Source organism: Danio rerio, chromosome 20 (genome assembly GCF_052040795.2).
Source record: "Danio rerio strain M-AB ecotype USA chromosome 20, GRCz13ab, whole genome shotgun sequence".
In the NCBI taxonomy this organism is placed as follows: domain Eukaryota; kingdom Metazoa; phylum Chordata; class Actinopteri; order Cypriniformes; family Danionidae; genus Danio; species Danio rerio.
The window spans coordinates 13,125,510-13,197,598 of record NC_141040.1 but is presented as its reverse complement, the minus strand read 5'-3'; the positions used below and the strand labels follow the sequence as shown (position 1 = coordinate 13,197,598).

The 72,089-nt window shown below is 35.1% G+C and overlaps 1 long non-coding RNA gene across 1 annotated transcript; it reads right to left on the bottom strand.

Moving 5' to 3' along the window:
• Positions 1–28,078: 28,078 nt before the first annotated feature.
• LOC147832146 (uncharacterized) lies at positions 28,079–37,819 on the bottom strand. The gene is made up of 3 exons (XR_015945600.1): positions 36,646–37,819; positions 32,804–33,484; positions 28,079–29,640 (listed from the first exon to the last, which is right to left on the bottom strand). It is a non-coding gene; the product is annotated as an uncharacterized LOC147832146 (long non-coding RNA).
• Positions 37,820–72,089: the final 34,270 nt, after the last annotated feature.

The following is a 72,089-nucleotide window of genomic DNA, read 5'->3' as shown; positions in this document are numbered from 1 at the left end:
GATAAGCTCATTTTCAACGTCCAATTCAGAATGTAATAAAACCAGATCCAGCCATAAAATGCATCATTCTTTTTTGTTTTAGACAACATTTCATGCACTGTTAAACATGTTAAAGCAAGTTGCAAGTGAAAATCTATGTCTCTGACTGAGTTTGCATTACTGTGATTTGACCTCTCTGCTGGCTGAGATAAGCTCATTTTCAACGTCCAATTCAGAATGTAATAAAACCAGATCCAGCCATAAAATGCATCATTCTTTTTTGTTTTAGACAACATTTCATGTACTGTTAAACATGTTAAAGCAAGTTGCAAGTGAAAATCTATGTCTCTGACTGAGTTTGCATTACTGTGATTTGACCTCTCTGCTGGCTGAGATAAGCTCATTTTCAACGTCCAATTCAGAAAGTGATAAAAACAGATCCAGCCATAAAATGCATCATTCTTTTTTGTTTTAGACAACATTTCATGCACTGTTAAACATGTTAAAGCAAGTTGCAAGTGAAAATCTATGTCTCTGACTGAGTTTGCATTACTGTGATTTGACCTCTCTGCTGGCTGAGATAAGCTCATTTTCAACGTCCAATTCAGAAAGTGATAAAAACAGATCCAGCCATAAAATGCATCATTCTTTTTGTTTTAGACAACATTTCATGCACTGTTAAACATGTTGAAGCAAGTTGCAAGTGAAAATCTATGTCTCTGACTGAGTTTGCATTACTGTGATTTGACCTCTCTGCTGGCTGAGATAAGCTCATTTTCAACGTCCAATTCAGAATGTAATAAAACCTGATCCAGCTATAAAATGCATCATTCTTTTTTGTTTTAGACAACATTTCATGCACTGTTAAACATGTTAAAGCAAGTAGCAAGTGAAAATCTATGTCTCTGACTGAGTTTGCATTACTGTGATTTGACCTCTCTGCTGGCTGAGATAAGCTCATTTTCAACGTCCAATTCAGAATGTAATAAACCCAGATCCAGCCATAAAATGCATCATTCTTTTTTGTTTTAGACAACATTTCATGCACTGTTAAACATGTTAAATCAAGTTGCAAGTGAAAATCTATGTCTCTGACTGAGTTTGCATTACTGTGATTTGACCTCTCTGCTGGCTGAGATAAGCTCATTTTCAACGTCCAATCAAGTTGCAAGTGAAAATCTATGTCTCTGACTGAGTTTGCATTACTGTGATTTGACCTCTCTGCTGGCTGAGATAAGCTCATTTTCAACGTCCAATTCAGAATGTAATAAAACCAGATCCAGCCATAAAATGCATCATTCTTTTTTGTTTTAGACAACATTTCATGCACTGTTAAACATGTTAAAGCAAGTTGCAAGTGAAAATCTATGTCTCTGACTGAGTTTGCATTACTGTGATTTGACCTCTCTGCTGGCTGAGATAAGCTCATTTTCAACGTCCAATTCAGAATGTAATAAAACCAGATCCAGCCATAAAATGCATCATTCTTTTTTGTTTTAGACAACATTTCATGCACTGTTAAACATGTTAAAGCAAGTTGCAAGTGAAAATCTATGTCTCTGACTGAGTTTGCATTACTGTGATTTGACCTCTCTGCTGGCTGAGATAAGCTCATTTTCAACGTCCAATTCAGAATGTAATAAAACCAGATCCAGCCATAAAATGCATCATTCTTTTTTGTTTTAGACAACATTTCATGCACTGTTAAACATGTTAAAGCAAGTTGCAAGTGAAAATCTATGTCTCTGACTGAGTTTGCATTACTGTGATTTGACCTCTCTGCTGGGCTGAGATAAGCTCATTTTCAACATCCAATTCAGAATGTAATAAAACCAGATCCAGCCATAAAATGCATCATTCTTTTTTGTTTTAGACAACATTTCATGCACTGTTAAACATGTTAAAGCAAGTTGCAAGTGAAAATCTATGTCTCTGACTGAGTTTGCATTACTGTGATTTGACCTCTCTGCTGGCTGAGATAAGCTCATTTTCAACGTCCAATTCAGAAAGTGAAAAAAATTGATCCAGACATAAAATGCATCATTCTTTTTTGTTTTAGACAACATTTCATGCACTGTTAAACATGTTAAAGCAAGTTGCAAGTGAAAATCTATGTCTCTGACTGAGTTTGCATTACTGTGATTTGACCTCTCTGCTGGCTGAGATAAGCTCATTTTCAACGTCCAATTCAGAATGTATTAAAACCTGATCCAGCCATAAAATGCATCATTCTTTTTGTTTTAGACAACATTTCATGCACTGTTAAACATGTTAAAGCAAGTTGCAAGTGAAAATCTATGTCTCTGACTGAGTTTGCATTACTGTGATTTGACCTCTCTGCTGGCTGAGATAAGCTCATTTTCAACGTCCAATTCAGAAAGTGATAAAAACAGATCCAGCCATAAAATGCATCATTCTTTTTTGTTTTAGACAACATTTCATGCACTGTTAAACATGTTAAAGCAAGTTGCAAGTGAAAATCTATGTCTCTGACTGAGTTTGCATTACTGTGATTTGACCACTCTGCTGGCTGAGATAAGCTCATTTTCAACGTCCAATTCAGAATGTAATAAAACCTGATCCAGCTATAAAATGCATCATTCTTTTTTGTTTTAGACAACATTTCATGCACTGTTAAACATGTTAAAGCAAGTTGCAAGTGAAAATCTATGTCTCTGACTGAGTTTGCATTACTGTGATTTGACCTCTCTGCTGGCTGAGATAAGCTCATTTTCAACGTCCAATTCAGAATGTAATAAAACCAGATCCAGCCATAAAATGCATCATTCTTTTTTGTTTTAGACAACATTTCATGCACTGTTAAACATGTTAAAGCAAGTTGCAAGTGAAAATCTATGTCTCTGACTGAGTTTGCATTACTGTGATTTGACCTCTCTGCTGGCTGAGATAAGCTCATTTTCAACGTCCAATTCAGAATGTAATAAAAACAGATCCAGCCATAAAATGCATCATTCATTTTTGTTTTAGACAACATTTCATGCACTGTTAAACATGTTAAAGCAAGTTGCAAGTGAAAATCTATGTCTCTGACTGAGTTTGCATTACTGTGATTTGACCTCTCTGCTGGCTGAGATAAGCTCATTTTCAACGTCCAATTCAGAATGTAATAAAACCTGATCTAGCTATAAAATGCATCATTCTTTTTTGTTTTAGACAACATTTCATGCACTGTTAAACATGTTAAAGCAAGTTGCAAGTGAAAATCTATGTCTCTGACTGAGTTTGCATTACTGTGATTTGACCTCTCTGCTGGCTGAGATAAGCTTATTTTCAACGTCCAATTCAGAAAGTGATAAAAACAGATCCAGCCATAAAATGCATCATTCTTTTTTGTTTTAGACAACATTTTATGCACTGTTAAACATGTTAAAGCAAGTTGCAAGTGAAAATCTATGTCTCTGACTGAGTTTGCATTACTGTTATTTGACCTCTCTGCTGGCTGAGATAAGCTCATTTTCAACGTCCAATTCAGAATGTAATAAAACCAGATCCAGCCATAAAATGCATCATTCTTTTTTGTTTTAGACAACATTTCATGCACTGTTAAACATGTTAAAGCAAGTTGCAAGTGAAAATCTATGTCTCTGACTGAGTTTGCATTACTGTGATTTGACCTCTCTGCTGGCTGAGATGAGCTCATTTTCAACGTCCAATTCAGAATGTAATAAAACCTGATCCAGCCATAAAATGCATCATTCTTTTTTGTTTTAGACAACATTTCATGCACTGTTAAACATGTTAAAGCAAGTTGCAAGTGAAAATCTATGTCTCTGACTGAGTTTGCATTACTGTGATTTGACCTCTCTGCTGGCTGAGATAAGCTCATTTTCAACGTCCAATTCAGAATGTAATAAAACCTGATCCAGCTATAAAATGCATCATTCTTTTTTGTTTTAGACAACATTTCATGCACTGTTAAACATGTTAAAGCAAGTTGTAAGTGAAAATCTATGTCTCTGACTGAGTTTGCATTACTGTGATTTGACCTCTCTGCTGGCTGAGATAAGCTCATTTTCAACGTCCAATTCAGAATGTAATAAAACCAGATCCAGCCATAAAATGCATCATTCTTTTTTGTTTTAGACAACATTTCATGCACTGTTAAACATGTTTAAGCAAGTTGCAAGTGAAAATCTATGTCTCTGACTGAGTTTGCATTACTGTGATTTGACCTCTCTGCTGGCTGAGATAAGCTCATTTTCAACGTCCAATTCAGAATGTAATAAAACCAGATCCAGCCATAAAATGCATCATTCTTTTTTGTTTTAGACAACATTTCATGTACTGTTAAACATGTTAAAGCAAGTTGCAAGTGAAAATCTATGTCTCTGACTGAGTTTGCATTACTGTGATTTGACCTCTCTGCTGACTGAGATAAGCTCATTTTCAACGTCCAATTCAGAATGTAATAAAACCAGATCCAGCCATAAAATGCATCATTCTTTTTTGTTTTAGACAACATTTCATGCACTGTTAAACATGTTAAAGCAAGTTGCAAGTGAAAATCTATGTCTCTGACTGAGTTTGCATTACTGTGATTTGACCTCTCTGCTGGCTGAGATAAGCTCATTTTCAACGTCCAATTCAGAAAGTGATAAAAACAGATCCAGCCATAAAATGCATCATTCTTTTTTGTTTTAGACAACAATTCATGCACTGTTAAACATGTTAAAGCAAGTTGCAAGTGAAAATCTATGTCTCTGACTGAGTTTGCATTACTGTGATTTGACCTCTCTGCTGGCTGAGATAAGCTCATTTTCAACGTCCAATTCAGAAAGTGATAAAAACAGATCCAGCTATAAAATGCATCATTCTTTTTTGTTTTAGACAACATTTCATGCACTGTTAAACATGTTAAAGCAAGTTGCAAGTGAAAATCTATGTCTCTGACTGAGTTTGCATTACTGTGATTTGACCTCTCTGCTGGCTGAGATAAGCTCATTTTCAACGTCCAATTCAGAATGTAATAAAAACAGATCCAGCCATAAAATGCATCATTCATTTTTGTTTTAGACAACATTTCATGCACTGTTAAACATGTTAAAGCAAGTTGCAAGTGAAAATCTATGTCTCTGACTGAGTTTGCATTACTGTGATTTGACCTCTCTGCTGGCTGAGATAAGCTCATTTTCAACGTCCAATTCAGAATGTAATAAAACCTGATCTAGCTATAAAATGCATCATTCTTTTTTGTTTTAGACAACATTTCATGCACTGTTAAACATGTTAAAGCAAGTTGCAAGTGAAAATCTATGTCTCTGACTGAGTTTGCATTACTGTGATTTGACCTCTCTGCTGGCTGAGATAAGCTTATTTTCAACGTCCAATTCAGAAAGTGATAAAAACAGATCCAGCCATAAAATGCATCATTCTTTTTTGTTTTAGACAACATTTTATGCACTGTTAAACATGTTAAAGCAAGTTGCAAGTGAAAATCTATGTCTCTGACTGAGTTTGCATTACTGTTATTTGACCTCTCTGCTGGCTGAGATAAGCTCATTTTCAACGTCCAATTCAGAATGTAATAAAACCAGATCCAGCCATAAAATGCATCATTCTTTTTTGTTTTAGACAACATTTCATGCACTGTTAAACATGTTAAAGCAAGTTGCAAGTGAAAATCTATGTCTCTGACTGAGTTTGCATTACTGTGATTTGACCTCTCTGCTGGCTGAGATGAGCTCATTTTCAACGTCCAATTCAGAATGTAATAAAACCTGATCCAGCCATAAAATGCATCATTCTTTTTTGTTTTAGACAACATTTCATGCACTGTTAAACATGTTAAAGCAAGTTGCAAGTGAAAATCTATGTCTCTGACTGAGTTTGCATTACTGTGATTTGACCTCTCTGCTGGCTGAGATAAGCTCATTTTCAACGTCCAATTCAGAATGTAATAAAACCTGATCCAGCTATAAAATGCATCATTCTTTTTTGTTTTAGACAACATTTCATGCACTGTTAAACATGTTAAAGCAAGTTGTAAGTGAAAATCTATGTCTCTGACTGAGTTTGCATTACTGTGATTTGACCTCTCTGCTGGCTGAGATAAGCTCATTTTCAACGTCCAATTCAGAATGTAATAAAACCAGATCCAGCCATAAAATGCATCATTCTTTTTTGTTTTAGACAACATTTCATGCACTGTTAAACATGTTTAAGCAAGTTGCAAGTGAAAATCTATGTCTCTGACTGAGTTTGCATTACTGTGATTTGACCTCTCTGCTGGCTGAGATAAGCTCATTTTCAACGTCCAATTCAGAATGTAATAAAACCAGATCCAGCCATAAAATGCATCATTCTTTTTTGTTTTAGACAACATTTCATGTACTGTTAAACATGTTAAAGCAAGTTGCAAGTGAAAATCTATGTCTCTGACTGAGTTTGCATTACTGTGATTTGACCTCTCTGCTGGCTGAGATAAGCTCATTTTCAACGTCCAATTCAGAATGTAATAAAACCAGATCCAGCCATAAAATGCATCATTCTTTTTTGTTTTAGACAACATTTCATGCACTGTTAAACATGTTAAAGCAAGTTGCAAGTGAAAATCTATGTCTCTGACTGAGTTTGCATTACTGTGATTTGACCTCTCTGCTGGCTGAGATAAGCTCATTTTCAACGTCCAATTCAGAAAGTGATAAAAACAGATCCAGCCATAAAATGCATCATTCTTTTTTGTTTTAGACAACAATTCATGCACTGTTAAACATGTTAAAGCAAGTTGCAAGTGAAAATCTATGTCTCTGACTGAGTTTGCATTACTGTGATTTGACCTCTCTGCTGGCTGAGATAAGCTCATTTTCAACGTCCAATTCAGAAAGTGATAAAAACAGATCCAGCCATAAAATGCATCATTCTTTTTTGTTTTAGACAACAATTCATGCACTGTTAAACATGTTAAAGCAAGTTGCAAGTGAAAATCTATGTCTCTGACTGAGTTTGCATTACTGTGATTTGACCTCTCTGCTGGCTGAGATAAGCTCATTTTCAACGTCCAATTCAGAAAGTGATAAAAACAGATCCAGCTATAAAATGCATCATTCTTTTTTGTTTTAGACAACATTTCATGCACTGTTAAACATGTTAAAGCAAGTTGCAAGTGAAAATCTATGTCTCTGACTGAGTTTGCATTACTGTGATTTGACCTCTCTGCTGGCTGAGATAAGCTCATTTTCAACGTCCAATTCAGAATGTAATAAAAACAGATCCAGCCATAAAATGCATCATTCATTTTTGTTTTAGACAACATTTCATGCACTGTTAAACATGTTAAAGCAAGTTGCAAGTGAAAATCTATGTCTCTGACTGAGTTTGCATTACTGTGATTTGACCTCTCTGCTGGCTGAGATAAGCTCATTTTCAACGTCCAATTCAGAATGTAATAAAACCTGATCTAGCTATAAAATGCATCATTCTTTTTTGTTTTAGACAACATTTCATGCACTGTTAAACATGTTAAAGCAAGTTGCAAGTGAAAATCTATGTCTCTGACTGAGTTTGCATTACTGTGATTTGACCTCTCTGCTGGCTGAGATAAGCTTATTTTCAACGTCCAATTCAGAAAGTGATAAAAACAGATCCAGCCATAAAATGCATCATTCTTTTTTGTTTTAGACAACATTTTATGCACTGTTAAACATGTTAAAGCAAGTTGCAAGTGAAAATCTATGTCTCTGACTGAGTTTGCATTACTGTTATTTGACCTCTCTGCTGGCTGAGATAAGCTCATTTTCAACGTCCAATTCAGAATGTAATAAAACCAGATCCAGCCATAAAATGCATCATTCTTTTTTGTTTTAGACAACATTTCATGCACTGTTAAACATGTTAAAGCAAGTTGCAAGTGAAAATCTATGTCTCTGACTGAGTTTGCATTACTGTGATTTGACCTCTCTGCTGGCTGAGATGAGCTCATTTTCAACGTCCAATTCAGAATGTAATAAAACCTGATCCAGCCATAAAATGCATCATTCTTTTTTGTTTTAGACAACATTTCATGCACTGTTAAACATGTTAAAGCAAGTTGCAAGTGAAAATCTATGTCTCTGACTGAGTTTGCATTACTGTGATTTGACCTCTCTGCTGGCTGAGATAAGCTCATTTTCAACGTCCAATTCAGAATGTAATAAAACCTGATCCAGCTATAAAATGCATCATTCTTTTTTGTTTTAGACAACATTTCATGCACTGTTAAACATGTTAAAGCAAGTTGTAAGTGAAAATCTATGTCTCTGACTGAGTTTGCATTACTGTGATTTGACCTCTCTGCTGGCTGAGATAAGCTCATTTTCAACGTCCAATTCAGAATGTAATAAAACCAGATCCAGCCATAAAATGCATCATTCTTTTTTGTTTTAGACAACATTTCATGCACTGTTAAACATGTTTAAGCAAGTTGCAAGTGAAAATCTATGTCTCTGACTGAGTTTGCATTACTGTGATTTGACCTCTCTGCTGGCTGAGATAAGCTCATTTTAAACGTCCAATTCAGAATGTAATAAAACCAGATCCAGCCATAAAATGCATCATTCTTTTTTGTTTTAGACAACATTTCATGTACTGTTAAACATGTTAAAGCAAGTTGCAAGTGAAAATCTATGTCTCTGACTGAGTTTGCATTACTGTGATTTGACCTCTCTGCTGGCTGAGATAAGCTCATTTTCAACGTCCAATTCAGAATGTAATAAAACCAGATCCAGCCATAAAATGCATCATTCTTTTTTGTTTTAGACAACATTTCATGCACTGTTAAACATGTTAAAGCAAGTTGCAAGTGAAAATCTATGTCTCTGACTGAGTTTGCATTACTGTGATTTGACCTCTCTGCTGGCTGAGATAAGCTCATTTTCAACGTCCAATTCAGAAAGTGATAAAAACAGATCCAGCCATAAAATGCATCATTCTTTTTTGTTTTAGACAACAATTCATGCACTGTTAAACATGTTAAAGCAAGTTGCAAGTGAAAATCTATATCTCTGACTGAGTTTGCATTACTGTGATTTGACCTCTCTGCTGGCTGAGATAAGCTCATTTTCAACGTCCAATTCAGAATGTAATAAAACCAGATCCAGCCATAAAATGCATCATTCTTTTTTGTTTTAGACAACATTTCATGCACTGTTAAACATGTTAAAGCAAGTTGTAAGTGAAAATCTATGTCTCTGACTGAGTTTGCATTACTGTGATTTGACCTCTCTGCTGGCTGAGATAAGCTCATTTTCAACGTCCAATTCAGAATGTAATAAAACCAGATCCAGCCATAAAATGCATCATTCTTTTTTGTTTTAGACAACATTTCATGCACTGTTAAACATGTTTAAGCAAGTTGCAAGTGAAAATCTATGTCTCTGACTGAGTTTGCATTACTGTGATTTGACCTCTCTGCTGGCTGAGATAAGCTCATTTTCAACGTCCAATTCAGAATGTAATAAAACCAGATCCAGCCATAAAATGCATCATTCTTTTTTGTTTTAGACAACATTTTATGTACTGTTAAACATGTTAAAGCAAGTTGCAAGTGAAAATCTATGTCTCTGACTGAGTTTGCATTACTGTGATTTGACCTCTCTGCTGGCTGAGATAAGCTCATTTTCAACGTCCAATTCAGAATGTAATAAAACCAGATCCAGCCATAAAATGCATCATTCTTTTTTGTTTTAGACAACATTTCATGCACTGTTAAACATGTTAAAGCAAGTTGCAAGTGAAAATCTATGTCTCTGACTGAGTTTGCATTACTGTGATTTGACCTCTCTGCTGGCTGAGATAAGCTCATTTTCAACGTCCAATTCAGAAAGTGATAAAAACAGATCCAGCCATAAAATGCATCATTCTTTTTTGTTTTAGACAACAATTCATGCACTGTTAAACATGTTAAAGCAAGTTGCAAGTGAAAATCTATATCTCTGACTGAGTTTGCATTACTGTGATTTGACCTCTCTGCTGGCTGAGATAAGCTCATTTTCAACGTCCAATTCAGAATGTAATAAAACCAGATCCAGCCATAAAATGCATCATTCTTTTTTGTTTTAGACAACATTTCATGCACTGTTAAACATGTTAAAGCAAGTTGCAAGTGAAAATCTATGTCTCTGACTGAGTTTGCATTACTGTGATTTGACCTCTCTGCTGGCTGAGATAAGCTCATTTTCAACGTCCAATTCAGAAAGTGATAAAAACAGATCCAGCCATAAAATGCATCATTCTTTTTGTTTTAGACAACATTTCATGCACTGTTAAACATGTTAAAGCAAGTTGTAAGTGAAAATCTATGTCTCTGACTGAGTTTGCATTACTGTGATTTGACCTCTCTGCTGGCTGAGATAAGCTCATTTTCAACGTCCAATTCAGAATGTAATAAAACCTGATCCAGCTATAAAATGCATCATTCTTTTTTGTTTTAGACAACATTTCATGCACTGTTAAACATGTTAAAGCAAGTTGCAAGTGAAAATCTATGTCTCTGACTGAGTTTGCATTACTGTGATTTGACCTCTCTGCTGGCTGAGATAAGCTCATTTTCAACGTCCAATTCAGAATGTAATAAACCCAGATCCAGCCATAAAATGCATCATTCTTTTTTGTTTTAGACAACATTTCATGCACTGTTAAACATGTTAAAGCAAGTTGCAAGTGAAAATCTATGTCTCTGACTAAGTTTGCATTACTGTGATTTGACCTCTCTGCTGGCTGAGATAAGCTCATTTTCAACGTCCAATTCAGAATGTAATAAAACCAGATCCAGCCATAAAATGCATCATTCTTTTTTGTTTTAGACAACATTTCATGCACTGTTAAACATGTTAAAGCAAGTTGCAAGTGAAAATCTATGTCTCTGACTGAGTTTGCATTACTGTGATTTGACCTCTCTGCTGGGCTGAGATAAGCTCATTTTCAACATCCAATTCAGAATGTAATAAAACCAGATCCAGCCATAAAATGCATCATTCTTTTTTGTTTTAGACAACATTTCATGCACTGTTAAACATGTTAAAGCAAGTTGCAAGTGAAAATCTATGTCTCTGACTGAGTTTGCATTACTGTGATTTGACCTCTCTGCTGGCTGAGATAAGCTCATTTTCAACGTCCAATTCAGAAAGTGAAAAAAATTGATCCAGACATAAAATGCATCATTCTTTTTTGTTTTAGACAACATTTCATGCACTGTTAAACATGTTAAAGCAAGTTGCAAGTGAAAATCTATGTCTCTGACTGAGTTTGCATTACTGTGATTTGACCTCTCTGCTGGCTGAGATAAGCTCATTTTCAACGTCCAATTCAGAATGTATTAAAACCTGATCCAGCCATAAAATGCATCATTCTTTTTGTTTTAGACAACATTTCATGCACTGTTAAACATGTTAAAGCAAGTTGCAAGTGAAAATCTATGTCTCTGACTGAGTTTGCATTACTGTGATTTGACCTCTCTGCTGGCTGAGATAAGCTCATTTTCAACGTCCAATTCAGAAAGTGATAAAAACAGATCCAGCCATAAAATGCATCATTCTTTTTTGTTTTAGACAACATTTCATGCACTGTTAAACATGTTAAAGCAAGTTGCAAGTGAAAATCTATGTCTCTGACTGAGTTTGCATTACTGTGATTTGACCACTCTGCTGGCTGAGATAAGCTCATTTTCAACGTCCAATTCAGAATGTAATAAAACCTGATCCAGCTATAAAATGCATCATTCTTTTTTGTTTTAGACAACATTTCATGCACTGTTAAACATGTTAAAGCAAGTTGCAAGTGAAAATCTATGTCTCTGACTGAGTTTGCATTACTGTGATTTGACCTCTCTGCTGGCTGAGATAAGCTCATTTTCAACGTCCAATTCAGAATGTAATAAAACCAGATCCAGCCATAAAATGCATCATTCTTTTTTGTTTTAGACAACATTTCATGCACTGTTAAACATGTTAAAGCAAGTTGCAAGTGAAAATCTATGTCTCTGACTGAGTTTGCATTACTGTGATTTGACCTCTCTGCTGGCTGAGATAAGCTCATTTTCAACGTCCAATTCAGAATGTAATAAAAACAGATCCAGCCATAAAATGCATCATTCATTTTTGTTTTAGACAACATTTCATGCACTGTTAAACATGTTAAAGCAAGTTGCAAGTGAAAATCTATGTCTCTGACTGAGTTTGCATTACTGTGATTTGACCTCTCTGCTGGCTGAGATAAGCTCATTTTCAACGTCCAATTCAGAATGTAATAAAACCTGATCTAGCTATAAAATGCATCATTCTTTTTTGTTTTAGACAACATTTCATGCACTGTTAAACATGTTAAAGCAAGTTGCAAGTGAAAATCTATGTCTCTGACTGAGTTTGCATTACTGTGATTTGACCTCTCTGCTGGCTGAGATAAGCTTATTTTCAACGTCCAATTCAGAAAGTGATAAAAACAGATCCAGCCATAAAATGCATCATTCTTTTTTGTTTTAGACAACATTTTATGCACTGTTAAACATGTTAAAGCAAGTTGCAAGTGAAAATCTATGTCTCTGACTGAGTTTGCATTACTGTTATTTGACCTCTCTGCTGGCTGAGATAAGCTCATTTTCAACGTCCAATTCAGAATGTAATAAAACCAGATCCAGCCATAAAATGCATCATTCTTTTTTGTTTTAGACAACATTTCATGCACTGTTAAACATGTTAAAGCAAGTTGCAAGTGAAAATCTATGTCTCTGACTGAGTTTGCATTACTGTGATTTGACCTCTCTGCTGGCTGAGATGAGCTCATTTTCAACGTCCAATTCAGAATGTAATAAAACCTGATCCAGCCATAAAATGCATCATTCTTTTTTGTTTTAGACAACATTTCATGCACTGTTAAACATGTTAAAGCAAGTTGCAAGTGAAAATCTATGTCTCTGACTGAGTTTGCATTACTGTGATTTGACCTCTCTGCTGGCTGAGATAAGCTCATTTTCAACGTCCAATTCAGAATGTAATAAAACCTGATCCAGCTATAAAATGCATCATTCTTTTTTGTTTTAGACAACATTTCATGCACTGTTAAACATGTTAAAGCAAGTTGTAAGTGAAAATCTATGTCTCTGACTGAGTTTGCATTACTGTGATTTGACCTCTCTGCTGGCTGAGATAAGCTCATTTTCAACGTCCAATTCAGAATGTAATAAAACCAGATCCAGCCATAAAATGCATCATTCTTTTTTGTTTTAGACAACATTTCATGCACTGTTAAACATGTTTAAGCAAGTTGCAAGTGAAAATCTATGTCTCTGACTGAGTTTGCATTACTGTGATTTGACCTCTCTGCTGGCTGAGATAAGCTCATTTTCAACGTCCAATTCAGAATGTAATAAAACCAGATCCAGCCATAAAATGCATCATTCTTTTTTGTTTTAGACAACATTTCATGTACTGTTAAACATGTTAAAGCAAGTTGCAAGTGAAAATCTATGTCTCTGACTGAGTTTGCATTACTGTGATTTGACCTCTCTGCTGGCTGAGATAAGCTCATTTTCAACGTCCAATTCAGAATGTAATAAAACCAGATCCAGCCATAAAATGCATCATTCTTTTTTGTTTTAGACAACATTTCATGCACTGTTAAACATGTTAAAGCAAGTTGCAAGTGAAAATCTATGTCTCTGACTGAGTTTGCATTACTGTGATTTGACCTCTCTGCTGGCTGAGATAAGCTCATTTTCAACGTCCAATTCAGAAAGTGATAAAAACAGATCCAGCCATAAAATGCATCATTCTTTTTTGTTTTAGACAACAATTCATGCACTGTTAAACATGTTAAAGCAAGTTGCAAGTGAAAATCTATGTCTCTGACTGAGTTTGCATTACTGTGATTTGACCTCTCTGCTGGCTGAGATAAGCTCATTTTCAACGTCCAATTCAGAAAGTGATAAAAACAGATCCAGCTATAAAATGCATCATTCTTTTTTGTTTTAGACAACATTTCATGCACTGTTAAACATGTTAAAGCAAGTTGCAAGTGAAAATCTATGTCTCTGACTGAGTTTGCATTACTGTGATTTGACCTCTCTGCTGGCTGAGATAAGCTCATTTTCAACGTCCAATTCAGAATGTAATAAAAACAGATCCAGCCATAAAATGCATCATTCATTTTTGTTTTAGACAACATTTCATGCACTGTTAAACATGTTAAAGCAAGTTGCAAGTGAAAATCTATGTCTCTGACTGAGTTTGCATTACTGTGATTTGACCTCTCTGCTGGCTGAGATAAGCTCATTTTCAACGTCCAATTCAGAATGTAATAAAACCTGATCTAGCTATAAAATGCATCATTCTTTTTTGTTTTAGACAACATTTCATGCACTGTTAAACATGTTAAAGCAAGTTGCAAGTGAAAATCTATGTCTCTGACTGAGTTTGCATTACTGTGATTTGACCTCTCTGCTGGCTGAGATAAGCTTATTTTCAACGTCCAATTCAGAAAGTGATAAAAACAGATCCAGCCATAAAATGCATCATTCTTTTTTGTTTTAGACAACATTTTATGCACTGTTAAACATGTTAAAGCAAGTTGCAAGTGAAAATCTATGTCTCTGACTGAGTTTGCATTACTGTTATTTGACCTCTCTGCTGGCTGAGATAAGCTCATTTTCAACGTCCAATTCAGAATGTAATAAAACCAGATCCAGCCATAAAATGCATCATTCTTTTTTGTTTTAGACAACATTTCATGCACTGTTAAACATGTTAAAGCAAGTTGCAAGTGAAAATCTATGTCTCTGACTGAGTTTGCATTACTGTGATTTGACCTCTCTGCTGGCTGAGATGAGCTCATTTTCAACGTCCAATTCAGAATGTAATAAAACCTGATCCAGCCATAAAATGCATCATTCTTTTTTGTTTTAGACAACATTTCATGCACTGTTAAACATGTTAAAGCAAGTTGCAAGTGAAAATCTATGTCTCTGACTGAGTTTGCATTACTGTGATTTGACCTCTCTGCTGGCTGAGATAAGCTCATTTTCAACGTCCAATTCAGAATGTAATAAAACCTGATCCAGCTATAAAATGCATCATTCTTTTTTGTTTTAGACAACATTTCATGCACTGTTAAACATGTTAAAGCAAGTTGTAAGTGAAAATCTATGTCTCTGACTGAGTTTGCATTACTGTGATTTGACCTCTCTGCTGGCTGAGATAAGCTCATTTTCAACGTCCAATTCAGAATGTAATAAAACCAGATCCAGCCATAAAATGCATCATTCTTTTTTGTTTTAGACAACATTTCATGCACTGTTAAACATGTTTAAGCAAGTTGCAAGTGAAAATCTATGTCTCTGACTGAGTTTGCATTACTGTGATTTGACCTCTCTGCTGGCTGAGATAAGCTCATTTTCAACGTCCAATTCAGAATGTAATAAAACCAGATCCAGCCATAAAATGCATCATTCTTTTTTGTTTTAGACAACATTTCATGTACTGTTAAACATGTTAAAGCAAGTTGCAAGTGAAAATCTATGTCTCTGACTGAGTTTGCATTACTGTGATTTGACCTCTCTGCTGGCTGAGATAAGCTCATTTTCAACGTCCAATTCAGAATGTAATAAAACCAGATCCAGCCATAAAATGCATCATTCTTTTTTGTTTTAGACAACATTTCATGCACTGTTAAACATGTTAAAGCAAGTTGCAAGTGAAAATCTATGTCTCTGACTGAGTTTGCATTACTGTGATTTGACCTCTCTGCTGGCTGAGATAAGCTCATTTTCAACGTCCAATTCAGAAAGTGATAAAAACAGATCCAGCCATAAAATGCATCATTCTTTTTTGTTTTAGACAACAATTCATGCACTGTTAAACATGTTAAAGCAAGTTGCAAGTGAAAATCTATGTCTCTGACTGAGTTTGCATTACTGTGATTTGACCTCTCTGCTGGCTGAGATAAGCTCATTTTCAACGTCCAATTCAGAAAGTGATAAAAACAGATCCAGCCATAAAATGCATCATTCTTTTTTGTTTTAGACAACAATTCATGCACTGTTAAACATGTTAAAGCAAGTTGCAAGTGAAAATCTATGTCTCTGACTGAGTTTGCATTACTGTGATTTGACCTCTCTGCTGGCTGAGATAAGCTCATTTTCAACGTCCAATTCAGAAAGTGATAAAAACAGATCCAGCTATAAAATGCATCATTCTTTTTTGTTTTAGACAACATTTCATGCACTGTTAAACATGTTAAAGCAAGTTGCAAGTGAAAATCTATGTCTCTGACTGAGTTTGCATTACTGTGATTTGACCTCTCTGCTGGCTGAGATAAGCTCATTTTCAACGTCCAATTCAGAATGTAATAAAAACAGATCCAGCCATAAAATGCATCATTCATTTTTGTTTTAGACAACATTTCATGCACTGTTAAACATGTTAAAGCAAGTTGCAAGTGAAAATCTATGTCTCTGACTGAGTTTGCATTACTGTGATTTGACCTCTCTGCTGGCTGAGATAAGCTCATTTTCAACGTCCAATTCAGAATGTAATAAAACCTGATCTAGCTATAAAATGCATCATTCTTTTTTGTTTTAGACAACATTTCATGCACTGTTAAACATGTTAAAGCAAGTTGCAAGTGAAAATCTATGTCTCTGACTGAGTTTGCATTACTGTGATTTGACCTCTCTGCTGGCTGAGATAAGCTTATTTTCAACGTCCAATTCAGAAAGTGATAAAAACAGATCCAGCCATAAAATGCATCATTCTTTTTTGTTTTAGACAACATTTTATGCACTGTTAAACATGTTAAAGCAAGTTGCAAGTGAAAATCTATGTCTCTGACTGAGTTTGCATTACTGTTATTTGACCTCTCTGCTGGCTGAGATAAGCTCATTTTCAACGTCCAATTCAGAATGTAATAAAACCAGATCCAGCCATAAAATGCATCATTCTTTTTTGTTTTAGACAACATTTCATGCACTGTTAAACATGTTAAAGCAAGTTGCAAGTGAAAATCTATGTCTCTGACTGAGTTTGCATTACTGTGATTTGACCTCTCTGCTGGCTGAGATGAGCTCATTTTCAACGTCCAATTCAGAATGTAATAAAACCTGATCCAGCCATAAAATGCATCATTCTTTTTTGTTTTAGACAACATTTCATGCACTGTTAAACATGTTAAAGCAAGTTGCAAGTGAAAATCTATGTCTCTGACTGAGTTTGCATTACTGTGATTTGACCTCTCTGCTGGCTGAGATAAGCTCATTTTCAACGTCCAATTCAGAATGTAATAAAACCTGATCCAGCTATAAAATGCATCATTCTTTTTTGTTTTAGACAACATTTCATGCACTGTTAAACATGTTAAAGCAAGTTGTAAGTGAAAATCTATGTCTCTGACTGAGTTTGCATTACTGTGATTTGACCTCTCTGCTGGCTGAGATAAGCTCATTTTCAACGTCCAATTCAGAATGTAATAAAACCAGATCCAGCCATAAAATGCATCATTCTTTTTTGTTTTAGACAACATTTCATGCACTGTTAAACATGTTTAAGCAAGTTGCAAGTGAAAATCTATGTCTCTGACTGAGTTTGCATTACTGTGATTTGACCTCTCTGCTGGCTGAGATAAGCTCATTTTAAACGTCCAATTCAGAATGTAATAAAACCAGATCCAGCCATAAAATGCATCATTCTTTTTTGTTTTAGACAACATTTCATGTACTGTTAAACATGTTAAAGCAAGTTGCAAGTGAAAATCTATGTCTCTGACTGAGTTTGCATTACTGTGATTTGACCTCTCTGCTGGCTGAGATAAGCTCATTTTCAACGTCCAATTCAGAATGTAATAAAACCAGATCCAGCCATAAAATGCATCATTCTTTTTTGTTTTAGACAACATTTCATGCACTGTTAAACATGTTAAAGCAAGTTGCAAGTGAAAATCTATGTCTCTGACTGAGTTTGCATTACTGTGATTTGACCTCTCTGCTGGCTGAGATAAGCTCATTTTCAACGTCCAATTCAGAAAGTGATAAAAACAGATCCAGCCATAAAATGCATCATTCTTTTTTGTTTTAGACAACAATTCATGCACTGTTAAACATGTTAAAGCAAGTTGCAAGTGAAAATCTATATCTCTGACTGAGTTTGCATTACTGTGATTTGACCTCTCTGCTGGCTGAGATAAGCTCATTTTCAACGTCCAATTCAGAATGTAATAAAACCAGATCCAGCCATAAAATGCATCATTCTTTTTTGTTTTAGACAACATTTCATGCACTGTTAAACATGTTAAAGCAAGTTGTAAGTGAAAATCTATGTCTCTGACTGAGTTTGCATTACTGTGATTTGACCTCTCTGCTGGCTGAGATAAGCTCATTTTCAACGTCCAATTCAGAATGTAATAAAACCAGATCCAGCCATAAAATGCATCATTCTTTTTTGTTTTAGACAACATTTCATGCACTGTTAAACATGTTTAAGCAAGTTGCAAGTGAAAATCTATGTCTCTGACTGAGTTTGCATTACTGTGATTTGACCTCTCTGCTGGCTGAGATAAGCTCATTTTCAACGTCCAATTCAGAATGTAATAAAACCAGATCCAGCCATAAAATGCATCATTCTTTTTTGTTTTAGACAACATTTTATGTACTGTTAAACATGTTAAAGCAAGTTGCAAGTGAAAATCTATGTCTCTGACTGAGTTTGCATTACTGTGATTTGACCTCTCTGCTGGCTGAGATAAGCTCATTTTCAACGTCCAATTCAGAATGTAATAAAACCAGATCCAGCCATAAAATGCATCATTCTTTTTTGTTTTAGACAACATTTCATGCACTGTTAAACATGTTAAAGCAAGTTGCAAGTGAAAATCTATGTCTCTGACTGAGTTTGCATTACTGTGATTTGACCTCTCTGCTGGCTGAGATAAGCTCATTTTCAACGTCCAATTCAGAAAGTGATAAAAACAGATCCAGCCATAAAATGCATCATTCTTTTTTGTTTTAGACAACAATTCATGCACTGTTAAACATGTTAAAGCAAGTTGCAAGTGAAAATCTATATCTCTGACTGAGTTTGCATTACTGTGATTTGACCTCTCTGCTGGCTGAGATAAGCTCATTTTCAACGTCCAATTCAGAATGTAATAAAACCAGATCCAGCCATAAAATGCATCATTCTTTTTTGTTTTAGACAACATTTCATGCACTGTTAAACATGTTAAAGCAAGTTGCAAGTGAAAATCTATGTCTCTGACTGAGTTTGCATTACTGTGATTTGACCTCTCTGCTGGCTGAGATAAGCTCATTTTCAACGTCCAATTCAGAAAGTGATAAAAACAGATCCAGCCATAAAATGCATCATTCTTTTTGTTTTAGACAACATTTCATGCACTGTTAAACATGTTAAAGCAAGTTGTAAGTGAAAATCTATGTCTCTGACTGAGTTTGCATTACTGTGATTTGACCTCTCTGCTGGCTGAGATAAGCTCATTTTCAACGTCCAATTCAGAATGTAATAAAACCTGATCCAGCTATAAAATGCATCATTCTTTTTTGTTTTAGACAACATTTCATGCACTGTTAAACATGTTAAAGCAAGTTGCAAGTGAAAATCTATGTCTCTGACTGAGTTTGCATTACTGTGATTTGACCTCTCTGCTGGCTGAGATAAGCTCATTTTCAACGTCCAATTCAGAATGTAATAAACCCAGATCCAGCCATAAAATGCATCATTCTTTTTTGTTTTAGACAACATTTCATGCACTGTTAAACATGTTAAAGCAAGTTGCAAGTGAAAATCTATGTCTCTGACTAAGTTTGCATTACTGTGATTTGACCTCTCTGCTGGCTGAGATAAGCTCATTTTCAACGTCCAATTCAGAATGTAATAAAACCAGATCCAGCCATAAAATGCATCATTCTTTTTTGTTTTAGACAACATTTCATGCACTGTTAAACATGTTAAAGCAAGTTGCAAGTGAAAATCTATGTCTCTGACTGAGTTTGCATTACTGTGATTTGACCTCTCTGCTGGGCTGAGATAAGCTCATTTTCAACATCCAATTCAGAATGTAATAAAACCAGATCCAGCCATAAAATGCATCATTCTTTTTTGTTTTAGACAACATTTCATGCACTGTTAAACATGTTAAAGCAAGTTGCAAGTGAAAATCTATGTCTCTGACTGAGTTTGCATTACTGTGATTTGACCTCTCTGCTGGCTGAGATAAGCTCATTTTCAACGTCCAATTCAGAAAGTGAAAAAAATTGATCCAGACATAAAATGCATCATTCTTTTTTGTTTTAGACAACATTTCATGCACTGTTAAACATGTTAAAGCAAGTTGCAAGTGAAAATCTATGTCTCTGACTGAGTTTGCATTACTGTGATTTGACCTCTCTGCTGGCTGAGATAAGCTCATTTTCAACGTCCAATTCAGAATGTATTAAAACCTGATCCAGCCATAAAATGCATCATTCTTTTTGTTTTAGACAACATTTCATGCACTGTTAAACATGTTAAAGCAAGTTGCAAGTGAAAATCTATGTCTCTGACTGAGTTTGCATTACTGTGATTTGACCTCTCTGCTGGCTGAGATAAGCTCATTTTCAACGTCCAATTCAGAAAGTGATAAAAACAGATCCAGCCATAAAATGCATCATTCTTTTTTGTTTTAGACAACATTTCATGCACTGTTAAACATGTTAAAGCAAGTTGCAAGTGAAAATCTATGTCTCTGACTGAGTTTGCATTACTGTGATTTGACCACTCTGCTGGCTGAGATAAGCTCATTTTCAACGTCCAATTCAGAATGTAATAAAACCTGATCCAGCTATAAAATGCATCATTCTTTTTTGTTTTAGACAACATTTCATGCACTGTTAAACATGTTAAAGCAAGTTGCAAGTGAAAATCTATGTCTCTGACTGAGTTTGCATTACTGTGATTTGACCTCTCTGCTGGCTGAGATAAGCTCATTTTCAACGTCCAATTCAGAATGTAATAAAACCAGATCCAGCCATAAAATGCATCATTCTTTTTTGTTTTAGACAACATTTCATGCACTGTTAAACATGTTAAAGCAAGTTGCAAGTGAAAATCTATGTCTCTGACTGAGTTTGCATTACTGTGATTTGACCTCTCTGCTGGCTGAGATAAGCTCATTTTCAACGTCCAATTCAGAATGTAATAAAAACAGATCCAGCCATAAAATGCATCATTCATTTTTGTTTTAGACAACATTTCATGCACTGTTAAACATGTTAAAGCAAGTTGCAAGTGAAAATCTATGTCTCTGACTGAGTTTGCATTACTGTGATTTGACCTCTCTGCTGGCTGAGATAAGCTCATTTTCAACGTCCAATTCAGAATGTAATAAAACCTGATCTAGCTATAAAATGCATCATTCTTTTTTGTTTTAGACAACATTTCATGCACTGTTAAACATGTTAAAGCAAGTTGCAAGTGAAAATCTATGTCTCTGACTGAGTTTGCATTACTGTGATTTGACCTCTCTGCTGGCTGAGATAAGCTTATTTTCAACGTCCAATTCAGAAAGTGATAAAAACAGATCCAGCCATAAAATGCATCATTCTTTTTTGTTTTAGACAACATTTTATGCACTGTTAAACATGTTAAAGCAAGTTGCAAGTGAAAATCTATGTCTCTGACTGAGTTTGCATTACTGTTATTTGACCTCTCTGCTGGCTGAGATAAGCTCATTTTCAACGTCCAATTCAGAATGTAATAAAACCAGATCCAGCCATAAAATGCATCATTCTTTTTTGTTTTAGACAACATTTCATGCACTGTTAAACATGTTAAAGCAAGTTGCAAGTGAAAATCTATGTCTCTGACTGAGTTTGCATTACTGTGATTTGACCTCTCTGCTGGCTGAGATGAGCTCATTTTCAACGTCCAATTCAGAATGTAATAAAACCTGATCCAGCCATAAAATGCATCATTCTTTTTTGTTTTAGACAACATTTCATGCACTGTTAAACATGTTAAAGCAAGTTGCAAGTGAAAATCTATGTCTCTGACTGAGTTTGCATTACTGTGATTTGACCTCTCTGCTGGCTGAGATAAGCTCATTTTCAACGTCCAATTCAGAATGTAATAAAACCTGATCCAGCTATAAAATGCATCATTCTTTTTTGTTTTAGACAACATTTCATGCACTGTTAAACATGTTAAAGCAAGTTGTAAGTGAAAATCTATGTCTCTGACTGAGTTTGCATTACTGTGATTTGACCTCTCTGCTGGCTGAGATAAGCTCATTTTCAACGTCCAATTCAGAATGTAATAAAACCAGATCCAGCCATAAAATGCATCATTCTTTTTTGTTTTAGACAACATTTCATGCACTGTTAAACATGTTTAAGCAAGTTGCAAGTGAAAATCTATGTCTCTGACTGAGTTTGCATTACTGTGATTTGACCTCTCTGCTGGCTGAGATAAGCTCATTTTCAACGTCCAATTCAGAATGTAATAAAACCAGATCCAGCCATAAAATGCATCATTCTTTTTTGTTTTAGACAACATTTCATGTACTGTTAAACATGTTAAAGCAAGTTGCAAGTGAAAATCTATGTCTCTGACTGAGTTTGCATTACTGTGATTTGACCTCTCTGCTGGCTGAGATAAGCTCATTTTCAACGTCCAATTCAGAATGTAATAAAACCAGATCCAGCCATAAAATGCATCATTCTTTTTTGTTTTAGACAACATTTCATGCACTGTTAAACATGTTAAAGCAAGTTGCAAGTGAAAATCTATGTCTCTGACTGAGTTTGCATTACTGTGATTTGACCTCTCTGCTGGCTGAGATAAGCTCATTTTCAACGTCCAATTCAGAAAGTGATAAAAACAGATCCAGCCATAAAATGCATCATTCTTTTTTGTTTTAGACAACAATTCATGCACTGTTAAACATGTTAAAGCAAGTTGCAAGTGAAAATCTATGTCTCTGACTGAGTTTGCATTACTGTGATTTGACCTCTCTGCTGGCTGAGATAAGCTCATTTTCAACGTCCAATTCAGAAAGTGATAAAAACAGATCCAGCTATAAAATGCATCATTCTTTTTTGTTTTAGACAACATTTCATGCACTGTTAAACATGTTAAAGCAAGTTGCAAGTGAAAATCTATGTCTCTGACTGAGTTTGCATTACTGTGATTTGACCTCTCTGCTGGCTGAGATAAGCTCATTTTCAACGTCCAATTCAGAATGTAATAAAAACAGATCCAGCCATAAAATGCATCATTCATTTTTGTTTTAGACAACATTTCATGCACTGTTAAACATGTTAAAGCAAGTTGCAAGTGAAAATCTATGTCTCTGACTGAGTTTGCATTACTGTGATTTGACCTCTCTGCTGGCTGAGATAAGCTCATTTTCAACGTCCAATTCAGAATGTAATAAAACCTGATCTAGCTATAAAATGCATCATTCTTTTTTGTTTTAGACAACATTTCATGCACTGTTAAACATGTTAAAGCAAGTTGCAAGTGAAAATCTATGTCTCTGACTGAGTTTGCATTACTGTGATTTGACCTCTCTGCTGGCTGAGATAAGCTTATTTTCAACGTCCAATTCAGAAAGTGATAAAAACAGATCCAGCCATAAAATGCATCATTCTTTTTTGTTTTAGACAACATTTTATGCACTGTTAAACATGTTAAAGCAAGTTGCAAGTGAAAATCTATGTCTCTGACTGAGTTTGCATTACTGTTATTTGACCTCTCTGCTGGCTGAGATAAGCTCATTTTCAACGTCCAATTCAGAATGTAATAAAACCAGATCCAGCCATAAAATGCATCATTCTTTTTTGTTTTAGACAACATTTCATGCACTGTTAAACATGTTAAAGCAAGTTGCAAGTGAAAATCTATGTCTCTGACTGAGTTTGCATTACTGTGATTTGACCTCTCTGCTGGCTGAGATGAGCTCATTTTCAACGTCCAATTCAGAATGTAATAAAACCTGATCCAGCCATAAAATGCATCATTCTTTTTTGTTTTAGACAACATTTCATGCACTGTTAAACATGTTAAAGCAAGTTGCAAGTGAAAATCTATGTCTCTGACTGAGTTTGCATTACTGTGATTTGACCTCTCTGCTGGCTGAGATAAGCTCATTTTCAACGTCCAATTCAGAATGTAATAAAACCTGATCCAGCTATAAAATGCATCATTCTTTTTTGTTTTAGACAACATTTCATGCACTGTTAAACATGTTAAAGCAAGTTGTAAGTGAAAATCTATGTCTCTGACTGAGTTTGCATTACTGTGATTTGACCTCTCTGCTGGCTGAGATAAGCTCATTTTCAACGTCCAATTCAGAATGTAATAAAACCAGATCCAGCCATAAAATGCATCATTCTTTTTTGTTTTAGACAACATTTCATGCACTGTTAAACATGTTTAAGCAAGTTGCAAGTGAAAATCTATGTCTCTGACTGAGTTTGCATTACTGTGATTTGACCTCTCTGCTGGCTGAGATAAGCTCATTTTCAACGTCCAATTCAGAATGTAATAAAACCAGATCCAGCCATAAAATGCATCATTCTTTTTTGTTTTAGACAACATTTCATGTACTGTTAAACATGTTAAAGCAAGTTGCAAGTGAAAATCTATGTCTCTGACTGAGTTTGCATTACTGTGATTTGACCTCTCTGCTGGCTGAGATAAGCTCATTTTCAACGTCCAATTCAGAATGTAATAAAACCAGATCCAGCCATAAAATGCATCATTCTTTTTTGTTTTAGACAACATTTCATGCACTGTTAAACATGTTAAAGCAAGTTGCAAGTGAAAATCTATGTCTCTGACTGAGTTTGCATTACTGTGATTTGACCTCTCTGCTGGCTGAGATAAGCTCATTTTCAACGTCCAATTCAGAAAGTGATAAAAACAGATCCAGCCATAAAATGCATCATTCTTTTTTGTTTTAGACAACAATTCATGCACTGTTAAACATGTTAAAGCAAGTTGCAAGTGAAAATCTATGTCTCTGACTGAGTTTGCATTACTGTGATTTGACCTCTCTGCTGGCTGAGATAAGCTCATTTTCAACGTCCAATTCAGAAAGTGATAAAAACAGATCCAGCCATAAAATGCATCATTCTTTTTTGTTTTAGACAACAATTCATGCACTGTTAAACATGTTAAAGCAAGTTGCAAGTGAAAATCTATGTCTCTGACTGAGTTTGCATTACTGTGATTTGACCTCTCTGCTGGCTGAGATAAGCTCATTTTCAACGTCCAATTCAGAAAGTGATAAAAACAGATCCAGCTATAAAATGCATCATTCTTTTTTGTTTTAGACAACATTTCATGCACTGTTAAACATGTTAAAGCAAGTTGCAAGTGAAAATCTATGTCTCTGACTGAGTTTGCATTACTGTGATTTGACCTCTCTGCTGGCTGAGATAAGCTCATTTTCAACGTCCAATTCAGAATGTAATAAAAACAGATCCAGCCATAAAATGCATCATTCATTTTTGTTTTAGACAACATTTCATGCACTGTTAAACATGTTAAAGCAAGTTGCAAGTGAAAATCTATGTCTCTGACTGAGTTTGCATTACTGTGATTTGACCTCTCTGCTGGCTGAGATAAGCTCATTTTCAACGTCCAATTCAGAATGTAATAAAACCTGATCTAGCTATAAAATGCATCATTCTTTTTTGTTTTAGACAACATTTCATGCACTGTTAAACATGTTAAAGCAAGTTGCAAGTGAAAATCTATGTCTCTGACTGAGTTTGCATTACTGTGATTTGACCTCTCTGCTGGCTGAGATAAGCTTATTTTCAACGTCCAATTCAGAAAGTGATAAAAACAGATCCAGCCATAAAATGCATCATTCTTTTTTGTTTTAGACAACATTTTATGCACTGTTAAACATGTTAAAGCAAGTTGCAAGTGAAAATCTATGTCTCTGACTGAGTTTGCATTACTGTTATTTGACCTCTCTGCTGGCTGAGATAAGCTCATTTTCAACGTCCAATTCAGAATGTAATAAAACCAGATCCAGCCATAAAATGCATCATTCTTTTTTGTTTTAGACAACATTTCATGCACTGTTAAACATGTTAAAGCAAGTTGCAAGTGAAAATCTATGTCTCTGACTGAGTTTGCATTACTGTGATTTGACCTCTCTGCTGGCTGAGATGAGCTCATTTTCAACGTCCAATTCAGAATGTAATAAAACCTGATCCAGCCATAAAATGCATCATTCTTTTTTGTTTTAGACAACATTTCATGCACTGTTAAACATGTTAAAGCAAGTTGCAAGTGAAAATCTATGTCTCTGACTGAGTTTGCATTACTGTGATTTGACCTCTCTGCTGGCTGAGATAAGCTCATTTTCAACGTCCAATTCAGAATGTAATAAAACCTGATCCAGCTATAAAATGCATCATTCTTTTTTGTTTTAGACAACATTTCATGCACTGTTAAACATGTTAAAGCAAGTTGTAAGTGAAAATCTATGTCTCTGACTGAGTTTGCATTACTGTGATTTGACCTCTCTGCTGGCTGAGATAAGCTCATTTTCAACGTCCAATTCAGAATGTAATAAAACCAGATCCAGCCATAAAATGCATCATTCTTTTTTGTTTTAGACAACATTTCATGCACTGTTAAACATGTTTAAGCAAGTTGCAAGTGAAAATCTATGTCTCTGACTGAGTTTGCATTACTGTGATTTGACCTCTCTGCTGGCTGAGATAAGCTCATTTTAAACGTCCAATTCAGAATGTAATAAAACCAGATCCAGCCATAAAATGCATCATTCTTTTTTGTTTTAGACAACATTTCATGTACTGTTAAACATGTTAAAGCAAGTTGCAAGTGAAAATCTATGTCTCTGACTGAGTTTGCATTACTGTGATTTGACCTCTCTGCTGGCTGAGATAAGCTCATTTTCAACGTCCAATTCAGAATGTAATAAAACCAGATCCAGCCATAAAATGCATCATTCTTTTTTGTTTTAGACAACATTTCATGCACTGTTAAACATGTTAAAGCAAGTTGCAAGTGAAAATCTATGTCTCTGACTGAGTTTGCATTACTGTGATTTGACCTCTCTGCTGGCTGAGATAAGCTCATTTTCAACGTCCAATTCAGAATGTAATAAAACCAGATCCAGCCATAAAATGCATCATTCTTTTTTGTTTTAGACAACATTTCATGTACTGTTAAACATGTTAAAGCAAGTTGCAAGTGAAAATCTATGTCTCTGACTGAGTTTGCATTACTGTGATTTGACCTCTCTGCTGGCTGAGATAAGCTCATTTTCAACGTCCAATTCAGAATGTAATAAAACCAGATCCAGCCATAAAATGCATCATTCTTTTTTGTTTTAGACAACATTTCATGCACTGTTAAACATGTTAAAGCAAGTTGCAAGTGAAAATCTATGTCTCTGACTGAGTTTGCATTACTGTGATTTGACCTCTCTGCTGGCTGAGATAAGCTCATTTTCAACGTCCAATTCAGAAAGTGATAAAAACAGATCCAGCCATAAAATGCATCATTCTTTTTTGTTTTAGACAACAATTCATGCACTGTTAAACATGTTAAAGCAAGTTGCAAGTGAAAATCTATGTCTCTGACTGAGTTTGCATTACTGTGATTTGACCTCTCTGCTGGCTGAGATAAGCTCATTTTCAACGTCCAATTCAGAAAGTGATAAAAACAGATCCAGCCATAAAATGCATCATTCTTTTTTGTTTTAGACAACAATTCATGCACTGTTAAACATGTTAAAGCAAGTTGCAAGTGAAAATCTATGTCTCTGACTGAGTTTGCATTACTGTGATTTGACCTCTCTGCTGGCTGAGATAAGCTCATTTTCAACGTCCAATTCAGAAAGTGATAAAAACAGATCCAGCTATAAAATGCATCATTCTTTTTTGTTTTAGACAACATTTCATGCACTGTTAAACATGTTAAAGCAAGTTGCAAGTGAAAATCTATGTCTCTGACTGAGTTTGCATTACTGTGATTTGACCTCTCTGCTGGCTGAGATAAGCTCATTTTCAACGTCCAATTCAGAATGTAATAAAAACAGATCCAGCCATAAAATGCATCATTCATTTTTGTTTTAGACAACATTTCATGCACTGTTAAACATGTTAAAGCAAGTTGCAAGTGAAAATCTATGTCTCTGACTGAGTTTGCATTACTGTGATTTGACCTCTCTGCTGGCTGAGATAAGCTCATTTTCAACGTCCAATTCAGAATGTAATAAAACCTGATCTAGCTATAAAATGCATCATTCTTTTTTGTTTTAGACAACATTTCATGCACTGTTAAACATGTTAAAGCAAGTTGCAAGTGAAAATCTATGTCTCTGACTGAGTTTGCATTACTGTGATTTGACCTCTCTGCTGGCTGAGATAAGCTTATTTTCAACGTCCAATTCAGAAAGTGATAAAAACAGATCCAGCCATAAAATGCATCATTCTTTTTTGTTTTAGACAACATTTTATGCACTGTTAAACATGTTAAAGCAAGTTGCAAGTGAAAATCTATGTCTCTGACTGAGTTTGCATTACTGTTATTTGACCTCTCTGCTGGCTGAGATAAGCTCATTTTCAACGTCCAATTCAGAATGTAATAAAACCAGATCCAGCCATAAAATGCATCATTCTTTTTTGTTTTAGACAACATTTCATGCACTGTTAAACATGTTAAAGCAAGTTGCAAGTGAAAATCTATGTCTCTGACTGAGTTTGCATTACTGTGATTTGACCTCTCTGCTGGCTGAGATGAGCTCATTTTCAACGTCCAATTCAGAATGTAATAAAACCTGATCCAGCCATAAAATGCATCATTCTTTTTTGTTTTAGACAACATTTCATGCACTGTTAAACATGTTAAAGCAAGTTGCAAGTGAAAATCTATGTCTCTGACTGAGTTTGCATTACTGTGATTTGACCTCTCTGCTGGCTGAGATAAGCTCATTTTCAACGTCCAATTCAGAATGTAATAAAACCTGATCCAGCTATAAAATGCATCATTCTTTTTTGTTTTAGACAACATTTCATGCACTGTTAAACATGTTAAAGCAAGTTGTAAGTGAAAATCTATGTCTCTGACTGAGTTTGCATTACTGTGATTTGACCTCTCTGCTGGCTGAGATAAGCTCATTTTCAACGTCCAATTCAGAATGTAATAAAACCAGATCCAGCCATAAAATGCATCATTCTTTTTTGTTTTAGACAACATTTCATGCACTGTTAAACATGTTTAAGCAAGTTGCAAGTGAAAATCTATGTCTCTGACTGAGTTTGCATTACTGTGATTTGACCTCTCTGCTGGCTGAGATAAGCTCATTTTAAACGTCCAATTCAGAATGTAATAAAACCAGATCCAGCCATAAAATGCATCATTCTTTTTTGTTTTAGACAACATTTCATGTACTGTTAAACATGTTAAAGCAAGTTGCAAGTGAAAATCTATGTCTCTGACTGAGTTTGCATTACTGTGATTTGACCTCTCTGCTGGCTGAGATAAGCTCATTTTCAACGTCCAATTCAGAATGTAATAAAACCAGATCCAGCCATAAAATGCATCATTCTTTTTTGTTTTAGACAACATTTCATGCACTGTTAAACATGTTAAAGCAAGTTGCAAGTGAAAATCTATGTCTCTGACTGAGTTTGCATTACTGTGATTTGACCTCTCTGCTGGCTGAGATAAGCTCATTTTCAACGTCCAATTCAGAAAGTGATAAAAACAGATCCAGCCATAAAATGCATCATTCTTTTTTGTTTTAGACAACAATTCATGCACTGTTAAACATGTTAAAGCAAGTTGCAAGTGAAAATCTATATCTCTGACTGAGTTTGCATTACTGTGATTTGACCTCTCTGCTGGCTGAGATAAGCTCATTTTCAACGTCCAATTCAGAATGTAATAAAACCAGATCCAGCCATAAAATGCATCATTCTTTTTTGTTTTAGACAACATTTCATGCACTGTTAAACATGTTAAAGCAAGTTGTAAGTGAAAATCTATGTCTCTGACTGAGTTTGCATTACTGTGATTTGACCTCTCTGCTGGCTGAGATAAGCTCATTTTCAACGTCCAATTCAGAATGTAATAAAACCAGATCCAGCCATAAAATGCATCATTCTTTTTTGTTTTAGACAACATTTCATGCACTGTTAAACATGTTTAAGCAAGTTGCAAGTGAAAATCTATGTCTCTGACTGAGTTTGCATTACTGTGATTTGACCTCTCTGCTGGCTGAGATAAGCTCATTTTCAACGTCCAATTCAGAATGTAATAAAACCAGATCCAGCCATAAAATGCATCATTCTTTTTTGTTTTAGACAACATTTCATGTACTGTTAAACATGTTAAAGCAAGTTGCAAGTGAAAATCTATGTCTCTGACTGAGTTTGCATTACTGTGATTTGACCTCTCTGCTGGCTGAGATAAGCTCATTTTCAACGTCCAATTCAGAATGTAATAAAACCAGATCCAGCCATAAAATGCATCATTCTTTTTTGTTTTAGACAACATTTCATGCACTGTTAAACATGTTAAAGCAAGTTGCAAGTGAAAATCTATGTCTCTGACTGAGTTTGCATTACTGTGATTTGACCTCTCTGCTGGCTGAGATAAGCTCATTTTCAACGTCCAATTCAGAATGTAATAAAACCTGATCCAGCTATAAAATGCATCATTCTTTTTTGTTTTAGACAACATTTCATGCACTGTTAAACATGTTAAAGCAAGTAGCAAGTGAAAATCTATGTCTCTGACTGAGTTTGCATTACTGTGATTTGACCTCTCTGCTGGCTGAGATAAGCTCATTTTCAACGTCCAATTCAGAATGTAATAAACCCAGATCCAGCCATAAAATGCATCATTCTTTTTTGTTTTAGACAACATTTCATGCACTGTTAAACATGTTAAAGCAAGTTGCAAGTGAAAATCTATGTCTCTGACTGAGTTTGCATTACTGTGATTTGACCTCTCTGCTGGCTGAGATAAGCTCATTTTCAACGTCCAATTCAGAATGTAATAAAACCAGATCCAGCCATAAAATGCATCATTCTTTTTTGTTTTAGACAACATTTCATGCACTGTTAAACATGTTAAAGCAAGTTGCAAGTGAAAATCTATGTCTCTAACTGAGTTTGCATTACTGTGATTTGACCTCTCTGCTGGCTGAGATAAGCTCATTTTCAACGTCCAATTCAGAATGTAATAAAACCAGATCCAGCCATAAAATGCATCATTCTTTTTTGTTTTAGACAACATTTCATGCACTGTTAAACATGTTAAAGCAAGTTGCAAGTGAAAATCTATGTCTCTGACTGAGTTTGCATTACTGTGATTTGACCTCTCTGCTGGCTGAGATAAGCTCATTTTCAACGTCCAATTCAGAATGTAATAAAACCTGATCCAGCTATAAAATGCATCATTCTTTTTTGTTTTAGACAACATTTCATGCACTGTTAAACATGTTAAAGCAAGTTGCAAGTGAAAATCTATGTCTCTGACTGAGTTTGCATTACTGTGATTTGACCTCTCTGCTGGCTGAGATAAGCTAATTTTCAACGTCCAATTCAGAATGTAATAAAACCAGATCCAGCTATAAAATGCATCATTCTTTTTTGTTTTAGACAACATTTCATGCATTGTTAAACATGTTATAGCAAGTTGCAAGTGAAAATCTATGTCTCTGACTGAGTTTGCATTACTGTGATTTGACCTCTCTGCTGGCTGAGATAAGCTTATTTTCAACGTCCAATTCAGAATTTAATAAAACCAGATCCAGCCATAAAATGCATCATTCTTTTTTGTTTTAGACAACATTTCATGAACTGTTAAACATGTTAAAGCAAGTTGCAAGTGAAAATCTATGTCTCTGACTGAGTTTGCATTACTGTGATTTGACCTCTCTGCTGGCTGAGATAAGCTCATTTTCAACGTCTAATTCAGAATGTAATAAAACCTGATCCAGCTATAAAATGCATCATTCTTTTTTGTTTTAGACAACATTTCATGCACTGTTAAACATGTTAAAGCAAGTTGCAAGTGAAAATCTATGTCTCTGACTGAGTTTGCATTACTGTGATTTGACCTCTCTGCTGGCTGAGATAAGCTCATTTTCAACGTCCAATTCAGAATGTAATAAAACCTGATCCAGCTATAAAATGCATCATTCTTTTTTGTTTTAGACAACATTTCATGCACTGTTAAACATGTTAAAGCAAGTTGCAAGTGAAAATCTATGTCTCTGACTGAGTTTGCATTACTGTGATTTGACCTCTCTGCTGGCTGAGATAAGCTCATTTTCAACGTCCAATTCAGAATGTAATAAAACCAGATCCAGCCATAAAATGCATCATTCTTTTTTGTTTTAGACAACATTTCATGCACTGTTAAACATGTTAAAGCAAGTTGCAAGTGAAAATCTATGTCTCTGACTGAGTTTGCATTACTGTGATTTGACCTCTCTGCTGGCTGAGATAAGCTCATTTTCAACGTCCAATTCAGAATGTAATAACACCTGATCCAGCTATAAAATGCATCATTCTTTTTTGTTTTAGACAACATTTCATGCACTGTTAAACATGTTAAAGCAAGTTGCAAGTGAAAATCTATGTCTCTGACTAAGTTTGCATTACTGTGATTTGACCTCTCTGCTGGCTGAGATAAGCTCATTTTCAACGTCCAATTCAGAATGTAATAAAACCTGATCCAGCTATAAAATGCATCATTCTTTTTTGTTTTAGACAACATTTCATGCACTGTTAAACATGTTAAAGCAAGTAGCAAGTGAAAATCTATGTCTCTGACTGAGTTTGCATTACTGTGATTTGACCTCTCTGCTGGCTGAGATAAGCTCATTTTCAACGTCCAATTCAGAATGTAATAAAACCAGATCCAGCCATAAAATGCATCATTCTTTTTTGTTTTAGACAACATTTCATGCACTGTTAAACATGTTAAAGCAAGTTGCAAGTGAAAATCTATGTCTCTGACTGAGTTTGCATTACTGTGATTTGACCTCTCTGCTGGCTGAGATAAGCTCATTTTCAACGTCCAATTCAGAATGTAATAAAACCAGATCCAGCCATAAAATGCATCATTCTTTTTTGTTTTAGACAACATTTCATGCACTGTTAAACATGTTAAAGCAAGTTGCAAGTGAAAATCTATGTCTCTGACTGAGTTTGCATTACTGTGATTTGACCTCTCTGCTGGCTGAGATAAGCTCATTTTCAACGTCCAATTCAGAAAGTGATAAAAACAGATCCAGCCATAAAATGCATCATTCTTTTTTGTTTTAGACAACATTTCATGCACTGTTAAACATGTTAAAGCAAGTTGCAAGTGAAAATCTATATCTCTGACTGAGTTTGCATTACTGTGATTTGACCTCTCTGCTGGCTGAGATAAGCTCATTTTCAACGTCCAATTCAGAATGTAATAAAACCAGATCCAGCCATAAAATGCATCATTCTTTTTTGTTTTAGACAACATTTCATGCACTGTTAAACATGTTAAAGCAAGTTGCAAGTGAAAATCTATGTCTCTGACTGAGTTTGCATTAATGTGATTTGACCTCTCTGCTGGCTGAGATAAGCTCATTTTCAACGTCCAATTCAGAAAGTGATAAAAACAGATCCAGCCATAAAATGCATCATTCTTTTTGTTTTAGACAACATTTCATGAACTGTTAAACATGTTAAAGCAAGTTGCAAGTGAAAATCTATGTCTCTGACTGAGTTTGCATTACTGTGATTTGACCTCTCTGCTGGCTGAGATAAGCTCATTTTCAACGTCTAATTCAGAATGTAATAAAACCTGATCCAGCTATAAAATGCATCATTCTTTTTTGTTTTAGACAACATTTCATGCACTGTTAAACATGTTAAAGCAAGTTGCAAGTGAAAATCTATGTCTCTGACTGAGTTTGCATTACTGTGATTTGACCTCTCTGCTGGCTGAGATAAGCTCATTTTCAACGTCCAATTCAGAATGTAATAAAACCTGATCCAGCTATAAAATGCATCATTCTTTTTTGTTTTAGACAACATTTCATGCACTGTTAAACATTTTAAAGCAAGTTGCAAGTGAAAATCTATGTCTCTGACTGAGTTTGCATTACTGTGATTTGACCTCTCTGCTGGCTGAGATAAGCTCATTTTCAACGTCCAATTCAGAATGTAATAAAACCAGATCCAGCCATAAAATGCATCATTCTTTTTTGTTTTAGACAACATTTCATGCACTGTTAAACATGTTAAAGCAAGTTGCAAGTGAAAATCTATGTCTCTGACTGAGTTTGCATTACTGTGATTTGACCTCTCTGCTGGCTGAGATAAGCTCATTTTCAACGTCCAATTCAGAATGTAATAACACCTGATCCAGCTATAAAATGCATCATTCTTTTTTGTTTTAGACAACATTTCATGCACTGTTAAACATGTTAAAGCAAGTTGCAAGTGAAAATCTATGTCTCTGACTAAGTTTGCATTACTGTGATTTGACCTCTCTGCTGGCTGAGATAAGCTCATTTTCAACGTCCAATTCAGAATGTAATAAAACCTGATCCAGCTATAAAATGCATCATTCTTTTTTGTTTTAGACAACATTTCATGCACTGTTAAACATGTTAAAGCAAGTAGCAAGTGAAAATCTATGTCTCTGACTGAGTTTGCATTACTGTGATTTGACCTCTCTGCTGGCTGAGATAAGCTCATTTTCAACGTCCAATTCAGAATGTAATAAAACCAGATCCAGCCATAAAATGCATCATTCTTTTTTGTTTTAGACAACATTTCATGCACTGTTAAACATGTTAAAGCAAGTTGCAAGTGAAAATCTATGTCTCTGACTGAGTTTGCATTACTGTGATTTGACCTCTCTGCTGGCTGAGATAAGCTCATTTTCAACGTCCAATTCAGAAAGTGATAAAAACAGATCCAGCCATAAAATGCATCATTCTTTTTTGTTTTAGACAACATTTCATGCACTGTTAAACATGTTAAAGCAAGTTGCAAGTGAAAATCTATGTCTCTGACTGAGTTTGCATTACTGTGATTTGACCTCTCTGCTGGCTGAGATAAGCTCATTTTCAACGTCCAATTCAGAATGTAATAAAACCAGATCCAGCCATAAAATGCATCATTCTTTTTTGTTTTAGACAACATTTCATGCACTGTTAAACATGTTAAAGCAAGTTGCAAGTGAAAATCTATGTCTCTGACTGAGTTTGCATTACTGTGATTTGACCTCTCTGCTGGCTGAGATAAGCTCATTTTCAACGTCCAATTCAGAAAGTGATAAAAACAGATCCAGCCATAAAATGCATCATTCTTTTTTGTTTTAGACAACATTTCATGCACTGTTAAACATGTTAAAGCAAGTTGCAAGTGAAAATCTATATCTCTGACTGAGTTTGCATTACTGTGATTTGACCTCTCTGCTGGCTGAGATAAGCTCATTTTCAACGTCCAATTCAGAATGTAATAAAACCAGATCCAGCCATAAAATGCATCATTCTTTTTTGTTTTAGACAACATTTCATGCACTGTTAAACATGTTAAAGCAAGTTGCAAGTGAAAATCTATGTCTCTGACTGAGTTTGCATTAATGTGATTTGACCTCTCTGCTGGCTGAGATAAGCTCATTTTCAACGTCCAATTCAGAAAGTGATAAAAACAGATCCAGCCATAAAATGCATCATTCTTTTTGTTTTAGACAACATTTCATGAACTGTTAAACATGTTAAAGCAAGTTGCAAGTGAAAATCTATGTCTCTGACTGAGTTTGCATTACTGTGATTTGACCTCTCTGCTGGCTGAGATAAGCTCATTTTCAACGTCTAATTCAGAATGTAATAAAACCTGATCCAGCTATAAAATGCATCATTCTTTTTTGTTTTAGACAACATTTCATGCACTGTTAAACATGTTAAAGCAAGTAGCAAGTGAAAATCTATGTCTCTGACTGAGTTTGCATTACTGTGATTTGACCTCTCTGCTGGCTGAGATAAGCTCATTTTCAACGTCCAATTCAGAATGTAATAAAACCAGATCCAGCCATAAAATGCATCATTCTTTTTTGTTTTAGACAACATTTCATGCACTGTTAAACATGTTAAAGCAAGTTGCAAGTGAAAATCTATGTCTCTGACTGAGTTTGCATTACTGTGATTTGACCTCTCTGCTGGCTGAGATAAGCTCATTTTCAACGTCCAATTCAGAATTTAATAAAACCAGATCCAGCCATAAAATGCATCATTCTTTTTTGTTTTAGACAACATTTCATGCACTGTTAAACATGTTAAAGCAAGTTGCAAGTGAAAATCTATGTCTCTGACTGAGTTTGCATTACTGTGATTTGACCTCTCTGCTGGCTGAGATAAGCTCATTTTCAACGTCCAATTCAGAAAGTGATAAAAACAGATCCAGCCATAAAATGCATCATTCTTTTTTGTTTTAGACAACATTTCATGCACTGTTAAACATGTTAAAGCAAGTTGCAAGTGAAAATCTATATCTCTCACTAAGTTTGCATTACTGTGATTTGACCTCTCTGCTGGCTGAGATAAGCTCATTTTCAACGTCCAATTCAGAATGTAATAAAACCAGATCCAGCCATAAAATGCATCATTCTTTTTTGTTTTAGACAACATTTCATGCACTGTTAAACATGTTAAAGCAAGTTGCAAGTGAAAATCTATGTCTCTGACTGAGTTTGCATTACTGTGATTTGACCTCTCTGCTGGCTGAGATAAGCTCATTTTCAACGTCCAATTCAGAAAGTGATAAAAACAGATCCAGCCATAAAATGCATCATTCTTTTTGTTTTAGACAACATTTCATGCACTGTTAAACATGTTAAAGCAAGTTGTAAGTGAAAATCTATGTCTCTGACTGAGTTTGCATTACTGTGATTTGACCTCTCTGCTGGCTGAGATAAGCTCATTTTCAACGTCCAATTCAGAATGTAATAAAACCTGATCCAGCTATAAAATGCATCATTCTTTTTTGTTTTAGACAACATTTCATGCACTGTTAAACATGTTAAAGCAAGTTGCAAGTGAAAATCTATGTCTCTGACTGAGTTTGCATTACTGTGATTTGACCTCTCTGCTGGCTGAGATAAGCTAATTTTCAACGTCCAATTCAGAATGTAATAAAACCAGATCCAGCTATAAAATGCATCATTCTTTTTTGTTTTAGACAACATTTCATGCATTGTTAAACATGTTATAGCAAGTTGCAAGTGAAAATCTATGTCTCTGACTGAGTTTGCATTACTGTGATTTGACCTCTCTGCTGGCTGAGATAAGCTTATTTTCAACGTCCAATTCAGAAAGTGATAAAACCAGATCCAGCCATAAAATGCATCATTCTTTTTTGTTTTAGACAACATTTCATGAACTGTTAAACATGTTAAAGCAAGTTGCAAGTGAAAATCTATGTCTCTGACTGAGTTTGCATTACTGTGATTTGACCTCTCTGCTGGCTGAGATAAGCTCATTTTCAACGTCTAATTCAGAATGTAATAAAACCTGATCCAGCTATAAAATGCATCATTCTTTTTTGTTTTAGACAACATTTCATGCACTGTTAAACATGTTAAAGCAAGTTGCAAGTGAAAATCTATGTCTCTGACTGAGTTTGCATTACTGTGATTTGACCTCTCTGCTGGCTGAGATAAGCTCATTTTCAACGTCCAATTCAGAATGTAATAAAACCTGATCCAGCTATAAAATGCATCATTCTTTTTTTGTTTTAGACAACATTTCATGCACTGTTAAACATTTTAAAGCAAGTTGCAAGTGAAAATCTATGTCTCTGACTGAGTTTGCATTACTGTGATTTGACCTCTCTGCTGGCTGAGATAAGCTCATTTTCAACATCCAATTCAGAATGTAATTAAACCAGATCCAGCCATAAAATGCATCATTCTTTTTTGTTTTAGACAACATTTCATGCACTGTTAAACATGTTAAAGCAAGTTGCAAGTGAAAATCTATGTCTCTGACTGAGTTTGCATTACTGTGATTTGACCTCTCTGCTGGCTGAGATAAGCTCATTTTCAACGTCCAATTCAGAATGTAATAACACCTGATCCAGCTATAAAATGCATCATTCTTTTTTGTTTTAGACAACATTTCATGCACTGTTAAACATGTTAAAGCAAGTTGCAAGTGAAAATCTATGTCTCTGACTAAGTTTGCATTACTGTGATTTGACCTCTCTGCTGGCTGAGATAAGCTCATTTTCAACGTCCAATTCAGAATGTAATAAAACCTGATCCAGCTATAAAATGCATCATTCTTTTTTGTTTTAGACAACATTTCATGCACTGTTAAACATGTTAAAGCAAGTTGCAAGTGAAAATCTATGTCTCTGACTGAGTTTGCATTACTGTGATTTGACCTCTCTGCTGGCTGAGATAAGCTCATTTTCAACGTCCAATTCAGAAAGTAATAAAACCTGATCCAGCCATAAAATGCATCATTCTTTTTTGTTTTAGACAACATTTCATGCACTGTTAAACATGTTAAAGCAAGTTGCAAGTGAAAATCTATGTCTCTGACTAAGTTAGCATTACTGTGATTTGACCTCTCTGCTGGCTGAGATAAGCTCATTTTCAACGTCCAATTCAGAAAGTGATAAAAAAAAGATCCAGCCATAAAATGCATCATTCTTTTTTGTTTTAGACAACATTTCATGCACTGTTAAACATGTTAAAGCAAGTTGCAAGTGAAAATCTATGTCTCTGACTGAGTTTGCATTACTGTGATTTGACCTCTCTGCTGGCTGAGATAAGCTCATTTTCAACGTCCAATTCAGAATGTAATAAAACCAGATCCAGCCATAAAATGCATAATTCTTTTTTGTTTTAGACAACATTTCATGCACTGTTAAACATGTTAAAGCAAGTTGCAAGTGAAAATCTATGTCTCTGACTGAGTTTGCATTACTGTGATTTGACCTCTCTGCTGGCTGAGATAAGCTCATTTTCAACGTCCAATTCAGAATGTAATAAAACCTGATCCAGCTATAAAATGCATCATTCTTTTTTGTTTTAGACAACATTTCATGCACTGTTAAACATGTTAAAGCAAGTAGCAAGTGAAAATCTATGTCTCTGACTGAGTTTGCATTACTGTGATTTGACCTCTCTGCTGGCTGAGATAAGCTCATTTTCAACGTCCAATTCAGAATGTAATAAAACCAGATCCAGCTATAAAATGCATCATTCTTTTTTGTTTTAGACAACATTTCATGCACTGTTAAACATGTTAAAGCAAGTTGCAAGTGAAAATCTATGTCTCTGACTGAGTTTTCATTACTGTGATTTGACCTCTCTGCTGGCTGAGATAAGCTCATTTTCAACGTCTAATTCAGAATGTAATAAAACCTGATCCAGCTATAAAATGCATCATTCTTTTTTGTTTTAGACAACATTTCATGCACTGTTAAACATGTTAAAGCAAGTTGCAAGTGAAAATCTATGTCTCTGACTGAGTTTGCATTACTGTGATTTGACCTCTCTGCTGGCTGAGATAAGCTCATTTTCAACGTCCAATTCAGAATGTAATAAAACCAGATCCAGCCATAAAATGCATCATTCTTTTTTGTTTTAGACAACATTTCATGTACTGTTAAACATGTTAAAGCAAGTTGCAAGTGAAAATCTATGTCTCTGACTGAGTTTGCATTACTGTGATTTGACCTCTCTGCTGGCTGAGATAAGCTCATTTTCAACGTCCAATTCAGAAAGTAATAAAAAAACAGATCCAGCCATAAAATGCATCATTCTTTTTTGTTTTAGACAACATTTCATACACTGTTAAACATGTTAAAGCAAGTTGCAAGTGAAAATCTATGTCTCTGACTGAGTTTGCATTACTGTGATTTGACCTCTCTGCTGGCTGAGATAAGCTCATTTTCAACGTCCAATTCAGAAAGTGATAAAAACAGATCCAGCCATAAAATGCATCATTCTTTTTTGTTTTAGACAACATTTCATGCACTGTTAAACATGTTAAAGCAAGTTGCAAGTGAAAATCTATGTCTCTGACTGAGTTTGCATTACTGTGATTTGACCTCTCTGCTGGCTGAGATAAGCTCATTTTCAACGTCTAATTCAGAATGTAATAAAACCTGATCCAGCTATAAAATGCATCATTCTTTTTTGTTTTAGACAACATTTCATGCACTGTTAAACATGTTAAAGCAAGTTGCAAGTGAAAATCTATGTCTCTGACTGAGTTTGCATTACTGTGATTTGACCTCTCTGCTGGCTGAGATAAGCTCATTTTCAACGTCCAATTCAGAATGTAATAAAACCAGATCCAGCCATAAAATGCATCATTCTTTTTTGTTTTAAACAACATTTCATGCACTGTTAAACATGTTAAAGCAAGTTGCAAGTGAAAATCTATGTCTCTGACTGAGTTTGCATTACTGTGATTTGACCTCTCTGCTGGCTGAGATAAGCTCATTTTCAACGTCCAATTCAGAAAGTGATAAAAACAGATCCAGCCATAAAATGCATCATTCTTTTTTGTTTTAGACAACATTTCATACACTGTTAAACATGTTAAAGCAAGTTGCAAGTGAAAATCTATGTCTCTGACTGAGTTTGCATTACTGTGATTTGACCTCTCTGCTGGCTGAGATAAGCTCATTTTCAACGTCCAATTCAGAATGTAATAAAACCAGATCCAGCCGTAAAATGCATCATTCTTTTTTGTTTTAGACAACATTTCATGCACTGTTAAACATGTTAAAGCAAGTTGCAAGTGAAAATCTATGTCTCTGACTGAGTTTGCATTACTGTGATTTGACCTCTCTGCTGGCTGAGATAAGCTCATTTTCAACGTCCAATTCAGAATGTAATAAAACCTGATCCAGCTATAAAATGCATCATTCTTTTTTGTTTTAGACAACATTTCATGCACTGTTAAACATGTTAAAGCAAGTTGCAAGTGAAAATCTATGTCTCTGACTGAGTTTGCATTACTGTGATTTGACCTCTCTGCTGGCTGAGATAAGCTCATTTTCAACGTCAAATTCAGAATGTAATAAAACCAGATCCAGCCATAAAATGCATCATTCTTTTTTGTTTTAGACAACATTTCATGCACCGTTAAACATGTTAAAGCAAGTTGCAAGTGAAAATCTATGTCTCTGACTGAGTTTGCATTACTGTGATTTGACCTCTCTGCTGGCTGAGATAAGCTCATTTTCAACGTCCAATTCAGAATTTAATAAAACCAGATCCAGCCATAAAATGCATCATTCTTTTTTGTTTTAGACAACATTTCATGCACTGTTAAACATGTTAAAGCAAGTTGCAAGTGAAAATCTATGTCTCTGACTGAGTTTGCATTACTGTGATTTGACCTCTCTGCTGGCTGAGATAAGCTCATTTTCAACGTCCAATTCAGATAGTAATAAAACCTGATCCAGCTATAAAATGCATCATTCTTTTTTGTTTTAGACAACATTTCATGCACTGTTAAACATGTTAAAGCAAGTTGCAAGTGAAAATCTATGTCTCTGACTGAGTTTGCATTACTGTGATTTGACCTCTCTGCTGGCTGAGATAAGCTCATTTTCAACGTCCAATTCAGAAAGTGATAAAAACAGATCCAGCCATAAAATGCATCATTCTTTTTTGTTTTAGACAACATTTCATGCACTGTTAAACATGTTAAAGCAAGTTGCAAGTGAAAATCTATGTCTCTGACTGAGTTTGCATTACTGTGATTTGACCTCTCTGCTGGCTGAGATAAGCTCATTTTCAACGTCCAATTCAGAAAGTGATAAAAACAGATCCAGCCATAAAATGCATCATTCTTTTTTGTTTTAGATAACATTTCATGCACTGTTAAACATGTTAAAGCAAGTTGCAAGTGAAAATCTATGTCTCTGACTGAGTTTGCATTACTGTGATTTGACCTCTCTGCTGGCTGAGATAAGCTCATTTTCAACGTCCAATTCAGAATGTAATAAAACCAGATCCAGCCATAAAATGCATCATTCTTTTTTGTTTTAGACAACATTTCATGCACTGTTAAACATGTTAAAGCAAGTTGCAAGTGAAAATCTATGTCTCTGACTGAGTTTGCATTACTGTGATTTGACCTCTCTGCTGGCTGAGATAAGCTCATTTTCAACGTCTAATTCAGAATGTAATAAAACCTGATCCAGCTATAAAATGCATCATTCTTTTTTGTTTTAGACAACATTTCATGCACTGTTAAACATGTTAAAGCAAGTTGCAAGTGAAAATCTATGTCTCTGACTGAGTTTGCATTACTGTGATTTGACCTCTCTGCTGGCTGAGATAAGCTCATTTTCAACGTCCAATTCAGAATGTAATAAAACCAGATCCAGCCATAAAATGCATCATTCTTTTTTGTTTTAGACAACATTTCATGCACTGTTAAACATGTTAAAGCAAGTTGCAAGTGAAAATCTATGTCTCTGACTGAGTTTGCATTACTGTGATTTGACCTCTCTGCTGGCTGAGATAAGCTCTTTTTCAACGTCCAATTCAGAAAGTGATAAAAACAGATCCAGCCATAAAATGCATCATTCTTTTTTGTTTTAGACAACATTTCATGCACTGTTAAACATGTTAAAGCAAGTTGCAAGTGAAAATCTATGTCTCTGACTGAGTTTGCATTACTGTGATTTGACCTCTCTGCTGGCTGAGATAAGCTCATTTTCAACGTCCAATTCAGAATGTAATAACACCTGATCCAGCTATAAAATGCATCATTCTTTTTTGTTTTAGACAACATTTCATGCACTGTTAAACATGTTAAAGCAAGTTGCAAGTGAAAATCTATGTCTCTGACTAAGTTTGCATTACTGTGATTTGACCTCTCTGCTGGCTGAGATAAGCTCATTTTCAACGTCCAATTCAGAATGTAATAAAACCTGATCCAGCTATAAAATGCATCATTCTTTTTTGTTTTAGACAACATTTCATGCACTGTTAAACATGTTAAAGCAAGTAGCAAGTGAAAATCTATGTCTCTGACTGAGTTTGCATTACTGTGATTTGACCTCTCTGCTGGCTGAGATAAGCTCATTTTCAACGTCCAATTCAGAATGTAATAAAACCAGATCCAGCCATAAAATGCATCATTCTTTTTTGTTTTAGACAACATTTCATGCACTGTTAAACATGTTAAAGCAAGTTGCAAGTGAAAATCTATGTCTCTGACTGAGTTTGCATTACTGTGATTTGACCTCTCTGCTGGCTGAGATAAGCTCATTTTCAACGTCCAATTCAGAATTTAATAAAACCAGATCCAGCCATAAAATGCATCATTCTTTTTTGTTTTAGACAACATTTCATGCACTGTTAAACATGTTAAAGCAAGTTGCAAGTGAAAATCTATGTCTCTGACTGAGTTTGCATTACTGTGATTTGACCTCTCTGCTGGCTGAGATAAGCTCATTTTCAACGTCCAATTCAGAAAGTGATAAAACCAGATCCAGCCATAAAATGGATCATTCTTTTTTGTTTTAGACAACATTTCATGCACTGTTAAACATGTTAAAGCAAGTTGCAAGTGAAAATCTATGTCTCTGACTGAGTTTGCATTACTGTGATTTGACCTCTCTGCTGGCTGAGATAAGCTCATTTTCAACGTCCAATTCAGAATGTAATAAAACCAGATCCAGCCATAAAATGCATCATTCTTTTTTGTTTTAGACAACATTTCATGCACTGTTAAACATGTTAAAGCAAGTTGCAAGTGAAAATCTATGTCTCTGACTGAGTTTGCATTACTGTGATTTGACCTCTCTGCTGGCTGAGATAAGCTCATTTTCAACGTCCAATTCAGAATGTAATAAAACCTGATCCAGCTATAAAATGCATCATTCTTTTTTGTTTTAGACAACATTTCATGCACTGTTAAACATGTTAAAGCAGGTTGCAAGTGAAAATCTATGTCTCTGACTGAGTTTGCATTACTGTGATTTGACCTCTCTGCTGGCTGAGATAAGCTCATTTTCAACGTCCAATTCAGAATGTAATAAAACCAGATCCAGCCATAAAATGCATCATTCTTTTTTGTTTTAGATGACATTTCATGCACTGTTAAACATGTTAAAGCAAGTTGCAAGTGAAAATCTATGTCTCTGACTGAGTTTGCATTACTGTGATTTGACCTCTCTGCTGGCTGAGATAAGCTCATTTTCAACGTCCAATTCAGAATGTAATAAAACCAGATCCAGCCATAAAATGCATCATTCTTTTTTGTTTTAGACAACATTTCATGCACTGTTAAACATGTTAAAGCAAGTTGCAAGTGAAAATCTATGTCTCTGACTGAGTTTGCATTACTGTGATTTGACCTCTCTGCTGGCTGAGATAAGCTCATTTTCAACGTCCAATTCAGAATATAATAAAACCAGATCCAGCCATAAAATGCATCATTCTTTTTTGTTTTAGACAACATTTCATGCACTGTCAAACATGTTAAAGCAAGTAGCAAGTGAAAATCTATGTCTCTGACTGAGTTTGCATTACTGTGATTTGACCTCTCTGCTGGCTGAGATAAGCTCATTTTCAACGTCCAATTCAGAATGTAATAAAACCAGATCCAGCCATAAAATGCATCATTCTTTTTTGTTTTAGACAACATTTCATGCACTGTTAAACATGTTAAAGCAAGTTGCAAGTGAAAATCTATGTCTCTGACTGAGTTTGCATTACTGTGATTTGACCTCTCTGCTGGCTGAGATAAGCTCATTTTCAACGTCCAATTCAGAAAGTGATAAAAACAGATCCAGCCATAAAATGCATCATTCTTTTTTGTTTTAGACAACATTTCATACACTGTTAAACATGTTAAAGCAAGTTGCAAGTGAAAATCTATGTCTCTGACTGAGTTTGCATTACTGTGATTTGACCTCTCTGCTGGCTGAGATAAGCTCATTTTCAACGTCCAATTCAGAAAGTGATAAAAACAGATCCAGCCATAAAATGCATCATTCTTTTTTGTTTTAGACAACATTTCATGCACTGTTAAACATGTTAAAGCAAGTTGCAAGTGAAAATCTATGTCTCTGACTGAGTTTGCATTACTGTGATTTGACCTCTCTGCTGGCTGAGATAAGCTCATTTTCAACGTCTATTTCAGAATGTAATAAAACCTGATCCAGCTATAAAATGCATCATTCTTTTTTGTTTTAGACAACATTTCATGCACTGTTAAACATGTTAAAGCAAGTTGCAAGTGAAAATCTATGTCTCTGACTGAGTTTGCATTACTGTGATTTGACCTCTCTGCTGGCTGAGATAAGCTCATTTTCAACGTCCAATTCAGAATGTAATAAAACCAGATCCAGCCATAAAATGCATCATTCTTTTTTGTTTTAAACAACATTTCATGCACTGTTAAACATGTTAAAGCAAGTTGCAAGTGAAAATCTATGTCTCTGACTGAGTTTGCATTACTGTGATTTGACCTCTCTGCTGGCTGAGATAAGCTCATTTTCAACGTCCAATTCAGAAAGTGATAAAAACAGATCCAGCCATAAAATGCATCATTCTTTTTTGTTTTAGACAACATTTCATACACTGTTAAACATGTTAAAGCAAGTTGCAAGTGAAAATCTATGTCTCTGACTGAGTTTGCATTACTGTGATTTGACCTCTCTGCTGGCTGAGATAAGCTCATTTTCAACGTCCAATTCAGAATGTAATAAAACCAGATCCAGCCGTAAAATGCATCATTCTTTTTTGTTTTAGACAACATTTCATGCACTGTTAAACATGTTAAAGCAAGTTGCAAGTGAAAATCTATGTCTCTGACTGAGTTTGCATTACTGTGATTTGACCTCTCTGCTGGCTGAGATAAGCTCATTTTCAACGTCCAATTCAGAATGTAATAAAACCTGATCCAGCTATAAAATGCATCATTCTTTTTTGTTTTAGACAACATTTCATGCACTGTTAAACATGTTAAAGCAAGTTGCAAGTGAAAATCTATGTCTCTGACTGAGTTTGCATTACTGTGATTTGACCTCTCTGCTGGCTGAGATAAGCTCATTTTCAACGTCAAATTCAGAATGTAATAAAACCAGATCCAGCCATAAAATGCATCATTCTTTTTTGTTTTAGACAACATTTCATGCACCGTTAAACATGTTAAAGCAAGTTGCAAGTGAAAATCTATGTCTCTGACTGAGTTTGCATTACTGTGATTTGACCTCTCTGCTGGCTGAGATAAGCTCATTTTCAACGTCCAATTCAGAATGTAATAAAACCAGATCCAGCCATAAAATGCATCATTCTTTTTTGTTTTAGACAACATTTCATGCACTGTTAAACATGTTAAAGCAAGTTGCAAGTGAAAATCTATGTCTCTGACTGAGTTTGCATTACTGTGATTTGACCTCTCTGCTGGCTGAGATAAGCTCATTTTCAACGTCCAATTCAGATAGTAATAAAACCTGATCCAGCTATAAAATGCATCATTCTTTTTTGTTTTAGACAACATTTCATGCACTGTTAAACATGTTAAAGCAAGTTGCAAGTGAAAATCTATGTCTCTGACTGAGTTTGCATTACTGTGATTTGACCTCTCTGCTGGCTGAGATAAGCTCATTTTCAACGTCCAATTCAGAAAGTGATAAAAACAGATCCAGCCATAAAATGCATCATTCTTTTTTGTTTTAGACAACATTTCATGCACTGTTAAACATGTTAAAGCAAGTTGCAAGTGAAAATCTATGTCTCTGACTGAGTTTGCATTACTGTGATTTGACCTCTCTGCTGGCTGAGATAAGCTCATTTTCAACGTCTAATTCAGAATGTAATAAAACCTGATCCAGCTATAAAATGCATCATTCTTTTTTGTTTTAGACAACATTTCATGCACTGTTAAACATGTTAAAGCAAGTTGCAAGTGAAAATCTATGTCTCTGACTGAGTTTGCATTACTGTGATTTGACCTCTCTGCTGGCTGAGATAAGCTCATTTTCAACGTCCAATTCAGAATGTAATAACACCTGATCCAGCTATAAAATGCATCATTCTTTTTTGTTTTAGACAACATTTCATACACTGTTAAACATGTTAAAGCAAGTTGCAAGTGAAAATCTATGTCTCTGACTGAGTTTGCATTACTGTGATTTGACCTCTCTGCTGGCTGAGATAAGCTCATTTTCAACGTCCAATTCAGAAAGTGATAAAAACAGATCCAGCCATAAAATGCATCATTCTTTTTTGTTTTAGACAACATTTCATGCACTGTTAAACATGTTAAAGCAAGTTGCAAGTGAAAATCTATGTCTCTGACTGAGTTTGCATTACTGTGATTTGACCTCTCTGCTGGCTGAGATAAGCTCATTTTCAACGTCTAATTCAGAATGTAATAAAACCTGATCCAGCTATAAAATGCATCATTCTTTTTTGTTTTAGACAACATTTCATGCACTGTTAAACATGTTAAAGCAAGTTGCAAGTGAAAATCTATGTCTCTGACTGAGTTTGCATTACTGTGATTTGACCTCTCTGCTGGCTGAGATAAGCTCATTTTCAACGTCCAATTCAGAATGTAATAAAACCAGATCCAGCCATAAAATGCATCATTCTTTTTTGTTTTAGACAACATTTCATGCACTGTTAAACATGTTAAAGCAAGTTGCAAGTGAAAATCTATGTCTCTGACTGAGTTTGCATTACTGTGATTTGACCTCTCTGCTGGCTGAGATAAGCTCTTTTTCAACGTCCAATTCAGAAAGTGATAAAAACAGATCCAGCCATAAAATGCATCATTCTTTTTTGTTTTAGACAACATTTCATGCACTGTTAAACATGTTAAAGCAAGTTGCAAGTGAAAATCTATGTCTCTGACTGAGTTTGCATTACTGTGATTTGACCTCTCTGCTGGCTGAGATAAGCTCATTTTCAACGTCCAATTCAGAATCTAATAAAACCTGATCCAGCTATAAAATGCATCATTCTTTTTTGTTTTAGACAACATTTCATGCACTGTTAAACATGTTAAAGCAAGTTGCAAGTGAAAATCTATGTCTCTGACTGAGTTTGCATTACTGTGATTTGACCTCTCTGCTGGCTGAGATAAGCTCATTTTCAACGTCCAATTCAGAATGTAATAAAACCAGATCCAGCCATAAAATGCATCATTCTTTTTTGTTTTAGACAACATTTCATGCACTGTTAAACATGTTAAAGCAAGTTGCAAGTGAAAATCTATGTCTCTGACTGAGTTTGCATTACTGTGATTTGACCTCTCTGCTGGCTGAGATAAGCTCATTTTCAACGTCCAATTCAGAAAGTGATAAAAACAGATCCAGCCATAAAATGCATCATTCTTTTTTGTTTTAGACAACATTTCATGCACTGTTAAACATGTTAAAGCAAGTTGCAAGTGAAAATCTATGTCTCTGACTGAGTTTGCATTACTGTGATTTGACCTCTCTGCTGGCTGAGATAAGCTCATTTTCAACGTCCAATTCAGAATGTAATAAAACCTGATCCAGCTATAAAATGCATCATTCTTTTTTGTTTTAGACAACATTTCATGCACTGTTAAACATGTTAAAGCAAGTTGCAAGTGAAAATCTATGTCTCTGACTGAGTTTGCATTACTGTGATTTGAGCTCTCTGCTGGCTGAGATAAGCTCATTTTCAACGTCCAATTCAGAATGTAATAAAACCAGATCCAGCCATAAAATGCATCATTCTTTTTTGTTTTAGATAACATTTCATGCACCGTTAAACATGTTAAAGCAAGTTGCAAGTGAAAATCTATGTCTCTGACTGAGTTTGCATTACTGTGATTTGACCTCTCTGCTGGCTGAGATAAGCTCATTTTCAACGTCCAATTCAGAATGTAATAAAACCAGATCCAGCCATAAAATGCATCATTCTTTTTTGTTTTAGACAACATTTCATGCACTGTTAAACATGTTAAAGCAAGTTGCAAGTGAAAATCTATGTCTCTGACTGAGTTTGCATTACTGTGATTTGACCTCTCTGCTGGCTGAGATAAGCTCATTTTCAACGTCCAATTCAGAATGTAATAAAACCTGATCCAGCTATAAAATGCATCATTCTTTTTTGTTTTAGACAACATTTCATGCACTGTTAAACATGTTAAAGCAAGTAGCAAGTGAAAATCTATGTCTCTGACTGAGTTTGCATTACTGTGATTTGACCTCTCTGCTGGCTGAGATAAGCTCATTTTCAACGTCCAATTCAGAATGTAATAAAACCAGATCCAGCTATAAAATGCATCATTCTTTTTTGTTTTAGACAACATTTCATGCACTGTTAAACATGTTAAAGCAAGTTGCAAGTGAAAATCTATGTCTCTGACTGAGTTTGCATTACTGTGATTTGACCTCTCTGCTGGCTAAGATAAGCTCATTTTCAACGTCCAATTCAGAATGTAATAAAACCTGATCCAGCTATAAAATGCATCATTCTTTTTTGTTTTAGACAACATTTCATGCACTGTTAAACATGTTAAAGCAAGTTGCAAGTGAAAATCTATGTCTCTGACTGAGTTTGCATTACTGTGATTTGACCTCTCTGCTGGCTGAGATAAGCTCAATTTCAACGTCCAATTCAGAAAGTGATAAAAACAGATCCAGCCATAAAATGCATCATTCTTTTTTGTTTTAGACAACATTTCATGCACTGTTAAACATGTTAAAGCAAGTTGCAAGTGAAAATCTATGTCTCTGACTGAGTTTGCATTACTGTGATTTGACCTCTCTGCTGGCTGAGATAAGCTCATTTTCAACGTCTAATTCAGAATGTAATAAAACCTGATCCAGCTATAAAATGCATCATTCTTTTTTGTTTTAGACAACATTTCATGCACTGTTAAACATGTTAAAGCAAGTTGCAAGTGAAAATCTATGTCTCTGACTGAGTTTGCATTACTGTGATTTGACCTCTCTGCTGGCTGAGATAAGCTCATTTTCAACGTCCAATTCAGAATGTAATAAAACCAGATCCAGCCATAAAATGCATCATTCTTTTTTGTTTTAGACAACATTTCATGCACTGTTAAACATGTTAAAGCAAGTTGCAAGTGAAAATCTATGTCTCTGACTGAGTTTGCATTACTGTGATTTGACCTCTCTGCTGGCTGAGATAAGCTCATTTTCAACGTCCAATTCAGAAAGTGATAAAAACAGATCCAGCCATAAAATGCATCATTCTTTTTTGTTTTAGACAACATTTCATACACTGTTAAACATGTTAAAGCAAGTTGCAAGTGAAAATCTATGTCTCTGACTGAGTTTGCATTACTGTGATTTGACCTCTCTGCTGGCTGAGATAAGCTCATTTTCAACGTCCAATTCAGAAAGTGATAAAAACAGATCCAGCCATAAAATGCATCATTCTTTTTTGTTTTAGACAACATTTCATGCACTGTTAAACATGTTAAAGCAAGTTGCAAGTGAAAATCTATGTCTCTGACTGAGTTTGCATTACTGTGATTTGACCTCTCTGCTGGCTGAGATAAGCTCATTTTCAACGTCTAATTCAGAATGTAATAAAACCTGATCCAGCTATAAAATGCATCATTCTTTTTTGTTTTAGACAACATTTCATGCACTGTTAAACATGTTAAAGCAAGTTGCAAGTGAAAATCTATGTCTCTGACTGAGTTTGCATTACTGTGATTTGACCTCTCTGCTGGCTGAGATAAGCTCATTTTCAACGTCCAATTCAGAATGTAATAAAACCAGATCCAGCCATAAAATGCATCATTCTTTTTTGTTTTAGACAACATTTCATGCACTGTTAAACATGTTAAAGCAAGTTGCAAGTGAAAATCTATGTCTCTGACTGAGTTTGCATTACTGTGATTTGACCTCTCTGCTGGCTGAGATAAGCTCATTTTCAACGTCCAATTCAGAAAGTGATAAAAACAGATCCAGCCATAAAATGCATCATTCTTTTTTGTTTTAGACAACATTTCATACACTGTTAAACATGTTAAAGCAAGTTGCAAGTGAAAATCTATGTCTCTGACTGAGTTTGCATTACTGTGATTTGACCTCTCTGCTGGCTGAGATAAGCTCATTTTCAACGTCCAATTCAGAATGTAATAAAACCAGATCCAGCCGTAAAATGCATCATTCTTTTTTGTTTTAGACAACATTTCATGCACTGTTAAACATGTTAAAGCAAGTTGCAAGTGAAAATCTATGTCTCTGACTGAGTTTGCATTACTGTGATTTGACCTCTCTGCTGGCTGAGATAAGCTCATTTTCAACGTCCAATTCAGAATGTAATAAAACCTGATCCAGCTATAAAATGCATCATTCTTTTTTGTTTTAGACAACATTTCATGCACTGTTAAACATGTTAAAGCAAGTTGCAAGTGAAAATCTATGTCTCTGACTGAGTTTGCATTACTGTGATTTGACCTCTCTGCTGGCTGAGATAAGCTCATTTTCAACGTCAAATTCAGAATGTAATAAAACCAGATCCAGCCATAAAATGCATCATTCTTTTTTGTTTTAGACAACATTTCATGCACCGTTAAACATGTTAAAGCAAGTTGCAAGTGAAAATCTATGTCTCTGACTGAGTTTGCATTACTGTGATTTGACCTCTCTGCTGGCTGAGATAAGCTCATTTTCAACGTCCAATTCAGAATTTAATAAAACCAGATCCAGCCATAAAATGCATCATTCTTTTTTGTTTTAGACAACATTTCATGCACTGTTAAACATGTTAAAGCAAGTTGCAAGTGAAAATCTATGTCTCTGACTGAGTTTGCATTACTGTGATTTGACCTCTCTGCTGGCTGAGATAAGCTCATTTTCAACGTCCAATTCAGATAGTAATAAAACCAGATCCAGCCATAAAATGCATCATTCTTTTTTGTTTTAGACAACATTTCATGCACTGTTAAACATGTTAAAGCAAGTTGCAAGTGAAAATCTATGTCTCTGACTGAGTTTGCATTACTGTGATTTGACCTCTCTGCTGGCTGAGATAAGCTCATTTTCAACGTCCAATTCAGAAAGTGATAAAAACAGATCCAGCCATAAAATGCATCATTCTTTTTTGTTTTAGACAACATTTCATACACTGTTAAACATGTTAAAGCAAGTTGCAAGTGAAAATCTATGTCTCTGACTGAGTTTGCATTACTGTGATTTGACCTCTCTGCTGGCTGAGATAAGCTCATTTTCAACGTCCAATTCAGAAAGTGATAAAAACAGATCCAGCCATAAAATGCATCATTCTTTTTTGTTTTAGACAACATTTCATGCACTGTTAAACATGTTAAAGCAAGTTGCAAGTGAAAATCTATGTCTCTGACTGAGTTTGCATTACTGTGATTTGACCTCTCTGCTGGCTGAGATAAGCTCATTTTCAACGTCTAATTCAGAATGTAATAAAACCTGATCCAGCTATAAAATGCATCATTCTTTTTTGTTTTAGACAACATTTCATGCACTGTTAAACATGTTAAAGCAAGTTGCAAGTGAAAATCTATGTCTCTGACTGAGTTTGCATTACTGTGATTTGACCTCTCTGCTGGCTGAGATAAGCTCATTTTCAACGTCCAATTCAGAATGTAATAAAACCAGATCCAGCCATAAAATGCATCATTCTTTTTTGTTTTAGACAACATTTCATGCACTGTTAAACATGTTAAAGCAAGTTGCAAGTGAAAATCTATGTCTCTGACTGAGTTTGCATTACTGTGATTTGACCTCTCTGCTGGCTGAGATAAGCTCATTTTCAACGTCCAATTCAGAAAGTGATAAAAACAGATCCAGCCATAAAATGCATCATTCTTTTTTGTTTTAGACAACATTTCATACACTGTTAAACATGTTAAAGCAAGTTGCAAGTGAAAATCTATGTCTCTGACTGAGTTTGCATTACTGTGATTTGACCTCTCTGCTGGCTGAGATAAGCTCATTTTCAACGTCCAATTCAGAATGTAATAAAACCAGATCCAGCCGTAAAATGCATCATTCTTTTTTGTTTTAGACAACATTTCATGCACTGTTAAACATGTTAAAGCAAGTTGCAAGTGAAAATCTATGTCTCTGACTGAGTTTGCATTACTGTGATTTGACCTCTCTGCTGGCTGAGATAAGCTCATTTTCAACGTCCAATTCAGAATGTAATAAAACCTGATCCAGCTATAAAATGCATCATTCTTTTTTGTTTTAGACAACGTTTCATGCACTGTTAAACATGTTAAAGCAAGTTGCAAGTGAAAATCTATGTCTCTGACTGAGTTTGCATTACTGTGATTTGACCTCTCTGCTGGCTGAGATAAGCTCATTTTCAACGTCAAATTCAGAATGTAATAAAACCAGATCCAGCCATAAAATGCATCATTCTTTTTTGTTTTAGACAACATTTCATGCACCGTTAAACATGTTAAAGCAAGTTGCAAGTGAAAATCTATGTCTCTGACTGAGTTTGCATTACTGTGATTTGACCTCTCTGCTGGCTGAGATAAGCTCATTTTCAACGTCCAATTCAGAATTTAATAAAACCAGATCCAGCCATAAAATGCATCATTCTTTTTTGTTTTAGACAACATTTCATGCACTGTTAAACATGTTAAAGCAAGTTGCAAGTGAAAATCTATGTCTCTGACTGAGTTTGCATTACTGTGATTTGACCTCTCTGCTGGCTGAGATAAGCTCATTTTCAACGTCCAATTCAGATAGTAATAAAACCTGATCCAGCTATAAAATGCATCATTCTTTTTTGTTTTAGACAACATTTCATGCACTGTTAAACATGTTAAAGCAAGTTGCAAGTGAAAATCTATGTCTCTGACTGAGTTTGCATTACTGTGATTTGACCTCTCTGCTGGCTGAGATAAGCTCATTTTCAACGTCCAATTCAGAAAGTGATAAAAACAGATCCAGCCATAAAATGCATCATTCTTTTTTGTTTTAGACAACATTTCATGCACTGTTAAACATGTTAAAGCAAGTTGCAAGTGAAAATCTATGTCTCTGACTGAGTTTGCATTACTGTGATTTGACCTCTCTGCTGGCTGAGATAAGCTCATTTTCAACGTCTAATTCAGAATGTAATAAAACCTGATCCAGCTATAAAATGCATCATTCTTTTTTGTTTTAGACAACATTTCATGCACTGTTAAACATGTTAAAGCAAGTTGCAAGTGAAAATCTATGTCTCTGACTGAGTTTGCATTACTGTGATTTGACCTCTCTGCTGGCTGAGATAAGCTCATTTTCAACGTCCAATTCAGAATGTAATAAAACCAGATCCAGCCATAAAATGCATCATTCTTTTTTGTTTTAGACAACATTTCATGCACTGTTAAACATGTTAAAGCAAGTTGCAAGTGAAAATCTATGTCTCTGACTGAGTTTGCATTACTGTGATTTGACCTCTCTGCTGGCTGAGATAAGCTCATTTTCAACGTCCAATTCAGAAAGTGATAAAAACAGATCCAGCCATAAAATGCATCATTCTTTTTTGTTTTAGACAACATTTCATACACTGTTAAACATGTTAAAGCAAGTTGCAAGTGAAAATCTATGTCTCTGACTGAGTTTGCATTACTGTGATTTGACCTCTCTGCTGGCTGAGATAAGCTCATTTTCAACGTCCAATTCAGAAAGTGATAAAAACAGATCCAGCCATAAAATGCATCATTCTTTTTTGTTTTAGACAACATTTCATGCAATGTTAAACATGTTAAAGCAAGTTGCAAGTGAAAATCTATGTCTCTGACTGAGTTTGCATTACTGTGATTTGACCTCTCTGCTGGCTGAGATAAGCTCATTTTCAACGTCCAATTCAGAATGTAATAAAACCTGATCCAGCTATAAAATGCATCATTCTTTTTTGTTTTAGACAACATTTCATGCACTGTTAAACATGTTAAAGCAAGTTGCAAGTGAAAATCTATGTCTCTGACTGAGTTTGCATTACTGTGATTTGACCTCTCTGCTGGCTGAGATAAGCTCATTTTCAACGTCCAATTCAGAATGTAATAAAACCTGATCCAGCTATAAAATGCATCATTCTTTTTTGTTTTAGACAACATTTCATGCACTGTTAAACATGTTAAAGCAAGTAGCAAGTGAAAATCTATGTCTCTGACTGAGTTTGCATTACTGTGATTTGACCTCTCTGCTGGCTGAGATAAGCTCATTTTCAACGTCCAATTCAGAATGTAATAAAACCTGATCCAGCAATAAAATGCATCATTCTTTTTTGTTTTAGACAACATTTCATGCACTGTTAAACATGTTAAAGCAAGTTGCAAGTGAAAATCTATGTCTCTGACTGAGTTTGCATTACTGTGATTTGACCTCTCTGCTGGCTGAGATAAGCTCATTTTCAACGTCCAATTCAGAATGTAATAAAACCTGATCCAGCTATAAAATGCATCATTCTTTTTTGTTTTAGACAACATTTCATGCACTGTTAAACATGTTAAAGCAAGTTGCAAGTGAAAACCTATGTCTCTGACTGAGTTTGCATTACTGTGATTTGACCTCTCTGCTGGCTGAGATAAGCTCATTTTCAACGTCCAATTCAGAATGTAATAAAACCAGATCCAGCCATAAAATGCATCATTCTTTTTTGTTTTAGATAACATTTCATGCACTGTTAAACATGTTAAAGCAAGTTGCAAGTGAAAATCTATGTCTCTGACTGAGTTTGCATTACTGTGATTTGACCTCTCTGCTGGCTGAGATAAGCTCATTTTCAACGTCCAATTCAGAATGTAATAAAACCAGATCCAGCCATAAAATGCATCATTCTTTTTTGTTTTAGACAACATTTCATGCACTGTTAAACATGTTAAAGTAAGTTGCAAGTGAAAATCTATGTCTCTGACTGAGTTTGCATTACTGTGATTTGACCTCTCTGCTGGCTGAGATAAGCTCATTTTCAACGTCCAATTCAGAATGTAATAAAACCTGATCCAGCTATAAAATGCATCATTCTTTTTTGTTTTAGACAACATTTCATGCACTGTTAAACATGTTAAAGCAAGTAGCAAGTGAAAATCTATGTCTCTGACTGAGTTTGCATTACTGTGATTTGACCTCTCTGCTGGCTGTTAAACATGTTAAAGCAAGTTGCAAGTGAAAATCTATGTCTCTGACTGAGTTTGCATTACTGTGATTTGACCTCTCTTCTGGCTGAGATAAGCTCATTTTCAACGTCCAATTCAGAATGTAATAAAACCAGATCCAGCTATAAAATGCATCATTCTTTTTTGTTTTAGACAACATTTCATGCATTTTTAAACATGTTATAGCAAGTTGCAAGTGAAAATCTATGTCTCTGACTGAGTTTGCATTACTGTGTGTGATTTGACCTCTCTGCTGGCTGAGATAAGCTCATTTTCAACGTCCAATTCAGAATGTAATAAAACCAGATCCAGCCATAAAATGCATCATTCTTTTTTGTTTTAGACAACATTTCATGCACTGTTAAACATGTTAAAGCAAGTTGCAAGTGAAAATCTATGTCTCTGACTGAGTTTGCATTACTGTGATTTGACCTCTCTGCTGGCTGAGATAAGCTCATTTTCAACGTCCAATTCAGAATGTAATAAAACCTGATCCAGCTATAAAATGCATCATTCTTTTTTGTTTTAGACAACATTTCATGCACTGTTAAACATGTTAAAGCAAGTTGCAAGTGAAAATCTATGTCTCTGACTGAGTTTGCATTACTGTGATTTGACCTCTCTGCTGGCTGAGATAAGCTCATTTTCAACGTCCAATTCAGAATTTAATAAAACCAGATCCAGCCATAAAATGCATCATTCTTTTTTGTTTTAGACAACATTTCATGCACTGTTAAACATGTTAAAGCAAGTTGCAAGTGAAAATCTATGTCTCTGACTGAGTTTGCATTACTGTGATTTGACCTCTCTGCTGGCTGAGATAAGCTCATTTTCAACGTCCAATTCAGAATGTAATAAAACCTGATCCAGCTATAAAATGCATCATTCTTTTTTGTTTTAGACAACATTTCATGCACTGTTAAACATGTTAAAGCAAGTTGCAAGTGAAAATCTATGTCTCTGACTGAGTTTGCATTACTGTGATTTGACCTCTCTGCTGGCTGAGATAAGCTCATTTTCAACGTCCAATTCAGAATGTAATAAAACCTGATCCAGCTATAAAATGCATCATTCTTTTTTGTTTTAGACAACATTTCATGCACTGTTAAACATGTTAAAGCAAGTTGCAAGTGAAAACCTATGTCTCTGACTGAGTTTGCATTACTGTGATTTGACCTCTCTGCTGGCTGAGATAAGCTCATTTTCAACGTCCAATTCAGAATGTAATAAAACCAGATCCAGCCATAAAATGCATCATTCTTTTTTGTTTTAGATAACATTTCATGCACTGTTAAACATGTTAAAGCAAGTTGCAAGTGAAAATCTATGTCTCTGACTGAGTTTGCATTACTGTGATTTGACCTCTCTGCTGGCTGAGATAAGCTCATTTTCAACGTCCAATTCAGAATGTAATAAAACCAGATCCAGCCATAAAATGCATCATTCTTTTTTGTTTTAGACAACATTTCATGCACTGTTAAACATGTTAAAGTAAGTTGCAAGTGAAAATCTATGTCTCTGACTGAGTTTGCATTACTGTGATTTGACCTCTCTGCTGGCTGAGATAAGCTCATTTTCAACGTCCAATTCAGAATGTAATAAAACCTGATCCAGCTATAAAATGCATCATTCTTTTTTGTTTTAGACAACATTTCATGCACTGTTAAACATGTTAAAGCAAGTAGCAAGTGAAAATCTATGTCTCTGACTGAGTTTGCATTACTGTGATTTGACCTCTCTGCTGGCTGTTAAACATGTTAAAGCAAGTTGCAAGTGAAAATCTATGTCTCTGACTGAGTTTGCATTACTGTGATTTGACCTCTCTTCTGGCTGAGATAAGCTCATTTTCAACGTCCAATTCAGAATGTAATAAAACCAGATCCAGCTATAAAATGCATCATTCTTTTTTGTTTTAGACAACATTTCATGCATTTTTAAACATGTTATAGCAAGTTGCAAGTGAAAATCTATGTCTCTGACTGAGTTTGCATTACTGTGTGTGATTTGACCTCTCTGCTGGCTGAGATAAGCTCATTTTCAACGTCCAATTCAGAATGTAATAAAACCAGATCCAGCCATAAAATGCATCATTCTTTTTTGTTTTAGACAACATTTCATGCACTGTTAAACATGTTAAAGCAAGTTGCAAGTGAAAATCTATGTCTCTGACTGAGTTTGCATTACTGTGATTTGACCTCTCTGCTGGCTGAGATAAGCTCATTTTCAACGTCCAATTCAGAATGTAATAAAACCTGATCCAGCTATAAAATGCATCATTCTTTTTTGTTTTAGACAACATTTCATGCACTGTTAAACATGTTAAAGCAAGTTGCAAGTGAAAATCTATGTCTCTGACTGAGTTTGCATTACTGTGATTTGACCTCTCTGCTGGCTGAGATAAGCTCATTTTCAACGTCCAATTCAGAATTTAATAAAACCAGATCCAGCCATAAAATGCATCATTCTTTTTTGTTTTAGACAACATTTCATGCACTGTTAAACATGTTAAAGCAAGTTGCAAGTGAAAATCTATGTCTCTGACTGAGTTTGCATTACTGTGATTTGACCTCTCTGCTGGCTGAGATAAGCTCATTTTCAACGTCCAATTCAGAATGTAATAAAACCTGATCCAGCTATAAAATGCATCATTCTTTTTTGTTTTAGACAACATTTCATGCACTGTTAAACATGTTAAAGCAAGTTGCAAGTGAAAATCTATGTCTCTGACTGAGTTTGCATTACTGTGATTTGACCTCTCTGCTGGCTGAGATAAGCTCATTTTCAACGTCCAATTCAGAATGTAATAAAACCAGATCCAGCCATAAAATGCATCATTCTTTTTTGTTTTAGATAACATTTCATGCACTGTTAAACATGTTAAAGCAAGTTGCAAGTGAAAATCTATGTCTCTGACTGAGTTTGCATTACTGTGATTTGACCTCTCTGCTGGCTGAGATAAGCTCATTTTCAACGTCCAATTCAGAATGTAATAAAACCAGATCCAGCCATAAAATGCATCATTCTTTTTTGTTTTAGACAACATTTCATGCACTGTTAAACATGTTAAAGTAAGTTGCAAGTGAAAATCTATGTCTCTGACTGAGTTTGCATTACTGTGATTTGACCTCTCTGCTGGCTGAGATAAGCTCATTTTCAACGTCCAATTCAGAATGTAATAAAACCTGATCCAGCTATAAAATGCATCATTCTTTTTTGTTTTAGACAACATTTCATGCACTGTTAAACATGTTAAAGCAAGTAGCAAGTGAAAATCTATGTCTCTGACTGAGTTTGCATTACTGTGATTTGACCTCTCTGCTGGCTGTTAAACATGTTAAAGCAAGTTGCAAGTGAAAATCTATGTCTCTGACTGAGTTTGCATTACTGTGATTTGACCTCTCTTCTGGCTGAGATAAGCTCATTTTCAACGTCCAATTCAGAATGTAATAAAACCAGATCCAGCTATAAAATGCATCATTCTTTTTTGTTTTAGACAACATTTCATGCATTTTTAAACATGTTATAGCAAGTTGCAAGTGAAAATCTATGTCTCTGACTGAGTTTGCATTACTGTGTGTGATTTGACCTCTCTGCTGGCTGAGATAAGCTCATTTTCAACGTCCAATTCAGAATGTAATAAAACCAGATCCAGCCATAAAATGCATCATTCTTTTTTGTTTTAGACAACATTTCATGCACTGTTAAACATGTTAAAGCAAGTTGCAAGTGAAAATCTATGTCTCTGACTGAGTTTGCATTACTGTGATTTGACCTCTCTGCTGGCTGAGATAAGCTCATTTTCAACGTCCAATTCAGAATGTAATAAAACCTGATCCAGCTATAAAATGCATCATTCTTTTTTGTTTTAGACAACATTTCATGCACTGTTAAACATGTTAAAGCAAGTTGCAAGTGAAAATCTATGTCTCTGACTGAGTTTGCATTACTGTGATTTGACCTCTCTGCTGGCTGAGATAAGCTCATTTTCAACGTCCAATTCAGAATTTAATAAAACCAGATCCAGCCATAAAATGCATCATTCTTTTTTGTTTTAGACAACATTTCATGCACTGTTAAACATGTTAAAGCAAGTTGCAAGTGAAAATCTATGTCTCTGACTGAGTTTGCATTACTGTGATTTGACCTCTCTGCTGGCTGAGATAAGCTCATTTTCAACGTCCAATTCAGAATGTAATAAAACCTGATCCAGCTATAAAATGCATCATTCTTTTTTGTTTTAGACAACATTTCATGCACTGTTAAACATGTTAAAGCAAGTTGCAAGTGAAAATCTATGTCTCTGACTGAGTTTGCATTACTGTGATTTGACCTCTCTGCTGGCTGAGAAAAGCTCATTTTCAACGTCCATTTCAGAAAGTGATAAAAACAGATCCAGCCATAAAATGCATCATTCTTTTTTAATTTAGACAACATTTCATGCACTGTTAAACATGTTAAAGCAAGTTGCAAGTGAAAATCTATGTCTCTGACTAAGTTTGCATTACTGTGATTTGACCTCTCTGCAGGCTGAGATAAGCTCATTTTCAACGTCCAATTCAGAATGTAATAAAACCTGATCCAGCTATAAAATGCATCATTCTTTTTTGTTTTAGATAACATTTCATGCACTGTTAAACATGTTAAAGCAAGTTGCAAGTGAAAATCTATGTCTCTGACTGAGTTTGCATTACTGTGATTTGACCTCTCTGCTGGCTGAGATAAGCTCATTTTCAACGTCCAATTCAGAATGTAATAAAACCTGATCCAGCCATAAAATGCATCATTCTTTTTTGTTTTAGACAACATTTCATGCACTGTTAAACATGTTAAAGCAAGTTGCAAGTGAAAATCTATGTCTCTGACTGAGTTTGCATTATTGTGATTTGACCTCTCTGCTGGCTGTTAAACATGTTAAAGCAAGTTGCAAGTGAAAATCTATGTCTCTGACTGAGTTTGCATTACTGTGATTTGACCTCTCTTCTGGCTGAGATAAGCTCATTTTCAACGTCCAATTCAGAATGTAATAAAACCAGATCCAGCTATAAAATGCATCATTCTTTTTTGTTTTAGACAACATTTCATGCATTTTTAAACATGTTATAGCAAGTTGCAAGTGAAAATCTATGTCTCTGACTGAGTTTGCATTACTGTGTGTGATTTGACCTCTCTGCTGGCTGAGATAAGCTCATTTTCAACGTCCAATTCAGAATGTAATAAAACCAGATCCAGCCATAAAATGCATCATTCTTTTTTGTTTTAGACAACATTTCATGCACTGTTAAACATGTTAAAGCAAGTTGCAAGTGAAAATCTATGTCTCTGACTGAGTTTGCATTACTGTGATTTGACCTCTCTGCTGGCTGAGATAAGCTCATTTTCAACGTCCAATTCAGAATGTAATAAAACCTGATCCAGCTATAAAATGCATCATTCTTTTTTGTTTTAGACAACATTTCATGCACTGTTAAACATGTTAAAGCAAGTTGCAAGTGAAAATCTATGTCTCTGACTGAGTTTGCATTACTGTGATTTGACCTCTCTGCTGGCTGAGATAAGCTCATTTTCAACGTCCATTTCAGAATTTAATAAAACCAGATCCAGCCATAAAATGCATCATTCTTTTTTGTTTTAGACAACATTTCATGCACTGTTAAACATGTTAAAGCAAGTTGCAAGTGAAAATCTATGTCTCTGACTGAGTTTGCATTACTGTGATTTGACCTCTCTGCTGGCTGAGATAAGCTCATTTTCAACGTCAAATTCAGAATGTAATAAAACCAGATCCAGCCATAAAATGCATCATTCTTTTTTGTTTTAGACAACATTTCATGCACCGTTAAACATGTTAAAGCAAGTTGCAAGTGAAAATCTATGTCTCTGACTGAGTTTGCATTACTGTGATTTGACCTCTCTGCTGGCTGAGATAAGCTCATTTTCAACGTCCAATTCAGAATTTAATAAAACCAGATCCAGCCATAAAATGCATCATTCTTTTTTGTTTTAGACAACATTTCATGCACTGTTAAACATGTTAAAGCAAGTTGCAAGTGAAAATCTATGTCTCTGACTGAGTTTGCATTACTGTGATTTGACCTCTCTGCTGGCTGAGATAAGCTCATTTTCAACGTCCAATTCAGATAGTAATAAAACCTGATCCAGCTATAAAATGCATCATTCTTTTTTGTTTTAGACAACATTTCATGCACTGTTAAACATGTTAAAGCAAGTTGCAAGTGAAAATCTATGTCTCTGACTGAGTTTGCATTACTGTGATTTGACCTCTCTGCTGGCTGAGATAAGCTCATTTTCAACGTCCAATTCAGAAAGTGATAAAAACAGATCCAGCCATAAAATGCATCATTCTTTTTTGTTTTAGACAACATTTCATGCACTGTTAAACATGTTAAAGCAAGTTGCAAGTGAAAATCTATGTCTCTGACTGAGTTTGCATTACTGTGATTTGACCTCTCTGCTGGCTGAGATAAGCTCATTTTCAACGTCTAATTCAGAATGTAATAAAACCTGATCCAGCTATAAAATGCATCATTCTTTTTTGTTTTAGACAACATTTCATGCACTGTTAAACATGTTAAAGCAAGTTGCAAGTGAAAATCTATGTCTCTGACTGAGTTTGCATTACTGTGATTTGACCTCTCTGCTGGCTGAGATAAGCTCATTTTCAACGTCCAATTCAGAATGTAATAAAACCAGATCCAGCCATAAAATGCATCATTCTTTTTTGTTTTAGACAACATTTCATGCACTGTTAAACATGTTAAAGCAAGTTGCAAGTGAAAATCTATGTCTCTGACTGAGTTTGCATTACTGTGATTTGACCTCTCTGCTGGCTGAGATAAGCTCATTTTCAACGTCCAATTCAGAAAGTGATAAAAACAGATCCAGCCATAAAATGCATCATTCTTTTTTGTTTTAGACAACATTTCATACACTGTTAAACATGTTAAAGCAAGTTGCAAGTGAAAATCTATGTCTCTGACTGAGTTTGCATTACTGTGATTTGACCTCTCTGCTGGCTGAGATAAGCTCATTTTCAACGTCCAATTCAGAAAGTGATAAAAACAGATCCAGCCATAAAATGCATCATTCTTTTTTGTTTTAGACAACATTTCATGCAATGTTAAACATGTTAAAGCAAGTTGCAAGTGAAAATCTATGTCTCTGACTGAGTTTGCATTACTGTGATTTGACCTCTCTGCTGGCTGAGATAAGCTCATTTTCAACGTCCAATTCAGAATGTAATAAAACCTGATCCAGCTATAAAATGCATCATTCTTTTTTGTTTTAGACAACATTTCATGCACTGTTAAACATGTTAAAGCAAGTTGCAAGTGAAAATCTATGTCTCTGACTGAGTTTGCATTACTGTGATTTGACCTCTCTGCTGGCTGAGATAAGCTCATTTTCAACGTCCAATTCAGAATGTAATAAAACCTGATCCAGCTATAAAATGCATCATTCTTTTTTGTTTTAGACAACATTTCATGCACTGTTAAACATGTTAAAGCAAGTAGCAAGTGAAAATCTATGTCTCTGACTGAGTTTGCATTACTGTGATTTGACCTCTCTGCTGGCTGAGATAAGCTCATTTTCAACGTCCAATTCAGAATGTAATAAAACCTGATCCAGCAATAAAATGCATCATTCTTTTTTGTTTTAGACAACATTTCATGCACTGTTAAACATGTTAAAGCAAGTTGCAAGTGAAAATCTATGTCTCTGACTGAGTTTGCATTACTGTGATTTGACCTCTCTGCTGGCTGAGATAAGCTCATTTTCAACGTCCAATTCAGAATGTAATAAAACCTGATCCAGCTATAAAATGCATCATTCTTTTTTGTTTTAGACAACATTTCATGCACTGTTAAACATGTTAAAGCAAGTTGCAAGTGAAAACCTATGTCTCTGACTGAGTTTGCATTACTGTGATTTGACCTCTCTGCTGGCTGAGATAAGCTCATTTTCAACGTCCAATTCAGAATGTAATAAAACCAGATCCAGCCATAAAATGCATCATTCTTTTTTGTTTTAGATAACATTTCATGCACTGTTAAACATGTTAAAGCAAGTTGCAAGTGAAAATCTATGTCTCTGACTGAGTTTGCATTACTGTGATTTGACCTCTCTGCTGGCTGAGATAAGCTCATTTTCAACGTCCAATTCAGAATGTAATAAAACCAGATCCAGCCATAAAATGCATCATTCTTTTTTGTTTTAGACAACATTTCATGCACTGTTAAACATGTTAAAGTAAGTTGCAAGTGAAAATCTATGTCTCTGACTGAGTTTGCATTACTGTGATTTGACCTCTCTGCTGGCTGAGATAAGCTCATTTTCAACGTCCAATTCAGAATGTAATAAAACCTGATCCAGCTATAAAATGCATCATTCTTTTTTGTTTTAGACAACATTTCATGCACTGTTAAACATGTTAAAGCAAGTAGCAAGTGAAAATCTATGTCTCTGACTGAGTTTGCATTACTGTGATTTGACCTCTCTGCTGGCTGTTAAACATGTTAAAGCAAGTTGCAAGTGAAAATCTATGTCTCTGACTGAGTTTGCATTACTGTGATTTGACCTCTCTTCTGGCTGAGATAAGCTCATTTTCAACGTCCAATTCAGAATGTAATAAAATCAGATCCAGCTATAAAATGCATCATTCTTTTTTGTTTTAGACAACATTTCATGCATTTTTAAACATGTTATAGCAAGTTGCAAGTGAAAATCTATGTCTCTGACTGAGTTTGCATTACTGTGTGTGATTTGACCTCTCTGCTGGCTGAGATAAGCTCATTTTCAACGTCCAATTCAGAATGTAATAAAACCAGATCCAGCCATAAAATGCATCATTCTTTTTTGTTTTAGACAACATTTCATGCACTGTTAAACATGTTAAAGCAAGTTGCAAGTGAAAATCTATGTCTCTGACTGAGTTTGCATTACTGTGATTTGACCTCTCTGCTGGCTGAGATAAGCTCATTTTCAACGTCCAATTCAGAATGTAATAAAACCTGATCCAGCTATAAAATGCATCATTCTTTTTTGTTTTAGACAACATTTCATGCACTGTTAAACATGTTAAAGCAAGTTGCAAGTGAAAATCTATGTCTCTGACTGAGTTTGCATTACTGTGATTTGACCTCTCTGCTGGCTGAGATAAGCTCATTTTCAACGTCCAATTCAGAATTTAATAAAACCAGATCCAGCCATAAAATGCATCATTCTTTTTTGTTTTAGACAACATTTCATGCACTGTTAAACATGTTAAAGCAAGTTGCAAGTGAAAATCTATGTCTCTGACTGAGTTTGCATTACTGTGATTTGACCTCTCTGCTGGCTGAGATAAGCTCATTTTCAACGTCCAATTCAGAATGTAATAAAACCTGATCCAGCTATAAAATGCATCATTCTTTTTTGTTTTAGACAACATTTCATGCACTGTTAAACATGTTAAAGCAAGTTGCAAGTGAAAATCTATGTCTCTGACTGAGTTTGCATTACTGTGATTTGACCTCTCTGCTGGCTGAGATAAGCTCATTTTCAACGTCCAATTCAGAATGTAATAAAACCAGATCCAGCCATAAAATGCATCATTCTTTTTTGTTTTAGATAACATTTCATGCACTGTTAAACATGTTAAAGCAAGTTGCAAGTGAAAATCTATGTCTCTGACTGAGTTTGCATTACTGTGATTTGACCTCTCTGCTGGCTGAGATAAGCTCATTTTCAACGTCCAATTCAGAATGTAATAAAACCAGATCCAGCCATAAAATGCATCATTCTTTTTTGTTTTAGACAACATTTCATGCACTGTTAAACATGTTAAAGTAAGTTGCAAGTGAAAATCTATGTCTCTGACTGAGTTTGCATTACTGTGATTTGACCTCTCTGCTGGCTGAGATAAGCTCATTTTCAACGTCCAATTCAGAATGTAATAAAACCTGATCCAGCTATAAAATGCATCATTCTTTTTTGTTTTAGACAACATTTCATGCACTGTTAAACATGTTAAAGCAAGTAGCAAGTGAAAATCTATGTCTCTGACTGAGTTTGCATTACTGTGATTTGACCTCTCTGCTGGCTGTTAAACATGTTAAAGCAAGTTGCAAGTGAAAATCTATGTCTCTGACTGAGTTTGCATTACTGTGATTTGACCTCTCTTCTGGCTGAGATAAGCTCATTTTCAACGTCCAATTCAGAATGTAATAAAACCAGATCCAGCTATAAAATGCATCATTCTTTTTTGTTTTAGACAACATTTCATGCATTTTTAAACATGTTATAGCAAGTTGCAAGTGAAAATCTATGTCTCTGACTGAGTTTGCATTACTGTGTGTGATTTGACCTCTCTGCTGGCTGAGATAAGCTCATTTTCAACGTCCAATTCAGAATGTAATAAAACCAGATCCAGCCATAAAATGCATCATTCTTTTTTGTTTTAGACAACATTTCATGCACTGTTAAACATGTTAAAGCAAGTTGCAAGTGAAAATCTATGTCTCTGACTGAGTTTGCATTACTGTGATTTGACCTCTCTGCTGGCTGAGATAAGCTCATTTTCAACGTCCAATTCAGAATGTAATAAAACCTGATCCAGCTATAAAATGCATCATTCTTTTTTGTTTTAGACAACATTTCATGCACTGTTAAACATGTTAAAGCAAGTTGCAAGTGAAAATCTATGTCTCTGACTGAGTTTGCATTACTGTGATTTGACCTCTCTGCTGGCTGAGATAAGCTCATTTTCAACGTCCAATTCAGAATTTAATAAAACCAGATCCAGCCATAAAATGCATCATTCTTTTTTGTTTTAGACAACATTTCATGCACTGTTAAACATGTTAAAGCAAGTTGCAAGTGAAAATCTATGTCTCTGACTGAGTTTGCATTACTGTGATTTGACCTCTCTGCTGGCTGAGATAAGCTCATTTTCAACGTCCAATTCAGAATGTAATAAAACCTGATCCAGCTATAAAATGCATCATTCTTTTTTGTTTTAGACAACATTTCATGCACTGTTAAACATGTTAAAGCAAGTTGCAAGTGAAAATCTATGTCTCTGACTGAGTTTGCATTACTGTGATTTGACCTCTCTGCTGGCTGAGATAAGCTCATTTTCAACGTCCATTTCAGAAAGTGATAAAAACAGATCCAGCCATAAAATGCATCATTCTTTTTTAATTTAGACAACATTTCATGCACTGTTAAACATGTTAAAGCAAGTTGCAAGTGAAAATCTATGTCTCTGACTAAGTTTGCATTACTGTGATTTGACCTCTCTGCAGGCTGAGATAAGCTCATTTTCAACGTCCAATTCAGAATGTAATAAAACCTGATCCAGCTATAAAATGCATCATTCTTTTTTGTTTTAGATAACATTTCATGCACTGTTAAACATGTTAAAGCAAGTTGCAAGTGAAAATCTATGTCTCTGACTGAGTTTGCATTACTGTGATTTGACCTCTCTGCTGGCTGAGATAAGCTCATTTTCAACGTCCAATTCAGAATGTAATAAAACCTGATCCAGCCATAAAATGCATCATTCTTTTTTGTTTTAGACAACATTTCATGCACTGTTAAACATGTTAAAGCAAGTTGCAAGTGAAAATCTATGTCTCTGACTGAGTTTGCATTATTGTGATTTGACCTCTCTGCTGGCTGTTAAACATGTTAAAGCAAGTTGCAAGTGAAAATCTATGTCTCTGACTGAGTTTGCATTACTGTGATTTGACCTCTCTTCTGGCTGAGATAAGCTCATTTTCAACGTCCAATTCAGAATGTAATAAAACCAGATCCAGCTATAAAATGCATCATTCTTTTTTGTTTTAGACAACATTTCATGCATTTTTAAACATGTTATAGCAAGTTGCAAGTGAAAATCTATGTCTCTGACTGAGTTTGCATTACTGTGTGTGATTTGACCTCTCTGCTGGCTGAGATAAGCTCATTTTCAACGTCCAATTCAGAATGTAATAAAACCAGATCCAGCCATAAAATGCATCATTCTTTTTTGTTTTAGACAACATTTCATGCACTGTTAAACATGTTAAAGCAAGTTGCAAGTGAAAATCTATGTCTCTGACTGAGTTTGCATTACTGTGATTTGACCTCTCTGCTGGCTGAGATAAGCTCATTTTCAACGTCCAATTCAGAATGTAATAAAACCTGATCCAGCTATAAAATGCATCATTCTTTTTTGTTTTAGATAACATTTCATGCACTGTTAAACATGTTAAAGCAAGTTGCAAGTGAAAATCTATGTCTCTGACTGAGTTTGCATTACTGTGATTTGACCTCTCTGCTGGCTGAGATAAGCTCATTTTCAACGTCCAATTCAGAATTTAATAAAACCAGATCCAGCCATAAAATGCATCATTCTTTTTTGTTTTAGACAACATTTCATGCACTGTTAAACATGTTAAAGCAAGTTGCAAGTGAAAATCTATGTCTCTGACTGAGTTTGCATTACTGTGATTTGACCTCTCTGCTGGCTGAGATAAGCTCATTTTCAACGTCCAATTCAGAATGTAATAAAACCTGATCCAGCTATAAAATGCATCATTCTTTTTTGTTTTAGACAACATTTCATGCACTGTTAAACATGTTAAAGCAAGTTGCAAGTGAAAATCTATGTCTCTGACTGAGTTTGCATTACTGTGATTTGACCTCTCTGCTGGCTGAGATAAGCTCATTTTCAACGTCCATTTCAGAAAGTGATAAAAACAGATCCAGCCATAAAATGCATCATTCTTTTTTAATTTAGACAACATTTCATGCACTGTTAAACATGTTAAAGCAAGTTGCAAGTGAAAATCTATGTCTCTGACTAAGTTTGCATTACTGTGATTTGACCTCTCTGCTGGCTGAGATAAGCTCATTTTCAACGTCCAATTCAGAATGTAATAAAACCTGATCCAGCTATAAAATACATCATTCTTTTTTGTTTTAGACAACATTTCATGCACTGTTAAACATGTTAAAGCAAGTTGCAAGTGAAAATCTATGTCTCTGACTGAGTTTGCATTACTGTGATTTGACCTCTCTGCTGGCTGAGATAAGCTCATTTTCAACGTCCATTTCAGAAAGTGATAAAAACAGATCCAGCCATAAAATGCATCATTCTTTTTTGTTTTAGACAACATTTCATGCACCGTTAAACATGTTAAAGCAAGTTGCAAGTGAAAATCTATGTCTCTGACTGAGTTTGCATTACTGTGATTTGACCTCTCTGCTGGCTGAGATAAGCTCATTTTCAACGTCCAATTCAGAATTTAATAAAACCAGATCCAGCCATAAAATGCATCATTCTTTTTTGTTTTAGACAACATTTCATGCACTGTTAAACATGTTAAAGCAAGTTGCAAGTGAAAATCTATGTCTCTGACTGAGTTTGCATTACTGTGATTTGACCTCTCTGCTGGCTGAGATAAGCTCATTTTCAACGTCCAATTCAGAATGTAATAAAACCTGATCCAGCTATAAAATGCATCATTCTTTTTTGTTTTAGACAACATTTCATGCACTGTTAAACATGTTAAAGCAAGTTGCAAGTGAAAATCTATGTCTCTGACTGAGTTTGCATTACTGTGATTTGACCTCTCTGCTGGCTGAGATAAGCTCATTTTCAACGTCCAATTCAGAAAGTGATAAAAACAGATCCAGCCAATAAAATGCATCATTCTTTTTTGTTTTAGACAACATTTCATGCACTGTTAAACATGTTAAAGCAAGTTGCAAGTGAAAATCTATGTCTCTGACTGAGTTTGCATTACTGTGATTTGACCTCTCTGCTGGCTGAGATAAGCTCATTTTCAACGTCTAATTCAGAATGTAATAAAACCTGATCCAGCTATAAAATGCATCATTCTTTTTTGTTTTAGACAACATTTCATGCACTGTTAAACATGTTAAAGCAAGTTGCAAGTGAAAATCTATGTCTCTGACTGAGTTTGCATTACTGTGATTTGACCTCTCTGCTGGCTGAGATAAGCTCATTTTCAACGTCCAATTCAGAATGTAATAAAAACAGATCCAGCCATAAAATGCATCATTCTTTTTTGTTTTAGACAACATTTCATGCACTGTTAAACATGTTAAAGCAAGTTGCAAGTGAAAATCTATGTCTCTGACTGAGTTTGCATTACTGTGATTTGACCTCTCTGCTGGCTGAGATAAGCTCATTTTCAACGTCCAATTCAGAAAGTGATAAAAACAGATCCAGCCATAAAATGCATCATTCTTTTTTGTTTTAGACAACATTTCATACACTGTTAAACATGTTAAAGCAAGTTGCAAGTGAAAATCTATGTCTCTGACTGAGTTTGCATTACTGTGATTTGACCTCTCTGCTGGCTGAGATAAGCTCATTTTCAACGTCCAATTCAGAATGTAATAAAACCAGATCCAGCCGTAAAATGCATCATTCTTTTTTGTTTTAGACAACATTTCATGCACTGTTAAACATGTTAAAGCAAGTTGCAAGTGAAAATCTATGTCTCTGACTGAGTTTGCATTACTGTGATTTGACCTCTCTGCTGGCTGAGATAAGCTCATTTTCAACGTCCAATTCAGAATGTAATAAAACCTGATCCAGCTATAAAATGCATCATTCTTTTTTGTTTTAGACAACATTTCATGCACTGTTAAACATGTTAAAGCAAGTTGCAAGTGAAAATCTATGTCTCTGACTGAGTTTGCATTACTGTGATTTGACCTCTCTGCTGGCTGAGATAAGCTCATTTTCAACGTCCAATTCAGAATGTAATAAAACCAGATCCAGCCATAAAATGCATCATTCTTTTTTGTTTTAGACAACATTTCATGCACCGTTAAACATGTTAAAGCAAGTTGCAAGTGAAAATCTATGTCTCTGACTGAGTTTGCATTACTGTGATTTGACCTCTCTGCTGGCTGAGATAAGCTCATTTTCAACGTCCAATTCAGAAAGTGATAAAACCAGATCCAGCCATAAAATGCATCATTTTTTTTTGTTTTAGACAACATTTCATGCACTTTTAAACATGTTAAAGCAAGTTGCAAGTGAAAATATATGTCTCTGACTGAGTTTGCATTACTGTGATTTGACCTCTCTGCTGGCTGAGATAAGCTCATTTTCAACGTCCAATTCAGAATGTAATAAAACCTGATCCAGCCATAAAATGCATCATTCTTTTTTGTTTTAGACAACATTTCATGCACTGTTAAACATGTTAAAGCAAGTTGCAAGTGAAAATCTATGTCTCTGACTGAGTTTGCATTACTGTGATTTGACCTCTCTGCTGGCTGAGATAAGCTCATTTTCAACGTCCAATTCAGAATGTAATAAAACCTGATCCAGCCATAAAATGCATCATTCTTTTTGTTTTAGACAACATTTCATGCACTGTTAAACATGTTAAAGCAAGTTGCAAGTGAAAATCTATGTCTCTGACTGAGTTTGCATTACTGTGATTTGACCTCTCTGCTGGCTGAGATAAGCTCATTTTCAACGTCCAATTCACAATGTAATAAAACCTGATCCAGCTATAAAATGCATCATTCTTTTTTGTTTTAGACAACATTTCATGCACTGTTAAACATGTTAAAGCAAGTTGCAAGTGAAAATCTATGTCTCTGACTGAGTTTGCATTACTGTGATTTGACCTCTCTGCTGGCTGAGATAAGCTCATTTTCAACGTTCATTTCAGAAAGTGATAAAAACAGATCCAGCCATAAAATGCATCATTCTTTTTTGTTTTAGACAACATTTCATGCACTGTTAAACATGTTAAAGCAAGTTGCAAGTGAAAATCTATGTCTCTGACTAAGTTTGCATTACTGTGATTTGACCTCTCTGCAGGCTGAGATAAGCTCATTTTCAACGTCCAATTCAGAATGTAATAAAACCTGATCCAGCTATAAAATGCATCATTCTTTTTTGTTTTAGATAACATTTCATGCACTGTTAAACATGTTAAAGCAAGTTGCAAGTGAAAATC